The 72089-nt window shown below is 39.8% G+C and overlaps 1 protein-coding gene and 1 long non-coding RNA gene across 4 annotated transcripts; both read left to right on the top strand.

Moving 5' to 3' along the window:
- The first annotated feature begins 33385 nt into the window (after window positions 1-33385).
- LOC109202573 (uncharacterized) lies at window positions 33386-37751 on the top strand. Its single transcript, XR_003220240.1, has 3 exons — window positions 33386-33413; window positions 34911-35036; window positions 35609-37751. It is a non-coding gene; the product is annotated as an uncharacterized LOC109202573 (long non-coding RNA).
- A 4830-nt stretch (window positions 37752-42581) lies between these two features.
- irx6a (iroquois homeobox 6a) lies at window positions 42582-51045 on the top strand. 3 transcript variants are annotated; one of them, XM_005447641.4, is made up of 7 exons: window positions 42584-46237; window positions 47382-47607; window positions 48345-48454; window positions 48688-48983; window positions 49118-49759; window positions 49992-50103; window positions 50471-51045. In XM_005447641.4, the coding sequence occupies exons 1-6, from the start codon at window positions 46224-46226 to the stop codon at window positions 50096-50098; spliced, it is 1395 nt and encodes a 464-aa protein (XP_005447698.2). In that variant the 5' UTR covers window positions 42584-46223; the 3' UTR covers window positions 50099-50103; window positions 50471-51045. The 3 variants fall into 3 exon arrangements, with proteins under 3 accessions (XP_013124061.2, XP_005447698.2, XP_005447697.2); XM_005447640.4 differs by having other exon boundaries at window positions 42585-46237; window positions 47332-47607; XM_013268607.3 differs by lacking the exon at window positions 47382-47607 and having other exon boundaries at window positions 42582-46237.
- Window positions 51046-72089: the final 21044 nt, after the last annotated feature.

Raw genomic sequence — 72089 nt, 5'->3', positions numbered from 1 at the left:
CTCACCAGGGAGTGAGAAAGAGGGGAGAGAAAGATGAGCAGAGCTGGGGAAAAAAATGAGCTAAAAATGAGAATATTTGAAAAAATTAAAGAGGGGAACGTGCCAAAAAAGCAAGGTGGAAATATGGAATGAAGAGACAGACACAGAGAGTGAAGGAGCAAAAGGAGACAGGAGGTATAGAGATAATATCACTCCTTCTAATCAGGCTGATTTTAAAGTCACTCATTGCCAGTCCACTGCAAGCCTCATTAACTCACCCCTGGCTGGCATCATTGTTCAGGCAGTGTTTGAAATCCACCAAAGGAATGGAGATTTGCTTTAATCCAGGCCCATCAAAGGTAACACTGATGGTGCAGTGACGCTGTGCCACTGGATTAGGCCAAGCTCGAGGGGAGACCGGGAAGAGAGCGGGTGGAACAAGAGAGAGAAAGACCCATCCTCAAAATGTAACCATTTTGAATTCAGTAGGTGACAGGTCTCAAGAGCCTCACCGGTACTCAAGATGACACTTTCAGACTGCATTTGAATAATCTGGATGGTCTAGGTTACATAATTATGCCATGACAATTTGTGCACATATGTCACAGTACATCCTAGCAGCCAGCATGTCAATGCGGGGAAGCTTACGGGGGTAGGGATAAGCACCATACTGTCCCCGCATTTACTCTCCACCACTGTGCTCTGATAGGTGCTGATTCTGGGAAAATTTGCAATTCAAAACAACTTTTTGAAAAGAATTTTTTTTCCCCTCTCATGAATACAGAATTTGAGTAGGTTTAAATTGCACAGAGCAACAACGGGAGACCACTTGGTGTTTAGCTTACCCCTGACTGTGGCAAAGTATGAGGAGTAAAGACTGGCTACATATTTGGACAATGATTATAAACATGGTGTCATACATTTTGTCATGTTCACCATTTGATTTGTCAGCCAGGAATCTCGGTTCAAGCCAACAGGAAGTCCTACATGTTCCTAACGGACAGTCCATTTGGATTACTACAAACTGAGATAATACGGTTGTGGGATAAAATACCAGTGCTAGAGGGGAAAACACAGATGAGCTTTAGCCTCATGCAGAGAGAATGATGATGCCTGACAGATGTGATAAAAGGTATGCTGAAATACATACTTTTATCATTTTTTTTAAATGTATCTTCAAAACATATTTTCTAAAAGAGTTGCCTTCACTTACAGGGAGAGCTATCTCCTGTCTAGGAGACCTTGGAGTCCTGGATTTAAAACAACTCATCTTTATTCATGAGAAAAGACACTACAGTGGATATTAAACTTCAGTTTCAGGAATATCAAAGAAAAAGTGTCTGTCCTGCGAGGCTGCATTCCTGCATTTTTTACATTTGAAACATGTTAAAAGTCTACCTGTTCATTCTCAGAATGGCAGTGCTTCAAACAATGTTTAGACACTGAATGTGTTTCATGCTGATATTTTATGCTGACTTCTAGTATGCTTATGATATGTTAAACCAGAGTTCCAGGTGTCATCAACTATGCCCCAGCATACTTTGACACGGTCAAACTTCAGTGACAGAAAGGATTCTTAAAGGGCTTGATAGTGAACCACATGGTAGGGTGTTGGGTGGGGGAATGGGGTAAGGAGGAATGGCAAAGAGGTGAGAGATTGTGGGCATGAGGGCTCTAGGATCATGAGGGAGCCAGGTTAAGCCAGTTAAGGGCATTAGACCTCCAAGCTGATGAAAGGGGGTCCTCGTAGATCAAATTGAAGTAAATCTAGCCTAAATCCACCTTACAAAAGGAGTTTAGACTTTGCCATTGTGTAGGCCAGAGTAAACAGGGGGTGCTTGGGTAAGCCTCCCTTCACAGGGGACAAAGGCAGAGAGCTGAGGAACTGATCTTACCCCAGTAGGCCAATGTTAGCACACAGATCACAGGGTTAGACACACTCAACCCTATCAGCTGCTACAGGCCTCTACGGTCACAACACTCCTCTAAGCCTTAAACAAGCTATAAGTTCTCCACTGGCTCTGACACTCTTGCATGTCTGCCGTGAATGCTCACATTTTGCCCTAAAGACAAGAGAGAAGATAACTTTGTGTCCAGTCACTGGCTCTTGAACAGACATCTCAGAGGGCATTTTCCTTGTCATCCTGGCTGTTTCACACATTCTTTTAATGGCTAAAAGGATTGTTTTTGCATTTTGTCTCCATGACAACGGACGAATCAAACCTCCATCATCGTTTTCGTCAAAGTATGAGGCAAATTTCCCAGATGGCTGCAGGGCACTTGTGCTTTCAAAAGAGGATCACAGTGGCAGAAAGAAAAAAAAAAGCTCCTCATTCACTAAAAAACTTTCCAGAAAGGCAAGCACAATCATCCTGTTAATGGTTCTAATTGTGGCATCATCATACCCGTCACACTCCAGCTGAACCTAGCACAATAAATATGTGTTCAATTAAGATCCATCAAATGCTCCTAGCCACTCCTGCTGGAAAAACAAAGAGGGCCTCTGGCCCATGGGCCTCGTTCAATTCACCTGTAAATTATATTATGACGCTCTCATTTTTGACCTGCTTTAAATCATCTCCAGGAAAACAAAACCCCTCTCCATTTCTGCCAAGGCAATTGTTCTTCCTCTCACAAGTCGAAAACTTTGGCATATTGTTGGAGCTTTGGGTTTGAAAGGTACTAAAGTAGGTGTCAGCTACTATTACAGTCAAGATCTGCACAAACATGCATTCATACACATATGCTCTGTCTCTCTCTCTCACACACACACACACACGCACACACACACACACACACACACGTTACAGGCCTAGGAGGCATTTGTATGAGCCTCCAAAATAAATTACACATTGCTTCACTAATTATCAGCCAAGGAAACCATAACAGTGTTCCAACAACAGAAGAATGCAAAAACAAAGGAGCTATTCAGCAGCAGTAACACCCAAGGTGTTTTCATACTGACGGCCATCTTGTCAACTGACAGAAGCTGCTGAATGAAATGAAAGATAACTACCACAGGCAACCAGGTGCTTCTTCCATTTCACTGAAGTCATTCATGTTGTGAATAGCTATGGGTGGCTTTTTGAGAATGCGTGCACTTAGTTTAAAACATCTCCAACTATTAAACTGTCTGTAAACACATATTGCAAATCTATAAATAGATGTCATGTCCAACACACGCATGCCCATTACTAAGCACATGTGTGCAGTATTAAAGGAAGCAAAATTTTGGTTGCTGGTGTAAATCTGCACTGACGCGTTTGATTTTTACTCAATCAAGGCAGTGGAATAATAAGAGCTGGGTTGCTTTGAGTTGAATAAAATACACCTCACTGGACTATCACACTTTACTACACTATTTACATATACGGTACTTGGTGTACTGTTAAACTGCCCTGTGAATGGAGGCAACATCAATTTCTGCCATTTTCTCATTAGACATATGGTACAAAGTCTAATTCCTTCTAGCTGTCTATTATTATAAAGACAACTACTACTAGATGTCAAAAACTATATATTTTCATATAAAGCATAGAGCCAAAGTTTAGTCAAACAACCATGCTGTAAAAAGCTGCATGTTTTCACTGGTTACAAGTGAGAGTTGAACCACATGGCTGTAAGTCAGCATAAAGGCTTGTGCAAGTGTGCAGGTTCCAAATGAGCAGGAGGAGGGTAGAAGGCCAGTCACAAGCCAGGCTATAGGAGATGATAAATAATCTAGCTGAAGCCAGCCATAAGCAGAGTCTGCCTGTCAGTCCCCTCACCCTAGAACAGCCCGGGGTTATCATGACGTGCCAGCACATTTGGTGTGAGCGTTTGACTGCTTCACCTCCTAATCGTGCCTCCTCCGGGCAGCACTCTCCTGGGAGGCCTCCCAACCTCTTCTCCTCCTCCTACTCTACCTTTTTTAGCAGACTCTGCTGTTACACTGAATAGTCACATCACTGTTGATGGAGGAAGCTTGCAAAGTGTGAGGCTTGTTTCCAACCGTAGGTCCACTTATACTTTTCTACAGACAACTGTCTAGAAATGACTGTTCTTCCATATATTTTAAATCCTGCACTTTCATTTCATTTTGTGTTTTGTCGCATATTTTCATAATTTCAGTTACAACATAAAGGAACCATTACAAAAATCTAAGCACACAGTAAAAGACATACAGTTAAGTGTCCTACAAATGTGTGATATTTCAACAATCCCACAAGATTTATTGATACATTTTGAGAAAACATGAGATTTTTCACTATAATACAATACCTAATAAACAATTTCTTATCCATTTTAGTACTTCAGAGGAGCTTAAGCCTATCTTAGTTGTCAAGCCAAGAAATGAGGTACACTTTTGTAAATCTGACCTGTAATTTTTGACCTGTAAATTCCAGATTTGTTGTAAATCATTAAAGATGATAAGTTAGGAAAGTTAATGGTATGGATAGTTCTGTGAGTTGAGTTTTAATTTCCTACACTAAAACCATTTACATGTTACATATTTTCAGAGTTTTTATATCCAAAAAATAACAGATATGGCTGCACACATTTAAGCTGTGCAGTATGACTGATAAAAATTCCATTGTGACCGAATGGAACATATGTATTTGTACTGCACGCTCCACTGTTGCATTGCATTTAGCATGTTTTTTGGATTTAAACTTTTTCTCCCAAAAGAACTCACCATCCAACTGTTTAAAAGTATTCATTGCAATATAAATAAATCCTGTAACTGTAATATAATACGTTATGTATAACATAGGGGCATAACCCTCATGACATCACCTATTGGTTTAGGACTTTTGAGGCTTCAACATTAGCATTGTGCACCACCATATTGTTTTCTGAGGGGGGGGGGGCAACTTATCGTCTAACACTAGAAACAAAACTAAGACCCTTAGAGCTTGTAATTTGCTACGAAAAATAAAACACCGAAAAACATTTTTCTAAAACTCTTGCAAACCCTTTAGATTAACTGTACCAAATAGCAAGGCATGATATTAAAACAGACGATTTCACTAAAAAGCTCCAACAGACACGCAGGGCACAAATGTGGTGGAGCCTAAATAACATGTACAGAAGAAGTAAATAGTAGAGATTAGGCCTAGTAGATACCTGTCAAACATTGCAACCTCAGCCCTAATGTTAGTATTAAATTAGATGAGTCCGAAAAAAAAACAAAAAAAATATCACCTGTACTAAAGTTATAATGATGGGAAATCTATAAAGAATACCAGGCTGTAAATGTGATGTATAATGCTCCAAAGCTTTTAAATATGGGAGGCTAAGGAACTGTCTTGCTTTTGGAGCCAGCCTGAAGTGGCACCTAGAGGAACTGTACGTTTTGGCATTCCTGAATTTGCTCTTCCTCTCACCTTGACTTTTCCCCTTAATTGGAAGACAGTACCAGTTAAGACTACAAACAATAGTTTTGTCTTTAGCAGATGGGTGAACCCTGCTGTGTTGTTGTGGCGATATCATTACCATTTTTCTTTCCAGATGAGGCATCCATTTCCAAGGCAAATGTAGCTCACTTGTATGTGGCCCATGCAGGCTGCATCTTCCTCTGTAGTTTGTTGTTCTGGAACCCATCCATTTATTGTGGTTCATCTTGAACTATTTTTATCTCTTCTCTTTTTCTCTCAGGCATGCAGGACTATATAAAGAAGAGTGTAAAGAGCAAAGTGTGAACAGCACAGAGCTTTTTTGTAAAGGTTGAAAAATATTAATCAACAGTGTACTTATGCCATTCTGGAAGCAATCATTTTGATTAGGTTAGGTTAGGTTGACTGGGTTAGAATCCACCAACTGGCTGAGGCCTTTTTGTGTTTGTGTGTGTTCTCTCCAGCTACTCTGGCTCCCTCCAATTTTCCAAAGCCATGAAGTTAGTGGGGTTATGTTAACTGGAGATTCAAGTGCCCATAGGTTTAAATGTGAGTGCGAATGATTGTCTGGCTCTATTTGTTACCCCTGCGATAGACTGGTGACCTGTCCCTTGTGTAACTTGCCTCTCGCCCTATGGTAGCGGGAATAGGCCCCAGCGACCCGACTTTGAATTGGATAAGTGAAAGACAATGGATGGATGTATTTTTGCAAAAAATACAAAAAATATTATGAAGCCAAGATCATATAAAGTACATAAACAAATACATGAATGATATGAGTCTTCTATGCTCACATGTAACCAAAATTTATCACAATGCTTGGATCGGGACATAGCATATAACAAAGAAGCAGCCAGGTGTCACATGCCTTCTTTACATCACTCCAAATGTACCTTTTTTTGTTGTACTCAATTTTATAATAGTTCCAGTCATTCTTAAGCTTACTGGCTGTCTGCACCTCAACATTAGTGCTGCAATGGGACTGCAGTTTATTTATGCTATTTATTCAATCAGATTTGAAATGGCACGTTATTCTGCTGGTCTAGAGACAGAGTCTTCAAACAGAAGGTGATCTCAGCCTGGGTTTTCTTGGACCTTTGTTGCTCTTTAAAGAAGCATGCTGACTAAAAGAAAACAGACACCTGTGTCCACCCACACAAACTTCTCTCTTACGCTAAAAATTTTGACAGCTCTACTCCAAAGAGCATTGCACCGACTGAGCGAATAAGCCATAGCTAGAACTTGAAGGCTTAAATGATGCAAGAGGGTGGGCAGCTACTCAAGAGGATGAATCAGAATTTCTCAGTGCATGGGTATACACTCTAAATATGAATTATTAAGTGGCTATCATACCCCCATAGTATGAAAATAAATCCAGGGGTGGTTGGAATGAGAACAATCTGAGGTAGTGGACCTGAATACTGATGTGGAAAGATATCCCAAAGGAGGTACAGGTACTAAAAAGGCTGCAAAGAAGTTTCCTTGGATCTCTTGCTGTAAGTGCCTGATCTTGCTGTTTAACCTCTGACATCACAAACTGCAACACACACTGTGGCAATTCAGTGCTCTAACATCTCACTGGACACTTTACACTGTCCTGTAAGCAAGTTACTAATAGGAATTCAAATCACAGTGGAACAACCAGAAAGAAAAGTATGACGCACTGCTTCAACTAACTAACAGAACTAACTTGATGAAAAGGATTACAAATCTACAAATCCGGATGGTAAAGTGAAAAAGCAAAAGTCATGAAAATAAATAGTAAATAAATAATAAATAATAGAAGTACTAAAATAAATTTTTGGTACAGCAGGCCTTAAGAAAAAACATTCTCTGGGGAGCCTAAAAATTTGGAAACAAATTTTTAACATCTGTCCGTGGTATATGTATGAAGAGTTTGACTGAGCCACTGAATAACATCACCTTCCTCCTGTCACCAACAGCAGCAAAAATAACTACCTGTTATTACAACCACAAATTACCACCAAGTATGAGCATGCGTGTGTCATAGGCGACAGCAGGTATATTTCTTGCACTGCAGGGCTTAACCTTGAATCCAAACAGGGAGTCCATTTATTTACTTCAGACTTTCAGAGTACAATGTGATTATACATCATTATTACTGTATTACTGTATTAAGAATCAGGTCATTCTTGAAGTAAAAATCTGGCAATAATGGGGATTTAAATATTATGGATTAAATGATTTTTTTAAATAAAAAGAGTGTCTATATGGTGAATAATCATATGTGCAAATATATGTCTCAGAAAGGAGAACCAAAGCAAGCAGGGCTACTGTTTATTAGTGAATACTACTCTTTTTTGCTGAGTACCATTTATAACTACTTAGACCATGTATTGCAAAAAGTCAGCAAGTAGATCCTGCGGTAAGTCTGCTTAATTATGGCAAAAATCATAGTCATTATCAATACTGAGATCTATGTTATTTAATCAGATTACTCAATGACCCTGCAAACATAATCCATAGACTACTTTTAAAGAAATGTTTTTAAACTGTTTAATTCCATGAAATAACTGTTTAACTAAAAAAAATGAATAATAAATGGAAATAAATGAAAATTGAGCAAATGAGCAAGGCAAAGGCCAGCTAAAACAAGACTAAAATGAGCACATAAACCAGAATGTGACACACTAATCAGTTTTACTGTTTTCATAATTATCTATGGCAAAGTAACTGAAAGCAAAATTAGACTTACAGCAACAGGCTGTAGCTGCAGTTTGTGAGAAATTGAAGATTTGAGAATATCAAGGTAAATGTAATTGAGTCTTTCACCACAAGATGGGGTCTGTCTAAGAGGTCTTATCTCTCTCTATATGCTCTTGTGGCTCTATAATACCCTTGCCTGGGACTGTCACAAATCAGAATTACACATCACGACAATTTGTACCTATGATGTTCTCATCACCTTCCTGAAGTACAGTAAACCTGCCTCTACACAGAACTAAATTGCCCCTGTTACAGATCCACCACATTTTAGGAGAATAGTTTCAAGTACACAAGTTAAAAGTCAGTCTTGTAAGTAGATCTGTCTTATACATATACAATTTATTTGACTCAAAAGCACTGTATTCTGACTTCTTTAAGATAAGATTTCTTATAATTTCTTTAACAATGTTCCATTCTTTGTTAAAATAATCCCTTGCTGCTTAGATAATGTTGGGGTCGAGGCTATGGGGAGGCCCGTCTATAACTGATAGTGTTCCATTGTGCATTTTTCTATGCTTTTACTTCACTGGCAATGTATTTGGGAATATTATCCTGTTGAAAACTTAAGCTGTTGCCAATCAGTCAGTAGTACAGTCAGATTTTGGATCAAAATCTGACTGTACTACTGACTGATCCCCGACATCAGTCACTAAAATATAGACCCACACTATGACTAGAGCTGGGCGATATAAGATTTTTTCATATCACGATATGTTTTTTTCATTTCAGGCGATTACGATATATATCACGATATAAGCCAAATAACTATATTTGTAAGATTTAAATGTGCCGTTGCTCACAAGTAAAATGTGAAATAATCAGCAGCTTGTTTTGATTTAAATATTTATTTCCCATAATAAGTTCAACAGGGTAGATGTACTTAAGGAACATGAGACTTCAGTTTCAGATAAATAAAGGCAAATATTGCAAACTACACAAAAGGCAGCCGCTAAAGCGTTTAAGTTTCAAAACAGAACAAACAAAACAGACTAAATTGTCAATTCCACTTAGAAACAAAATTTTAATTCTAAAAATAAATCTTAGTTTGTTTTACAGAAGAACAGACAAAATTGACTAACTTTTGTCAATATCAAATAAACTGAGAACTAAAAGGAAATTCTTAATCTCTCCTTGTTGTATAGCTTAGCTTTTCAAACAGTTTTAACAGTTACTTTAGTCTGACAAAAGCCGAATGACGAATTAGCGCTTTCAGTCAGAGATTGAGCATGCACCGGTTTATTGTATTTCCAGACTTGCTTTCGGCACAATTTACAGTGCGCGCTACTCTGTTTTTGTCAGACTTGAAATAGCCGAAATACCGTCACACTACGGAACTTCTATGGCCCTTCCGTTCGACAAGCTCTCCGGCATTGGAACCATCATCTGTTTTTTCTTCGGTAACCTTCGCTCACGCTCTCGGTTGATTTTTCTCTAGTCGGCGCACTCATTTCCTCAATTACCTGGGCAGCCCGGCTGGCTGCTTCCCAAACAAATACACATGTGCGCCTTGGCGCTTGTGCTGTACGTAAAAAGTCACGTGACGTGACGCTGCGGCTGTGATTGGTTCGGCTCTGCGCTACTTAATTTTTATTGGCTGTTCTTTTTTTTCTTTTTTTTAAGAGGACAAGAGAGATGAGGTCTATCGCAATAGTTTAATTTTTCTATCGAGAAAAAGTTATTTCACAATACATATCGTTATCGTTCTATTGCCCAGCTCCTGAACCTACATTATCTTTTACAGATGGCTGCAGACACTAATTGTTGTATCTTTCTCCTGACCTCCTCTATACATATTGAACCAAATGTTTCAAATTTGGATTTATCACTGCATAAGACCTTTTGCTGTTGATTTTCAGTTCAGTTCTTATGTAATTTAGCATAACTCAGTCCCTTCTCCCTTCCAGAAGAATGGCTTCTTCACAGACACTCTTCAGCTGATATCAGTTATGATGAGACTTCAGAGAGCAGCAGATAGATCAACTAAAGGGCCAGATGGCTCTCTCAGGTCCTGCGTCAGTTCTTTGCTGGATTGTTCTCCCATTTCTTAGGGACATTACTGTCAGCACTATTTCAGTACTGTTCATCTGCAGTAAATAGATTTTTGGGGCTTCCTCTTCTCTTCTTCTTACAATTCTTCTTCTCTTTTGTTTGTTCGTTTTACTATTGTGATATATTGTTGAAAAAAAAGTGTCAGCACTGACAGTGAGACCATAAACAGAGGGTGTACCCACTTTAAGCGATCAATAACGTGCCCTAGCATCCTTGATCCCCAAAGTGCACTATGTTTGACGACTGACGATCATTGTGTGTTGCACACGAGTGCAGTAAAGTGAATTATGCCTTGCCCTGCTTAAAGTAAATCAGGGCATGGTTCAGACTGTGATCGTTGATTGTGCCTAAGCACATAACTGAAACATATCTTTAAAAACTGTTGTGTTAGGAAAATAAAAAAATCAATAAAGCATGTAAGAGGACAACGTGCCATGCTTCCAAGAGCTCTGCCCATGTGAACAAGGGGGAGCACAAGCACAAGATAGTTTCTGAGACAAACAGATGTCCAACTTGTTCTTGGGCCCAGGATTATTCGGTTATATTACACACACAATAAGCTAACAATATATGTAATAATTCAACTGTAGAAAACAGTGAGAATAACAAAGAACAATTGTTGCTTGCCTGACCGTTCATTGGCCCTATAATTCACTCTTTATGTCATGATGCCTTAAAATGGGATTTACAGTTACTCCTTTTATTTCCACATAAAACACACTCTTACATAAGCCTGTTAAGAAAGTATCCATCAGTATCTTCCATGCTTGGTCCCAGAGAACCTAAAGTACACCACAAAGTAGAAAGCCTGTACTAGTGCCAGAGCCTGACCGTCTGCTTTCACTATCACAGCCAGCTGTTTGTTCTTAGCTGTTGCTCTTCTCTCTTTCCCTCTTCTTCCCTATTTTTTCTGTACTTTAAGACACCAAGAAGAGAATAAAGACAGGAGTAGTGGAAGTTGGTGGGGAAAGAGTGTTTTCTACAATTCACCTTTTATCTCACATACAGTATGTGGCAAGCAGAGTGTACAAGGGGAAAGAAGAAATAAAGTGGAAGGCAAAATCAGAGATGAGAGCTAAGGGAGAGGTGCAGAGAAAAAAGGGAGCAGCTTGAGGAGAAGAAAAAGAGCAGAGCCATATTTCTTTTCTTCAGCATATATTTCATGTTCTCTGATCTAAGGAGGAAATGTTGAAAAAGGCATCCCACAGAGACACAGGGAGCATGGATATAGTTTTTAATTTACACTTTTTTAGCTTTAGAAGTATTGGAATATTATTTCACTAAAAAGCAATCAGCTATAACATGGTCAACTGCCCAATACTGTTGCAGTTGTGCCACTACAACAGCTGTGACCTATGAAATCATGAACTCCACAACACATCTGAAGGTGTTCTGTGGTACCTGTCATCAAGATGCTTCCCACTGAACTTTTAGGTCCTTTAAGGAAATGCATAGTGTTGTACCACTGTTTCTATTCTATGTTTATCACATCAGCTTCAAGAACATAACGATTAACTTGCTGCTTAATAAAGTAAACCCTTTAGCACGTGCAACTGTAATGACATACTCAATTTCTGGTGGCTTTAACATTGTAGCTTATCAGTATATAACCTATATTTTTAATCTATTTGTGCAGAAGAAGATAATAAAGCTGTTTGGGACAAAACATTTCATTTCTCCTTGCCCATGTAATACAGCAGCCCTCATGGTAATTCACAAGACTAACTCAAGCAAGCTGTGTTTGGTGTGGAATATTTTTAGCTGTTGTTAGTTGCGAACTACCTTTATTCTCCTGACAAACCATAGCTGTGTAACTACAGCAGAACCCGATGTAGCAACAGAAAGATCATCATAAACTGTTCAGAAGTGTCCCACAATCGCATCGAAGTGACTGATAAAGCACTTTTCAGTATAAAGGTTTTGAAGCCTGTCAATGTGAATGCTGATGGCTGGACTGTTGAGAGCTATGAGAAAAATCTGATTCCCTGCTGTCTCTGTATCACTTGACAGGTGAAGACATGGGAGAAGAAGAACGTGGTCTGAGTCTCTCCAATGGCATATCACTCTGGCAACCAATGAGAGTGACTGATGTGGGACTTATTGACTTGCCTGGTTTGATGGGCACTAAGTGGCTGACACTGTTACATGCAGCATCCTTCACTGCTAAACTAAACAGCCCGGCATGATCAAATCAGTTGCCAGCTAACCTCTTTACACCAAAACACTCCTGAGATTACCCTTCAACCTACCATGTATATAGATAGTATAGAGAGTACAGAGATCAATGCTATTAAGACCATTTAAGTCTGTTTATTTAGTGTGGGACGGGGGGATTAGAAAACTAGTAATTCAGAGTTAAAAGAAACAATGACTTATTAAGAGGTATATTAATCACAACACATTGGTTAATTCAAATGCATACTGCTGTGTGAAATCAGGGCATTTTAATTTTGGACAAACCCTACAGTTTGGCTGTTCTGTAGCAACCCTGTATTCTGCATCTTTGATATTTTTGTCAAAGAATACTGACACTATAGACTAAATTAATGCAGTGAATGTACCTAACTTTAACAATGAATTCACATTGTCTCCAAGCAAACATTTAATGTTCAATGCTGTTATAAAAACCTTAAATCAAGTTTAAAAAACAGATAAAAAATATTTAAAAAGAACTTTTGGATAAAAGTGTTTTCTAAAAGTCTTTTAGAAAGTCTTTTCTAATCTAAAAACTAGCCTTTAAGCTTGGTAGCATAAAGTGTTGCACATTCGGGTCAAAAATTTATGCATTCTCAAAGTGAAAAAATAATGTTATTACAGTTTTAAATTAAAACAGGAAACTCGGACAGAGTTTTATTTTTCACAGAAAATGTTAACGGAACAGTATATAATGAAGCTGATTTAGAACCATCTTAATCAAATATATTTCAGGAAGTATTTTCCAGGACAGCTGTGTGATTTCATTTTGATACTCTTTGTGATTCTTTGTGAAAAGGTTTTAAGAAATCCATGCTGTTATCTTATTACTGGTGTCTCTGTTTTAAGGTAAAGTAATCAAGTTAAAGATCAAGCTATCAAATAGTTACTCTCTTTAGAGAAACTGTAAGTACAATGAACTTGTTTGAGATGAACTTCTAATCAGCTGCCAGAAACAGACAATCTCACTGATGACTGGTGAATGGTATTCATTGGAGAGGAGTTTAACATCATTGCGTCTGATTGACTCAGCTCTCAACCACCATGGGTTAAGGGGGCTCCTGGGGTTAGCCTGACCAGACAGAACAAGAGGGGGCAAGAGAAAGAAAGAGACAGAAAGGCAGAAAAAAGAGAGAGGGCACTTCAGTAAATAGGCAGTCCACAGAGAGCTGTGCAGCAGCCTAATAGAGCCTCTCACGAACAGTCTGTCAGTCAGTCAGGTGAAGCAAGGTCTAACAGGGTCCTAATGAAGACAGCTTCACACCAAGTTGTCTTGAAACTCACAAGCTATAGAGCAGACACACCTATCATCCATCTTCCATAGTGGGGAATATTGCCCACTCAAAGTCACTAACAAGAACAAAGTTGCACCATACCACTGTTGTCTGCCAGACAGATGCTGAAGATAATTACAGGTGTTGCTGAGTAATAAGCATACAGTGCCTATTAAGCATTGTCCCAGTCTCATGCTATTCATTAGAACTCACAGAAAGTCTCTACACTAAATCAAAACTATATAAACTTACCAGTCACACAGACGCCTACCCCTAAACTAAGTGCAGAAATTGTTTTACTTCTTTGGATTCTTCGTTTGTACTATATGGTTGGCTCCATCATGTTGTAAGAAGAGATTAAAGAGACTTTTTTGCATTATGCACATTTTACCCTAGTATTATTAGCAACAACTGCTGTGGCATTGTGTAACTGAGTCATTAAAAATGCATATACAGGTTGGGATACAAAGTTTCCACAAATTTATAAAATGTTTTGTTAGATAATGTATTGTATTGTTTTTCTAGAAAACTTTAACAGACAAATAGGGAATTTGAAGGATAATGAAAACACAAATAAATTGTATTTAAAGACAATCAAATACTTTGTCCAACTACAATAAAATCTTTTCTTACCATACCTGGAAAAAAATTAGAAACATTTAGCGACAAGTTCAGTATTTGTCTTCTCTAACGTGTAACACTGTCAAAGGCTCCTAAAGACAACACAAAAACCACCAACACTCTGTTTGTAGTGTGAAGACAGAAAAACACAGGTCCTGCATTGGGTTCCTTTGATGCTCTCTGAGGCCATACACAGTAAAATTTGAAATGCTTTTTAGGTTGGTATAGGAACAGTAGATAAGCTGGACAGCCAATCATCACCCTACTATCCATCCCAGCCCAGTAGCATTGCCTCAGGACACAGCCTCTGGGTGGCCCCTAACCAGGCCTCGGCCTGCTGTCTCTATGGTAAGTGCTCCGTCACGAGGCTGCCAGGGGCTACAGCATATGCCATCAAACCCCTGGTGTATCCCCCATGGTAAACAGAGGCACTGCTAATGGAAGCATGATTCTCCTTATGTACTGCGCGCATATCTGTCTGTGCCTCAGACTGACCTTCAGCTGGCCCACTCCTACACTTCACCGGCAAATGGCTTTACGGCTCGATGACCCTGCACTGCCTGACTTACCACATGTGGGAAATAAAAAAAACGAAATGAAAAAAAAAAAACAGAAAAAGAAAGTAAATGGGTAACAGTGAGAAAGTGAGAGAAAGACCTCATCTCTCCTTGACCTCGGGGTTCAAAGATAGGCAACATCTGCCCTGCAACAATATAAGTTTGAACTGTTTACAGATGTGCAATTAGTACAGAAATTTACATATAGAAGCACAAACAATGTCCAGTATCTAGTACTCCCTTAGCACGCTAAAGATATCTTTTACAGTCAAGTCATGATAAAACACGATATTGTAACAATGATATTACTTAAACTGGTAATACAGGGGCTGGAAAACTGCAGAAGACGCTGTAAAAAATGCTATATTCACTGTTGCTTTTTTTTCAGTGTTGAACATATAAATGCAGTCTTTACACATAATGATAGGTTTCTTAGCAATCCACCTATGTGTGAACAGTCTGGAAGGACTGTTCCCTGCAAAAGTGCTGTACTGAGGATCCTATGAGCCTTGGCAAACAAACCTTTATATCCATTTATGTGTGTTGATTGTGTTACGACTGCATGCCTACTGCCAGTCAAGCATGTCATTGCCCAAGCAGTAACTATGTACCCAACACAATCACAGAGTAAAATTGTTTTAATAGACACTCTGTATTTCATTCCCTTACAATGGCTTGTGCCCCAGTGTGCGCCAGCCATTCTGCGGGTATTTAACATAATTATAGGGCTTTGTAGGTTTGTAGAGGGGTATTTGGGGGTAGATAAAGCCATCATTACTGTACACATACACTGTCGACACACAATCCCAGCTCTGGGTACAAAGCAATCGCTACAAGTGTATTATCTTTCCTGTACAAGTCTATAATTAGTTTTTCCCTCGTTACAAAGTGGGCATATGTTTCATGGAAGAATGAAAAGAAACAGATTACTTCAAACCTTAACCCTGTCCTATTTCTCTAAGATAGTTTTATAGCAGGCAAAGATAAGAGAAGAGCTACAGGGAGGAACTTTGTAATGTGTCTCAGTATCAGGGAGTATGTGGGGAGTTCAGAGGCAGAGTGGAATGAGGAGCCTGGGGCTTATGTCTTCAAATCACAGCTTTCCCAAGCACTGTCTCTGCTTTATAACTATGACGATGCCAGAAGGATGGGAATTAGTTTTGACAATGTACCGTTACAGATGCTCTTCCAATAAGTGTGTATGTGTGCTCTTTATACACATCCAATAATAATATCAATACAAATCTACAGTGTCTCTAGTGGCTTCTGTCCAATATGAAGCAATTAGTTTATAATACACTTCCTTCCTCCATATCTGTGTCGTATTTTAGAAGTGATGGGGTTTATGCTGGCATCCATAAAACATAAAGGGTCACATTAAACTGCAAGGGAGAGAGTAGATGAGACAGGACTAATTATCTTTATAGCCTGACAGCAATATTTTATTTAATTTCAGCTCTAGGACTTGTGGATGTGTTGGTCAGTGGACAGCAAGCATTAGGAGATTTCATTTTTGTGGTGCAACTAGGCAAGGTATTTGTGACAAAAGGTATTTCCCATCAACTGCTAAAATAACAACAATATATATATTTTTTTAATTTATTCATTCTATTATCATGGATGAAGCAAGAGCATACTACAAATTTAAAAAACAAATATTTTTATTTGTCCTATTTGCTCTTCTTTGTCGGCTCTATGTCTACTTTAGTTATATTAAGAAGAAATGGCAAAAGCCTGTGAGAAGAAGTCAGTCGAGAGAAGATGAGGCCATGAGAGAAAGAAGATTGAAGCAGAAAAAAAAACTAAAAAATAAATTGAGTGAAAAAGCCAAGAACAGAGAAGAGGCCAAGAGAGTGGTGTCATGGGAGCTAAGAGAGGCTAGTGCCATGCTATTGAGCGCCTGAAAGAACACAGTCTCTGATTTTTTCCTTTTCTGCTTTTTTCCCTTTCAAAGAGCACTTGAAAGCTCTTCTGTGGTATCGAGCAGGTGGGAGTCTATGCTGAGGCGGACTGGGGCAGAGAATGGGCTGGGCTGTGTAAAGCAGCTCCCTCTTTCTCTAGCCAACGCACCGAAGTGAAGGACTCAGAGGTCCAAAGGCCCAGTGGCCCAGAGCTCCAGCCAAGCATCTCTGAGGAGCCTTCAGCCAGGCAGAGGCAATTGGAGGCATGAGGCTAGGCACCTATAATGAAAGCTAACCACAAAAGCTGCCTAAAAAGTATCCACTAGGAGAAAGAAGAGCAATGTTGATACATATTTCAAGAGACAGTACCTTGACACTTAAAAGTTTTTTTTCAAAAAAAACCAAAAAAAAAACAGCAACTGCAGGAGGACATACAAAGAACCTGTTTCCGATTGCTATATTTGAATGGACTCTAATAATGTAATAACTAAACCTTTAAATAATGTCAAGCACCATTTAACTTTCACTAAAGACAAGAGTATATGTTATTTAATAAATATCAATACCAATTACAGTGCCAGTGTGTTTATAATGTAATACTAATCAACACAATCTGTTGTGCTATGGCTGGAAAACTGACTGATATATCAAATTGCGCTGCACACATTTCAATGGAAAAAAATGGTATTCACTAGTCATTTGACTGACAATGGCCAGATAGTATTTTACAAAAAATAAAATAAATAAATAAAAATTCAGTGGGCAAATGAAAACCTGTGCACCCAAACTTTAGCATGCTCATGACATGAATATGGACATATCTTTTATCCTTTAAAAAAAAAATAGTGATACATATATAGTCCTAGTCTCAGTCCAAAACTTAATCCATGCTCCGTTAATCATTTCCTTAATCACAGTCATTATTACACTTAGGTTCTCCTGGAGACCTGCATAACACCGCTTTTTTTCCAAGCAGGTTACAGCTGAACGCAGTATTGATGCAATCCAGTTTTTGGGTTTTTTTTTCTTTTTTCACTTTAATATAATTGATCAAAACAGCAACCAGCCTTTGAACGCTTGGTCCACCGGGAGTAACTTCAAACAGTATCAATTATAAAAAAATCGGCTTGGAGGAGTGGAGTCAATTCCCTATCAATAAAGTATTCAACGGCAATCGCCAGGAGATTAGGGGAGAGATGAGCCAAGTGCAAACCCACAGGGCTGCCTAAATCTACTGCATAGTGAATGCTCCGGTAAACTAAGTAGCTTCAGATGATCAAACAGGCAGTATTCCAATCAAACACTGCATAGAGTTACAGTAGCAGATGCTGCTAATACAGTGTTAACCTTTGAAGAACTGCATTCAAGCCATTGCTGAAACATGTGAACTGACATCTGAGGTGTGGAACTATACAGTTACTGTACAAGTAGTTTTTAATGGTCTGCAAACTGTCTAAATAACATAAGAAATTAGCAAATTTAAGTTCGATAAAACCATACATTAAAATATTCAAACTATCCCAGCAAAGTTAATGATTCCTAATAAAGGAGAGACAGTGTCACCTGCTGCCATTCTGTCAATTACAAAAAAATATATATCAGGGTATTATTTTGTGCAGTTTTTAAAAGCCGGGACCCTCTATCAGATCGAATGTTGTTAAGAGATGTACAGACGAAGCAAACACAAAAAATAAACAACCAGCTACAATTTTTATACAGTGCTTCAGTCCTATTTTCAGTTGCAATGTTTTCTAGATCCAGAAATACAAGTTTATCTCAATATATTAATTCTCAACACTCATAACTTTTCCCTTCACAGACATCGTTTTCATTCAGAGAAAATATGAAAAAAAAGACATAATCCTTGGGTATAGCTATTTATAAAAAAAATGTTTGTGTCACTAACTGAGCTCCAATCGACTTTCTGATCTCTCATCTATTCACAATGGCCTTCTGTTTATTCAAAAAGTTTAATCTTCTAAACCAAAAACTATGTTAAGTAAATAAAAAGTTATTTTTGTGGCCAAATCTACAGGTTACTTTAAAACAAAAGGGAAATGATCTTCAGCGCACGCTTATCAAACACTTTTGGTTAGCTGTTACTGGATCTATAAGGTCGGCCTTCATATGCATACAAATGTGCAAACAACATAAAAAACTAAAATACAAGCATGCAGACATCCATTTACATGCACACGTATAATTATGCATTCATTCCTCCATGGTATCAGCGCTACAGTGTATAGATCTATTGACAGAGGCATGCCATATCAATGACACCTTCAATCTTTTCAGGCCCCTCTCCCTGAAAGCCTCTGTTGCGACACAATCATTACAAATTGATTGCAAAATAGCTAACAATCATGATTAAATCATTAAATTCTTGTCTACGCTTCAGAGAATGGGAAGAAAATTAACTTCCCACCAACCTCATTTTTTTTCTGAACACGAAATAATGATTTTCTGCCAGTCTAATTACAAAGCCAACATCTGATCAAGCCCGCATCCAGAGGGGATTATCACATGCACTAGTATTAGACCTCATTACCAGCCTGAGTGCAGAATTATTACATCTTGTAATTGGATGGTGAGATTTATATACAGATCAGGCCGGTTTCTGTAAGATTGTAATTACAGGCTTCGTTGGTTAGCTACTTATCACTCAGCAGTGGAGTGCAGGAAATCAGCACGTGGAAGAGCATTTCATTAACCCCTCACCCTGTTGGGGGGGGGGGGGGGACCCTGTACCTTCCACGCCTGTTTTAGGAACAACAGCATCATTCACACACAAAATAATTTATCACCTCCTCTTTTGGGCCATACCTTACTTTCATTAGACAATTAGAATAAACTATCCATTTTATTGTTGACTGGGTCCTATTTTCTAATTACCCAAGATAAGCATGTAGACTATGCCCTAAACAGAGGCTTCATAAAAAACCTTGCTGGCTGGGTAGGTGGCTAGGGTTAACAGGCTAAAGGCTCATTACACTGCAGTTATGGAGTAGTGTGTGTGTGCATATAAGATCTGATGTATCCATCCGGTTGGCCTCCCCCATGTATACCGCTAAGAGAAGCACACTATCTTTCCTTCTCTATGCTGACAAATTATGTTCTAGCTGACTTTAACTCATGTGAATTATTAAACACACTTTCTCCCAGTTTTTCTTAAGAAGGACCTTAATTAATGGACCAGGATGCTTGTTAAACACCTTACTTTCCATGGCACAAATCTGCCAAGTGTGATTAGGCAGGGCTAGCATGCTCCACTTCATCAGCAGACCAAAAAAAAGAAAGAAAGCAAGATTAAAAAAAAAAAAGAATATAGAGGCCATCATCATCATTCCTCATCACAATTCAAGCATTGGCTGCTCTACATACAAAGAGGTCACTCACGAAAACGCAAAGTAAATCTGCTCCGACAATGTCAAGCTCTGACACCTTTTACACATTTTAATAAATTGAAAAACAGACTCGGGCAAATCTTGGGGTAAATGAAATGAAAAATGACAGAGGGAGGAAAAGAGAAATGTGTGTTGTAATGTGAAGCCGATGAAACACAACTCATTTGCTGTTTGCCATCTTGCAACTCAGCAAGAAATCCCTCGATCCACGTGTCATGGTGACACTGGCGGAAAGAAAAGAAAAGAAAGCATCAGCACCTCTTCACAGTTAACACCCATACAACTTACTTTCTCTCTACATATCACAGAGCCCTCCCCTGTAACAATCAATACAGGCCTATATTTTATGAGACAAGGAGTTAACTTGTTCAATTATGCCACAGACAGCTCTATTCTTTTGTAACAAGTAATCTGGGTAGTGAAATCAATACTGACAGGCTCACGGCACGCTAGCTAATTTCATATTACCTCCAGCCAATGGCAGAGCAGCTCATAATGGAGCTGTAGTTCCACTTCATTATAAGAAAGGAGGGGGGGGATCAATACTAGCACAGACACACACATGCCTACGTTAACACGCGCATATACACACACACAAGCAAAAGGTCTGATTTTCCACACAAAGACTAACACATATGGGTAATAGAAGGCAACTCTGCTACATCGGAGCCCCCCAAGAGACTACACAAAGCTGTCTCATGCAGGACAGATGAGGCAGGTGTAGGATAGAGGTCCAGGGTTGTAACCCTCAAAAATAAATTACAGTTCCAATCCTCAACAAACATAAGCACACAATCTCAAGTACTCGCTAACACACATCTGGGTTTTGGTTTTTTTTTTTTAAAGACAGACAATCAAAAGGAATCATCCTAGCTTTGAATCACTGATCTTCTACAAGGCACACATGGACAGTTAACAACTTCTTGGCACCAAGGTCATAATCTGATTAAAAGTAGGGCTGCTCAATTAATCGAATTTTAATCGTGATTACGATCTGGGCTTTCAACGATCATTAAAAATGACTGAGCCGATTATTAGCTCCTCCTCTCGCGCTGCTCCGTGTGGTAAATCGAGCGCACCTCTCTGCGTTTCGAACACGCGTCACAACAATTAAGAGGACCCGAGGGAAGCTCGGAAAGCTCGGAAAGCTAAGCAGAAGTTATTTGGAGAGGAGAGGATAATGGCTGCTGAAGAAAGAATGCCGTTGGTTGAAAAGACAGGTAAAACGACTTAAGTGGTGTGGAAACATTACGGGTTCGCGGAGTCAGACGTGGATCAAGTAGACATAGTGTGGAAACTTTGCTACGGTGTCGTAGCTGCACCACAGAGCAACACTACAAATTTATTCAATCATTTGAAGACCGCTCACAAAGTGACATACGATCAAACAATGAAGGAACATACAGAAAAAACTCTTGACAACACCTGCTTCATCCTCACAGACCTCCATTCACGATACCCTGTACAACGCGACTAAATATCCCAGTATTATGCAGTATTTTGAAGTTCACTAAACATAGATGTTTACATTTTTCATATATTTTTTATATTGCAAACATTTGCACTGTTATCAGTATTTGCACACTATTTTATATTATTTTTTGACATCTTTAAAGCCATTATTCAATACATTGTTATTGTTAAATAAATATCGTCAAATAATCGAGATCTCAATTTCAGTGAAAATAATCGTGATTATCATTTTTGCCATAATCGAGCAGCCCTAATTAAAAGGTTGTCTACTTAAAGAGAAAAGGTAAAAGACATGGAGAATAACCTTCAGATGGCTACTGAAGTCTTTGACCTTTTCAGCTAATTACAAATTAAAGCCAATATTTATTTACTACATATATACACACACACACACACACACACACACACAAGATGGTGTCAACTGTACAATTACTTGACTCATCCATCTCTTTCCAAGAAAAATAAGACAGTGTAGATTAAGATAACCTTTTCGGAGAAAGAAGGGAGATGTAAAGCCTTTGACAATTACTAAGCACACATGGCACAGGGTGACAATTGTTCCTGGTAAACAAACTAAATACTCATTAGACTTAAGTCTGACATTCCCTTTTTCATAACTTCCTATTATACTATTTGGATTTATTGTACTCATTAATAATCTTTAACAGGTTATGCTACAAACACCATGACAGCAATATCGTTTAGCTTTAGTACAGGGCACATGCAGAAAGAACAGCTCTAGGAGTATGCATCTCAACTGTGTTATGCGAGAATCCAATTAAATGCATTTTAATCTAAATATCCCTGAATGTGCTTTATTGTTCTTCTTTAATCTCTTTGCCACTATTCCATATGGAGCACCGGTTATCAAATAGACAGGGTTTATGAGCCCAGCAGAGTTGTGCAACACTGGGGCTCATCAGTCCTCACCCATTAACAGGCTGGCAATGTCTCAGCAATAGGGGGCACAGGCCTGTCTTTTGGTGAGAATGCATTAAAGGCTGAGCTACTCACTGGAGATATCCAACATTTATTAACAATTAGGTGTACACAGCATTCATCACATGCTACAATGAGAGTGTGGTTATATAAAGTTTTAATATATGCCTCATTTTTAAGTTTCCATTATTAGGACAAGAGCAAATCTTCCAGTTGTTGTCATTTACTTTATCAGTAACTTGCACTGCTGCATAGCCTCCGTCTTCACAGAACTGCAATCATCTTCCACGTATCCTTATGAGGGCCACAAGGAGGGCTATCCCAACTACCTTAGGTTAGCAGGTAGGGTACACCCCGGACAGGCTGATCTGCCACAGAGCTATCAGGGTCGACGGAGAGACAGACAACCATCTGCTCTCACAGTCATACCTATGGGCAATTTAGAATCACCAATTAACCTAACCTTACTAACTGCATGTCTTTGGACTGTGGGAGGAAGCCAGAGTATCCAGAGAGAACCTACATAAACACGGGGAGAACATGCAAACTCCAATTTAAATCCTAATCTCATTCCTTTTGTGTTAATTTTGTGTTAATTTTGTTAAAACATGAACATAAAATGTATTAAATTCATCTACAAGAAACATGTACAAAAGAAAATAGGAACATGGCTCCTGCAGGTGCAGAATAGGATTTGGTAATTTATCACTCAAAGAGAATGGAAGGGAAGGAAAACAAGGTCTCTGACTTTACAGCTCTTAGCCTTGGTCTACATAGAAGTTGCCTTTCTGAATGGTACAGGTGAAAAGACAGATGTCACCCTTCAAATGAGGTTCATGGGTTTTTTTCTTTTCTTACTAGAAATGCTAAATCTTGTGACAGTCACTATCTTGGGAACAATGAGGTGAACTGAAGCGTGATTCTCACTGCTGTGAGAGAAAGGGATGTAAGGCACATAAACTGTTATGTGCTAATATTTCCACATTTGGAACCAGAACATAAATGATATAGTAGCACGTCCGACTCATGACAATTCATAAAAATGTGTAAAGTACAAAAGAAAGTTGGGTGACGACCACATAATGATCAATGGTTGCAAGTTTTACTAAAATCTGATTAATAATGTAGGTGGAAAAAACCAAATACCTCATTCTATTGTATTAATGTCCAACACCAGTAAACTTTTGGGTCATAGATGCAGCCCCCTGCCACTAGCACTAAAAAAATGTAAAGGATGGACATTTAGTAACAGTGACATCACCTGTTTGCTTCAGAATTCCTGCTTGAAACCTCAACATAAGGATTTCACACTCGCCATCTTGCTTGCATAAAAATCAGATGTAAGGTGTGGGTCCGACTGTGAAAATGCACTTGTGACTGATAAGTTGTTAGCTAATGAGCAGTTTGATACAACAGATTAACCAGTACAATTTCTTACCACAGATACCACATGTTCCCTCCAAGCCTGAAGGGAAAAAGAAGGAACACACACATGTAAAGGAAGCACTGAAAACATGCGGTTATCCTAACTGGGCGTTCATAAAGTCAGCAAAGAGGCACAGAAAAGAAGATCAGACACCAGCGAGGGAGGATAAGAAAGACAGACGCAACAACATTGTCATCCCCTATGTAGCCGGTGTATCAGAGAAACTCAGGAGAGTTTTCTCCAAGCACGACATCCCAGTGTACTTCAGACCCAGCAACTCACTCAGACACAAACTGGTTCACCCGAAAGACAAAACTCCAAAACACAGACTGAACAACGTGGTGTATGCTGTACAGTGCAGCGAGGAATGCCCAGACCTCTACATTGGAGAGACCAAACAGCCACTTCACAAGCGCATGGCACAACATAGAAGAGCTACCTCCACAGGACAAGACTCAGCAGTCCATCTGCATCTTAAGGATAAAGGTCACTCTTTTGAGGATGCCAATGTTCACATATTGGATAGAGAGGACAGATGGTTTGAAAGAGGAGTGAAAGAGGCCATCTATGTCCACTGTGAGCGACCATCTTTGAACAGAGGCGGTGGTTTACGACACCAACTGTCTGCCATCTATAATCCAGTTTTGAGTTCCCTCCCCAGACGCCTTAACGCCCACTCACATCCTGGGCCATCTGACCTCAGGAATTCACATGACAAGGTGGGGCCAGGTTTCACAATGGGCTCACCCGAAACCCTGGCTGATTAGGTCCCACACCCGCTTTCACACCTTGGCGCATGTGATTAGAGGATCACCAGGGGGTCCTTTGTCCCTCCTTGGGGGGATACTCCCACTGGGTTTAAATCTGGGACTCTCGGCCATTTGACCTTAGAACTGAAGAAGCTTCTCGGATGAGAGGTGAAACGTCTTCAAGCAACTTAAAGAAGTCCAGACGCTTTTCTTTGCAAACTCCTTTGACTACGATGACCTGGATGACTGAGAACCTTCACAGACATACCACAGATAATCCTCCATTTTAAAACATGGTACGGCACATTTACAAAATAGATTTTGTAAATCTTGATTTTAAGTTTTTTTCAGGATGACCCAAAATAGGTGACTGAGCTCATGAATTCATCAGTAAAATGTTTACAGAGTTCAAGGATGAAAGCAATTTTCCCATAGACTTCTATAACACTGGAAGTTTTCTGCAACCATAACTATCGCCATCTGGTGGCCTTCAAAAAGAATGCAGGATTAAAGTCCTACATTTGCTTCATTTATCATAACAGAAGCTAATGTAGAAGGACTTCTGCCCCGTGATTTATACTGTCATATCAGTTGGAAAGGAATTATGAAGCTTCTGCAGTACTAAGGTCTAAATAACTGGATCAAGCAAGGGTGTCCACATGAAGATAGCCTAAAAAAATAAATAAATAAATTTTAAAAAAAACATGCTTTTCATTTCTAATTCCAGTTTAAAGAATTCAAACTGAAAGGTCAAGAAACCTATGGGAATTGTTGCCAACTGTTTTGTACATATTCCCAATATTCCCAAACTAATACCAATTTTTAATCACCAAGACCATCATTCCAATCAGGTGCAGAGACTGATGGAGTGATATAGACATTATCAAGCGCCAACTTCCAACCCGCAAAACCATGAACAGCAACAGCATCACTGCCAGCAACTGACCCCGTCTCGCTGTTATAAACTTTTTATCCACATTTCTTCTTGCACAAATGACCAGCTTCTCATTATATTCTGACAAAATGAAACCCAGTCTAAAGAAATACAGATTACATAATAATAATAATTATTATTATTATTTTTAAATCCATGCACTATCAATGTAGGTTACTGAATACCAAAGGAATAATTCTATAATGACCTATAATGTTTAAATCACTTCACAGGATACAGACAATCCTCAGCTTACATGCACTACCAGTAAAATATGATGTCAACTAGTATCTTTAGAGCAGAGGTTCCCAAAGTGTGGGGCCCGCCCCCTAGGGGGGGCGCAGAGCCACTGCAGGGGGGGCGCGGTATGAAAAGAAAAAAAAAAAAAAAGAGCGCTTGGACACTGTGGACAGGTTTTTGACGGGGCTCCCACACAAACGCAAAGCAGGAGATGAAGCATCGCCAAATATGTTTCCAAACCAACTTCCTTCCAAGCCAAAGACAGGAAAATATGGTGAAGCATATCTTCCCTTTGGCTTCACCTGCACAAGTGCCAAGGTAGGTCTCCCCTGCAAAATTAGTTTCCCTGCGTCGGGAGCACGCGCTGTGCTCTCCAAATCACGGACAAACAGTATCCCACATTCTTGATTTTTAGTTCACAAACACTTCTTGTAATAACTAACTACTCCTGACAGCTAACATGATGTTAGCTCTTTATGCAGTAAAGTTACAGTGGGATACAAAAAATATCAGGCTGATCCTGCCGTAATTTGTTCCCCCGGTTCAAATCACGGACAAACAGTATCTCACAGCTGTTTATGTGTTTAAACCCATTTTGCACAGAGAGGCATTTTTTGAAAAATGTATTGATAGCAATGTTGAATATTATTACACAGGAAAAAAAACAACTACACGTAAAAGAATTACACCGTGACGCCTCTGCCTTTCTAAATGGAGGGACAGTAACTGCGTGTGTATATGTAAGTGTGTAAAACCTGAAGATAGTCAGATTAACAGTATTTTGTCTCTATCTGCCATTCTGCAATTCATCTCATGTAAACAATAACGTGGCGCACAGCGTGACGTGAAAAAAGGCACATACCTTTGACGTTGCGTGACGAACTCTGTAATCCTCGTCCACACGTAAACGCAAAAAAGGAGTTTTAAATAATCTCCGTTTTCGGTGAATCGCAACGCCGTTTACTGTTGACGAAAAGCCCAAACGCATAGAAACAGCTGAGTTTTCAAAAATACCCGTGTAGTTGTGGACGTAGCGTAAAAGAGTTAGTAGTATATTTTATTACTACCTGTAATTTATTGCCGTTTACTTGTATTTGCTTAATTGTTTACTAAATGTTTGAGGTGTGAAATAAACCGCAATGGAGTTTGTAAACAAAATATGGGTGTGTGTGTTTGGAGGATGTGTTTGTGCGGGGGGGGGTTAGGTGGTGGGGGGGCGCGAACATTTTTCTTGTAAAAGAGGGGGGCCTGGCAAAAAAAGTTTGGGAACCACTGCTTTAGAGATATCAAAAACAGAAAGGATCAACTTTTACAAAATGTGTGTCCAGGTGAAAGAGAATGAAAAGCTGAGACGGGCAGAGCTTGAGAAATTGAAGATTCCAACTCACTCTCGCCCATTTTCACCTCCCATTATCTGATTAGCCTCCCATTTCTTCCCCATCAGTGCAGTGACCTGGATTTCGGTAGGATAGTGATGGTCAGCCAGGGCGGGGTCTGGTGAGAGGGGGCAAACCATTTGGGGGTGGTGGAACCATAAATCAGCACCAGCGGGAGAGAAGAGTGAGGGGGATTTATAAAGATGTTGTGCTTGGCCAGCCCACTTGTGGACACCGTGATGAATTCACAAGCACATTGCCAAGGCAAACTACTTCATTATACTATGGCCCAGTGGTCATTAATCTCCCTAGGAGGCCAGCATCCTGGGGGATCGCCAGACCAGAGAATTTATTCAGGCCTGGAGGTACCCATTTCATTAGCCATTCAATCTGTTCAACCACCAACCCCTCCCCTTCATCCCCGTATCTGTCTCTACTTTCCATCACTGTAGTTAATAATATTTAATAATATTTAAGTGGTTGTTCTTACAGAGTGTTATCTTTATTATTATGGAAAATGCTCATTTTCCCAACATTTACCAAATTTTTCACTGTATTAGCAGCTTTCAATTGTCTGGAGGGGGTTGGGGGGGGTCAATAAGTATTGGCATCGGTTAACTGTATGGCATGTTTATCAATGTATGGTGACCACAAAACTGTGTTTCTTCCATTTGTTCTGCGATTATTGCAGCGAGCACAGAAAAAAAGGAAAAAGTTGCATTTCTGTTGGTGCTGTTGCACCAGTGCTGCAAATAGAGGTGTAAACCCTCCAGTAAATGTCACGATTAGGTACGGCAGGATAGAAACAGAGAATAGATTCCCAGAGGTAAACTCTCAACTGCTTACTTCAGTCCTGTAACCTAATGGTGTCATTACTGGAGGGCAAGTGCTACTGGCCCAACATGCTATGGGAGGGCCACCATGCAATGATTACTTATTTATGTTGGGACTCCTTATTCCACAAATACATAGAGAAAACAAATATGATGTCCCCTCTGTCAATTACAGTGATCAAGCATATGCACCTGGATGAAGACACACAGCACATACACAACACACATGCTTTAAGATCAATCAGAGCTCACTGTGACATAGCAAATATTAGAAGCTATTGATATTTATCTTTGGAGGAGACTTCCCCAAAGAATGAAATCAGTTGTAAAGCCTAAATGTGTAACTGCCAATTGGTTACAGTCTATCAAATTATTATTATTATTGTTATTATTTATGTTTGATAGACATATACAGTCTCAGGAAACCTACACTGTTCATACATCACAGGGAATTCCTTCCATGTTGTGAGTTCTGTAATATCACCATGTCAGCCCTGAACACTCCTATGATCTGACCTTGCGTCTGAAATGGAGGGAAGTCTTCATTTTCCATCTCCCGATGTTTCTATGTTTCTCTCTCCCTGAAGGGTTTAACCATATATATATGTGGAATAATTTCATCAACCATGCTACGTCCCGACGGACCCTTTCCACTTTAAACACTTAACGGGCTAAATAAATAATGATGGCTTACACACTGTGTGTGTGTGTTAACGTTAACGGCACCAGCCACTAGCCCCGGGTCCCACAGCAGCAGGAGTCCTTAAAGCGAATAATTTGCTTCCGTTCAGGCCGCCACACTGTAGCCATTCGCCAAGCAGATTATGGGCCTTTAAGTAGCAGCCAGGCCTGAAATGTGACTCTAGGGCCCACAAGCTGTCAGAGAGGAGGCAAGACTCCTTGGAGAGAAACTGTGGGATAGGGACAGAGAGCGATGGAGACTGACAGTTAGGGGAAAAGACAAATCTATAAATATGAATGCAAGAGAAAGACTGAAGGGGAGCTGATGTGGTGTGAAACAAAACAAAAGAGCAATCTCATTATCTAGTGTGTTTGATGAAGCAGGTACAGAAGGGTAAGAAAAAATAATTAATACTGGTTACTCACAAAGTAAATAACTTGGATAACAGATTTAATGGAAGCAAGACATCTGTGTTTCAACACTGGGTTTAGCAGTAATGCATTAAACTCTTCAAAATAATAAAAGGCTGAATCTGCTGATAATGAAGCAAAAATAGCCTCACTGTCACTTGTGAAGTGACAGTGTGATTGTTTCAAACAAATGTTTTATGTCATACTTTTTTTGGCAACTCTGATCAGAATCTGCTGTGGAGGAATGACAGAGAATGAGGTTTTGATAACCTAGATTAAAAGTTAAGAGTTTTTGAATTTGACCAAACTACTGTCAGCATCTGTTTCCAACACAATGGTCCATGGGATCTCCTTCCTCATTCCTTTCGTTATGTGGCAATGATAACATACAGACTGTTACGAACTTAAGGTTTAGACAATGTATCTCTATACACACACTTGAGACAAAGTGTGTACTGATTACCACAGAATATTTGTGGCAATAAATTTTAAGTATGTCACTGGAAACATTTGGTATACATGGGAAGTATCAATAAGAAATGGGTGCCTGAAAGTCCAAATTAAGAACTACACATCACCCGACTTATAAAATGTCAAGCATTCTCCAAACATCTCCATAATTTCAAAATATTTTAAAGAAACACTATAGAAAGAAAACATAATTGCGCAGAACCAGTCTATTAAGACAGCAGTTTCTATCCTGCTAAGGCGAGGAGCTTACAGTTACACTAACCCAATTAAGATATCAGACTTTAATTCAAACCATTCAAAAAAATCAATTGAATCTTTCCATAAACCTTTTCCTCTGGTTTTCTTTGTAATCTCAGCACGTTTTGATTTAACTGCACATTTCACTCCAAACTCCAAGCTCCAGTAAAACCCTGGAGAAAGCTAGACACCATCAGTTGATCTATCGTGCCATCTCCACGCTGAGGAGAGGACTGAAACATCAAATCCACCACCCTCGAAATGACATCTGAACATCAATACATGGTCCCCGCCCCTCCGATGTGACAGTAAAAGCCGTATTGATTTCCGCCCAGATTAAGGATTCTGCTGGGAGCAATTTAAACATACAAGCTGAAGTGTCCGGGCCAGTGGTGAGTGATGTCTTTCAGCATGTATAATCACATTGAAGGCCTGCATTTTGAAGGACCGATTGTCCAGATCAGTAAAATTTAAAGAGATGGAATAAGATACCTAAACCAAAAAGAGAACCGATAAGAGTGGATAAATAAATTACGAAGACTAAAAACAAACAAAGCAAACACCAGTGGCTCCCTTTTTCTCCCTGTTCAGTGTCTGAGGTCTACCTAATGCTAAAGCCAGCAAGCTTGGTTCAAACAGCTGGCACTGTAGCCAGCAATTAGCTGAGTTTTATTGGTGAGGCACCATTGTAAATAGCTCCATTAATAGCAGTGGATGTAAGTTTTAAAACAGGGGGTTGTTTTATGACGAATACATTTGCGACCTACTGTTGCTGTCACCGCCACTTTTCAGTCCTCCCACGCAAATGCCAAATGTCGCACATGCGCTGAAGTGTATGCAGGCATCTAAAAATGAAGGGATTTCACTGGAAAACTTATAATATTTCAAGATGTGTTTTTATAATCATGTCCATATGTCTTTTATGTTTTAAGAATATTTGAAGCAATTCCAAAAGGTTGTAAATCACATAGTGACAGCTCATATCAGTGAAAAGTTTTTTTTTACATACTCATACATTATACTCCAATCAGCATGTCTCTTTCTGCCTTTGAGGTTATTACAAGCAACTTTACCATCATTCATGACCCTGTTATTTACACAAGCGAGACAGATGCACAGAGGCACCTACAGATGTGAAGCAAATACTTGTGCACATACACATCCATTCACTTCATCCAGATTTTCCTTCCCCCAGCTGCGCAGCAGTGCTGAGGCCATGTATCCTGATGGCACTGATGGTGCTTCATGCTGCCCTCAGGTCTCTGAAGGTTAACTCCCTGACCTCTGCGGTCTCCTGGTTGAGGGTTGCTGTGATAGATAGGCCAGCTCATAGATAGAAATAATGTCCTATGTAGCGCAACAGAAAACACTATAATTTAACCAGTGTTTTATAGCTAGTAATAGATAGAAGTCAGTATATTTTAACAAAGCAGTTTAAGGCATCATCCTGCGAGGGGGTTTTTGTATGCTTGGCCTCCAGTGAACTCTATTTAATTCTTTACGGCCTGTATTGTCGTACCTTGTGCCTTCTAGACAATTTTAAACAATACCCCACCAGGTGAAACTACCTGGTTGAATTAGTAAAGGTTGGGGAGAAGAAAAGCCAAGCAAACTGTTGTTTTCCTCTGCAGTAAAAGGCACAAAGCAAAGAAAGGGGAAACATAGAATTTAAAAAGGGAGAAAAAAAACAGGTGAAAGAGTGCAAGGAAGTCAATGAATAACAATGTTTGGGGCCAAAAATAAATTACATGACGCTCAGTGTTGCAGAACAATCAAAGCTTAGGCGAGTTCTGAACATGCATGCACTTGAACTTGGCTAAATGTTGCTCTTGAACTAGTGATAGGCACTGGGAAAAACAAGCCATTAAAGCCAGTTCAGGTAAACAAAATAGGACTCCAGCGGGAACAAGCAACATTGAAAGAGCTGGGGGGTGGGGGAGAGTCTTTGAAGTGGCTCAGAGTATTCCCCTGACACTTCTGAGATATTTATTTGAATAATGTGCAGATTCACACCCGAATGAGCAGAGATCTGTACAGTGGGTGGGAAGATGACAAGGTTTAATTTTCAACTCTACTGAGGAGTAGTGAGAGCGAAGTAGGAAGAGAGAGGAAAGAGCAGCAGGGGAATTAAAAAGAGAGACGGAGGGGGAGCGAAATACAGAGCTAGATATGAGATGAGGAAGGTTGATGGAGGTATATCAGATTCCCTAAAAACATTTTGACATTTTAAACCTAAGGCAGTTTGCAGGCAGTAAATAAAGGGAAGGGAATCAATAGCAGTCAGTGATAAGGGGATAAAGCAGCTAAATATGAAATACTGCCTAACAAAATGGTATGGATTTCCAATGGGGCCATGTGACACAAGCTGCTTTGAAATGCAAATAGTAACTTATGCACATTGTCCTTCTCAGGCCTTGCAACCTATTGATCGGCTAAAACAAATTCTATTGATCATTGAATATTTAATGGGGATAATTAAATCTCTCATGGAGGTACTTACACCCCATTTCCAGTTTTCATCTTCTTACTCGGGAGACCTGCCTTTGACTCACTAACGCTCTCAGGCTCTGTAAAGAACCACATGCAGCTAATTGCAATAAAACTGGATATTGAGTTCATGTTGAGAATGTTGTGTAGGTTGTTTCCTGTCAATCTGCATGTCCCAACAGGAGGAGAGCATGTCTGCTAAAAGTTTAAGGTGAAAATGACCTTGTAAAATTCTAAAGGATCTGGATAAGCAAATGTAGAACAATGTTCTTGTTGGTTGCAACATTTCAGTCAGTTAATGTACTAAGAATTATACACAACATGTAGTAAATTTTGGCAAGTAGGAAAATTAATGAAATAACTAAAGGTAGTGTTTGGCTTTTTGTTGGCTCACTGTCATGCTGGACTTCTGCACTATAAATACGTCTCCACAAAGATACAGAATAAAGGGTTTAGAAAGTGTCTGCAGAATGGAGTGCTTCTTCTTTTGGGGTCAGGTGGAGTAGATTTGGTGCAGATGTCATTCTAGTGTCACTGTGAGTTTGCTACACTGTGAATTTGCTTTTTTCATCTGTCTGTGAACAAAGTTTGATGTATATTGTTATGGTGTGGTGTTTCTTTCTTTTCAATTACTTGAGTCAGTGTCTGTTTAGTAGATAAAAATGATATCTGAATGCTGCTTCAAAGTATTCAACTACTCTTTTGGAGAAAAAAGTTTACATAATGTCACAGCTTTTTTTATTTGCCTGCATGGCTATAGAGTATTATCAGAAATATTTCTTCTTAATCTTGCGTGTTGTAAGTTTTATTGATCTTTGTCCAAATATTTTCCAAAATAGGACAGATTTTGAATGTGGCCTCAAACTTTAGACACCTCTGCATTTTTATATGTTACTATTTCTTGTGTGTTCACACCGAACGCGATAGACGCGAGCGCTCGCGTCCAAGAAAAATCCATCGCGCCTCAAAATTGCATCTTTCCACGCGCCTGGACCGGAAATGTGGGAGGAAGTTGTGCCAGATGTGTTGTGCTGCAGATGTCCTCTGAATAAACACATCATCTCGTTAGCGGAAAGGTATTTGTACATCAGTGGGAAAATAGCGGGACAGTAGGCGGGTTTGCTAGCTTTTGCACGGTTTCATCGGGTCAGTCTGAACTTTAAAAAGCAGAATGAATGACCTTACCAGGTTGCCCAGTCTCCTCACTAATGTGCCTCCAAGCTAGGTCCTTTTTATTCCTGTCTCGGTAGAAGTAGCAACCAGCATCATTTAGCTCTGGATGATTAGCCACGGCACTGATGAGCTTTTCCTCCATACTGAATGACGAATGAAGGGCTTTGGCTGGATCTGCCCCTTTGACCTAGTTACGGCCACGTCACCAGGCTCCTGATTGGTTGTCGCGGCGCGATTTGACGCTGGAGTTCAGATTTTCCAACTCGAGCGGTTGGCGCGATACGCGCGTGTGCACAAAATGCAACACACAATCTGACACGAGTGGTTTTCTTCGCGAGTCAAACGCGCCCCACGCGCTACACTGACGCGCGTTTCAGGCGTTTTGGCGTTTTCGCGACGCAAATCTGCTTCCGAATTTTCGCCGGACGCGCAATCGTGTGTCATCGCGCTCTTTCCATTGACTTTACATGTGAACCTGACACTCTGGCCGCCTCTATCGCGTTCGGTGTGAACGCACAGTTACAGTTCTGTTTTATCTTGTTTATTTAACTCCTTCAGTAAATACTAGTTCTACTGTATAAAAAGAGCGAATTTGTAATTTGGCCAAAATGCTCTGATTTCCTTGTGGTATACCTAACTTCCACCATTTATTCAGTGCAAGTATGTCTTCTGTACAAAAATGTACTGCGCATAGAAAACAGACGTTCTTCTGGTATGCATTGTGTTTTTCCAATAATAACAGAAAATGATACCAAACTCCAAATCTCTAAGACCACAATACATAGTTTTGTTTTAATGTCTATCTGCTGTTGAATAAACAAAGTTCAATGTGAAAAAAAAAATCCAGCTTTACAACAATTCACTCTATTATGTACTGGTTATACAAGAATGAAACTCAGGTATCAGCGGTATAGGAGTATGTTAACCATCTGTGGTTTTTATATTACAAAGCACAAAGTTTAATAAACATGATGGCAAGTTGTTGCTCAAGCTCTCAGGTGCTTTGTCTCTCTGCTTTTCAGGAGCCACAAGCTGTCCTCATACTGTTAGGCCACAAAAGAAATGTGTGAGAAAAAAAGTCTCCTTAATTGAGTGACATAATTTATTACATTAAAAGACTGGCAAACAGGAAAGGGTTGCTGTCAGGATAGCATTAGAGGGCAGCTCTCATTGCATGGGCCAGTGTTAAACAAAGTGCCAATCAATAGCCCTTTTATTAGTGACCACAATCAATGTACCACTGACTCAGTGAGCCAATTAACGTTATCGATCACAGACGAAAGAGAAGAAGTGAAGGGGACGAGGGCAAAGTATTGAGATAGCAAAGAAAATACAGGGGACGATTGGAGAGGATGAGCTGCAGTGCTTTCCTCAGGTCTTGTTTTCCTTCTCATCTGTAGGGAGGAGGAGGGGGAGGTTGGCTGTGGAGTGAGAAGACCAGATTCCCACCAAGTGAGAGGCCCCAGGGATCTGCAGCTGAAGACACCCTGACAGAAAGCAGAGGCCCCCATATCTCCCAGGAGGAAGTGAGTATGTGTGTGTCTGTGTAGTAGTGGCAAGGAGTGGAGTTCAGGGGAAGCTGCTGCCCACCCTATACACCCACACTTTCGTGCACATCATTTACTAGCACGGGGGGTGAGCTGTACTGGGAAAGCAGCACTACTTGTCTTCTCACCGTTGGTTCTGAATAGTAATGAGGTCACAGCACTCTAAGGTCTCTCTGCATGCTCAGCTCCAACTTACTCTCCAAGTGGGTGACCAGTGTGCATGTGTGGGCCTGTATGTGTGTGACCGGCTTGGGGATGTACATTACATAATTTCCCAAGGTCTCTGTATGACACAAAAACTGCACGTGACATTAACGGTCAGGGATGCTGAATTTGTCTGAACTGCCCACTCTTTATAAGGAACACTTAGGAATATGTTTACTCATGTAACAATATTTTTTTGTTTTTCTAATTACTCATGGATTCAGTCATCTTTACTCTATGTTATTCTCATAATTTGTGCACCAATAAGTTCACACCCTCACAATAGCACTGCTGATGTTCAAGTACCCCCTGTATTTTCATTTGGTCTCCTGTTCCCAACGAGAAAGGGGTCAGGAGGACATCTGCTTCATGTCAGCTGGCAGTATAGTACTTGTCTCAGGGGTTATCGGGCTCCCTCTATCAGGCTGTGGTTGGAACATGGACCTCTCCTTCCTGAAGGAAACCCTCCGAACCAGCGTGTCGACAGCTTGAGAAGGTGCGACGGAGAAAGAAAAGAGGAAAGTCTGGAAGGAAGACGACAGAGGCAAGGATGAGTAGGAGAGAAATACAGCAAATTACTGTGTTTTTTAGATATGGTAGGACCAACACCCTGTATTGTATTGTAGTTTACCCTACTAAATTTTTCCATGTTACTTTGCTGATATTATTAAATGGAAAGACCAACAGAATATTTATATTTAGACTTTAGATGCTGAAGAAAACTCTCAATTTTAATTGTTGGTTTCAATATATAAATAGAAAATGTGCACAATTATTGATATTATTTATCAACATATCTATTTATTTTTATATAATTATCTGATAAGTATTTGCGGAAGTCCCTCCATAATGATAAAAGTTCCACATGTTGTCTATTTATCTATAAGTCTGATCTAGTCAGCTCACAGGACAAAATCCATGAAAGTTTAATATCAAGCTTCCAACAATACTGGAAAATAATAAGGGAAAAATAAGCATAATCTCATATATCTTACAGCATAAGTAGACATTACTCTTGCATTAACAAATGGTGAGTTAAGGAGCTGTTAATAATGAAATGGCATATTATTTATTGTCCTTGCCATCACCTTTAAAAACCCATTAAATTTCAAAACATAACAAACTTAATATTTGTATTGTATTCGTCTAGTGATGAGTACAAAAACTGAAAGGCAGTACTTTAGCCTTTTAAGGATTTATTGATAGTCTATATGTCTACCATCAACTGGATTACATTATTGCTGACAAAGACGAGGATAAAGGTAAGCAGAGAGAGAGAGAAGTATACTGTACTCTGTATATCCCCTCTTTGTAAGTCAAAGTTTGCACTTCATCTGGACTGCTGTAGTGCCCCTGTGTGTATGCAGTGGTTGAAAATAAGTACAGAGACACAATAGTGGAAGAGAGAGTGAGAATGTTATATACAGTATAACAGTTGATGCCACACTGCCTACCAAGATTGCACTTAGACAAGATAGTTGAAGTAAAGTCAAGTACTTAAAGACCTTATAAGAGAAAAGAAGACAAAAGTAAGAGTGATTGAGAGAAAGAAGGAGAATGAGAAAAAGGCAATGCAGACAAGCTGCAGTACGTGAAAATACCGTTAGTGATGTGAAAGCTTCAGATGAAGTGGAGCGAAGTGAGCCCCAAAGCCAGGGCTAAGTGAGCAGATTAGAGGGACCGCACAGTGGTATCACTCTTCCACTGCATTTGCTGTCCTACTGGCAAAGGTCAAGCACGTACTACAGCCACACAGTCTGCAGTATGTACACACAGTCACTACAGATAAAAAAGTGTTAATGAAATAACATCATCAATTTGAGCCAATAAAAAGGCTCTTGCTTGAAACACACATGGCAATGTGGCATATTGTAAAGTTTGTAGTTTTATGCCACAATATGACAATGACCCCTTTAAACATTCTCAGCTCACATAGCTGCTTCTGCAAAACCAGGTATAAAATCTATGCTGTTATCAGCTCCAGTGCGTTTGCATTTTACAAACCAGAGTAAAAGTGTAGTCATAATGCCATTCTTATTATCTCAATTTCTGATACATGACATTATGAGGAAACAGATTATTATGAGAAACCAATTAAAATGGCATAAGAATCGAAAGGTTTCAATGCAAAATGTGTGTTGGCCCGTTTCTGACAAAATACTTGTAACTTGCCCAAGTTAAGACCTGATGAAAGACATTGCCATTTCTTTTAAATGTGTATAGTACTGTGTAGTTGAAAATTATTTTTGCTACATAACATAATGTCATATATTATTTTCTTCATTCAGTACATCCACGGTGTTAACAGAACAATTTTTGTTTCATCACTACATGATTGAAAAGTGCTAAAGAACCCAGCTGACCCCCAGCTACACAACCCTGGCTCAAGTTCCTTTTTCTTCAGTTTTATAGCTTCTATGCCTTGTTCTGGAGACAGTATGATCGGGTGCAAGAGGTTCCGTTACTTTTGTAATGTGTGAACTTTATAATAAAAAGCACAATGACAAAATGATATTGCAAATTATTTATTCTCATTTTTTGCTGCTGCTAGGTAAAGCTGTTGCTCTACTTTGTCACTGATGTACACTTCAATCTCTCTGTGTTCTTTCCCCTATTTAGCCTAGAGGTAGCACTGTATATTTACTCTCAACACCTTGGGGTGACATTACTGTGCTTGCTGCTGCTGCTGCTTGGAATTTAAGCTGCGCTCCCTACCAAAGAGCTGTGTTACAGCCCCCTTAGACACAGCCGGAGCCAATTTGTTTTCCCACAAGCAATGTAAACACAACACTTGTTGAAGGACCCTCATTCACCATATATTTAAAAGGAATGCCTTGTCGCCCCACCTTTGCCTCCTGCACCACTTTCTTTTCCATATTTTACTCCTTATCGTCCTCAGAATAAATAGCCTTGAAATAAGTAGAAGGCATGTCTACAATGTGGACATCCCAACTTCAAAATGTAAAACATCTTGAACTGAGCAGAGTAAGAGGATATAAAAGGAGTATAAAAAGGAGCCAAGTTATATTTCAAGGATACTGGCTCCTACTAAGACATGTCCAAGTTCATCCAGGAAAGGGGGGGGTCTGTGGAGATCTGATCCAATCTTCTTGCCTTCTCCAAAGTAAGCTTGACAATCAGCAAATCAGAAATTAGCCTTAACATCTTAAAATAGAAACATGAGTAGCTGTTTTTTTTCCCCCTTGTTTGCTGTAATATGATGACGCATTTGCGATGAGGCCAAGGTCAGGGTAGATTCAGCAACCATGTACAAACTATTTTACTTGACCAAGCGAAAAGGCTAATCAAAGGTATATGATTTCATCTTCTCCACAGTTAAAAGACTCGTTTGATGTTGGCAAGCATGTAACATCTGCTTTAAGTTGAGTGGAGTCAAGCTGGGGGTACCCCATTCTTTTTCCTTTCTTCTGCTCACAGAGCTTGAATTGGGACAGAAAACGAATCGGAATAACCACATGAGAATGCAAATCCAACTGATGAGGCTGAAACTGTAGGAAGCAAAAAGCATAACATCATACTGGATGATACTGGATTTTGGCTGTGTGAACTTATGTTTTCCACTAAATATAAACAGGATTTGATTTTCTCTGCTTTCTTATAACCTTAAGATTGAAACATGGAATATTTTGTGTAACTTTCAGATGCAATAAATTCACCAAGGAAAAAAAAGTCCTCAGTTATGGGTAGAACTACTTAAATTGTTCTTGTAGAAGTTCTTGTATTTATACTGCATCACACTGGGGGTTTCTGAAACACTGTTTGTCAAGACCACATTCAAAAGATTTCAGATTTTTGTCCACAAATGCAATAATACACATCATTAGCTCTGCGGCCTGACACACTGTGGTTGAAGACAAAGACAAATGCTACAGGAAAAAAAATATTTTAGCTGCATCTGGATTTAGTTGGGAGTCAACCACTGACTAAGCAGCAATTTAAGAAGAGAGGGCTCAAACAATTGAACTTTCATTGGTAAAACTGTGATTTCCACCTTCGCTCTTGCTGTGACTTGGGCATCCATGCAACCCACACAAAAATCGATCTGGTACCAGTTAGTGCTGAGTTGGCACACTTACCTGGGCATGAAATCAATCAGGCAGATTTTCATATACCTCTAGCAAAAGCAAAGGCTACTTGATTATGGTAACCAGCTGATTACTATGTCTCTTTGGCAAGCGGGGTAATCAAAACAAACACACACACACACGCACACACACATATCAATCAGTGTTTATCTGTACACTGTAATACAAGACTAATTCACCTCACTACACAGCTTTGCTCTTTGGCTTTAACCCTTCTATTGGTGTTTCATTGACCTATGGGAGTAAAATCAAAGAGGATATGTAAGGTTTACAGGAAGAGAGACATTTCCCTGCATTCCACTGGGCTTCTGAACTTCCAGCTGAACTACGAGCATGTGTTAAATGCAACACTGATGTTATCAAAATTGACACTGCTATGTTACAAGAGAAAAGAGAGCAGCTCAGCATTCTCCATCACCATACACCCACGTTTTATGCACGCACAGCCACTGAAAAGTTCACAGCCCTAACTCACTGCCAGGAACAGAAAAGAAAAATCCAAAACAATCTTTATTTTATTTTTTTTTATTCATAAAGAAGAGCAAATCTAACTGTCAGCTCAGTGAGGATTATTTCACCATGGCTGGCTCCCCAACTTCCCCTCCCGTAATCCACCCAAAAAACTCTTGGTGAAGCCTTTCAAAACAATTTATGCAAACAAACATCAAGCTCAGCTATTTGTATTGGCACCATTTTGCAGTAAACCAGACTGAACCAGGACCAGATGGGGCTGGGCCTTTTTAGTCTCCATGTGGTGCAACACTAGCTCAGCAGACACACTCAGCGAAGAGCTCTGTCTTCTGTACTGAGGAGTGTTTCAATATTTATACCACGTTTCATCACTTCCCCCACTTCTAGGTCTGTATATGTATATATGTGATGGATTACGGCACGGACAGATAAAACCATAATGAATATATTGCAGCCATTTTGCTATTGTATGGTAATATATTTTTTCACAAATTTTAATTGTTTCCATTGAATGCATCCTAACGCAGACCATGATTTATATGTGCTGGGCTTCTTCAACAACAAGATAATACAATAATGTTGAAATCAATTTAGACAAGATTCCCTGCTGAGGATGTATGGCCATACATGAGAGAAAAGATGCCAGTACATACCATGACTGGTCCAGCGCTGACAGCAGTGGCTGTACTGCGGCCGGTAATTGGACTGACAGTAATAGGAACTGTCTTTCAGTCTCCGTGGGCCCTAGCAATAGGCCACAATGCTGCTGTGGATTTAGCAGCTGCAGTCAGATGGAAACCATGTAACAGCAGTTTACCCTGTCTTCCCTTTTCTTCCTACATTTGAACGCTGACATGATCATTTATGAGTTGAGTGAATTTCATGGCCCTCGGGCCCTTGATTCCTGGTCATACGCCAACATGTGATTTTAGAAATACACGATTGTCAATGAGAAAATGAGCCCTCCATTCATCATTCCTGAAGAGCTTCTTTTTCTTTCCTTTTCTTCTTTTTTTGAAGATACATGTATTTACCCGACAGCAGCACTTTGCTGCTGCTGGCCCTCTGCCTTGAGGGAAGGTTCGGTTAGAAGTCAGCACCCATCTCAACGAAGACCACACATACACGAACATGGGCATGATAACAAGGTGTTAGCATAAACGTACTCCATATTATCAGTGGCTGAAGTGACGTTTTTGATCATGTCTATTTTCAAATTTCAAAGTTAATACACAAGAAAGCACAGATGTCGTATTGTTGCCATAGCATGCAGCAACATGGATACACAACACTTGCGAACAAGAGTTCACATGGACAAAGAGCCTAAGGCCTCCACATAAAAGCTGACACGAGGAAACATACACCATATGACTGACCTGCAGCCTGCTTGTATACTCAAACATGGACCTCCTGATACCATGTGGAGAAAATAGATACAAATTTTTCCCACTTATTCTCTGTCCTTCTCTCTCCCTCGCTCTCTGCCTATCTATCTCTCTCTCTCTTGCACACATCTACGCTCACACAAACTGTGTAACAAGGCTCTCTCTCCATAAGCAGTTATTTCCCAGAGTTACTGCCAGGACTCCCTCTCTCACTCAGTGACAAGCAACAAATCCCTGACACCACCACTGATGATAGCTTTACAGTAGAGCCTCAAGGGGACTCTGCCAGCCAGCACACACAAACAGCACACATGCCTGCATATCCACACACTCCTTCTCTCTCACTCACTCACATATTGCATCCCATGAGCCTCAGGGGCCTCTGAGACACAGGGCTCCCAACAAAAAATTTCAGAGGTTTTGTTTGACTTAAACATCTGAATACAAGCGATCAGCGTGGCAGTGGTACAAATGCAACACAAATTATGCTTGTCCATTCATGTACAGATTTAAATTTTTTTTTAAAAACCCAAACAACTGTATGTGTAATTATAGCCTCTCAAAATATATATTGTTTTTTAAACCCAAGGTACCAATCAAACTGTACCATACCACAGTGAGTGGCACTACTTATAGAGTAATCAACGTTGTACTGTCATCACATGCAATTATCCTTTTCTTCTCTAGACCAGATTGATTTATTGAGACAATTGTCATGATGTTACACTCACCCTATGCCGTTCTTTCTCTGTTTGATGAAGCTTTAATGACTCCCTGTGCACACTGTAATTACTCGTCAACCCTGGAGATGTTTGTTTTAGTGTTAACCGACCACTGCTGTGACCATATCCTCCATGGGTCTATTATTTCTCATTACAATATTTATTACTTTTCCATCCATTTGGGTAATTTAGCAATATTAATAATGGTTTTCATGGGGTACATTTGTGTGTATGCACTATATGTGTGTGTACGCAATAATTCCAGATCACAAGTGCCTTGGATTTATTGGCATATACCAATTTGGCTTTAATGAGATCACACACCTCCAGGTAGGTGCTGCTTCATCCTCTGCTTAACTCACGGTTCTTCCTCCATCTCTCTGTCTGTCTGCCCTTATTACCATTTCATACACCCCTCTACCTCCACCACTACAGCCCCCAACCCCTCCTCCATCCTTCTCCTCCTCATCTGATGAAAAACCAGAAAGGCTTTGTGTGGTTCATTAAGTCAGCATAGGAAATGTATTAAGTAGGAGAAGAGGGCTGGGAGCTATTGAGTGTTGACTTAACCTTTAGAGTTTTTTTTTTTTTTTTTTTTCCCAGTCGGTGATGCTTCTAATGGAGAATGCGTGCATTACTCAGTCTCATTAGTAACCACTTGGATCTGTCAGAACAAGATATAATGGAGCTTTGGGCTTGCTTATTGTTAAATAACGTGAGTGAATGAGCGTGAATGCCTTTGTCTGCTAGTAGTCAAATGTTCTATTATATGACCAGTCAGGTCAAATTGTATGTCTACAAATTGCAACTGCCAGACTGTTTCAAGAAGTGACTTTGTTTTTGTTGTTGTTTTGTTTTATTGATAAAAACATCTATATCTGGATGATGCATAAACCCGGTAAGCATTTTATTTATTCTGTACTATATTGGGAGTATTGGTTCTGTTGTTTCTTGTCCCTCCTGACTGTACTCCAGAATAGATTATGTCAATTTTAACGCCATCATTCTGGGTCTGAACTAAACCCAGTGCTTGTGGACAAGGACAGGGGATTGAACTTATAGACAGCTTACAAAGAAGCTGAAAAAAAAAACAACGGGTTTTTGATGTAAGAAGTTGGTATTATATCCCTAATATAGGGTTAATACTGATGACTACTGATGACTATAACAGCATTTTAACTGCTAAAAAACTCTTGTTACCATGTGACTGCTAGGTAATCCAGACAGAAGAGTATAAAGAAATGGCCCAACATTTGGTTGTCACACAATTTAGAAGGAAGGGCACTGTGGCCAGTCTGCCATTGCAATTAGCATTCATTTTGGCCTTATTCAATGAGATCTACACTGACTACTGGGCATGCATTATGCATGAGTCTGTCCATATGCACTAAGGCCATCATGCATGCCCTTGTAGAAATGCAATGACCACTGGCATGCAATTACATTTAACTTGTGCACATTCTCCTGTGTGCTCATTCTCCTTCAATGGTTGTACAGGCTAAAATTGTGCATTCTCCTTATATACATTGTGATATTCGTCAGTAGTGAGGTAAAAATGATACATTTTACAAATTGATAACATCTGTTAGTCAAATCCTTATAAGTGTCCAGTTAAAACTATCTACAAATAAAACCTGGTATTCAGGAGGGTTTTTTTTTTTTTCAGACAAACAGATGGCTTAAGTATTCTTTTAGAGCTGTAGTTTTCTGATCATTATAAAAATATATATATAAATATGGTTAGAGTAAGGAATATAAACAAGAGTCTGCAGGTAAGATTGCACTGCCTTCTGCTCTACTACAGACTAACTTGTATCCATTTTTAATTGCTTCCGCTATTCCTGATGATGACCGATTACAAATAAATACATTAAAATGATGGTGGTGGAGTAGCAACAACTTTTTTGGCTGCCTGTAGAAGTTGGGAAAACCTAACCTAATCTAACCTTCTAACATTTAATAAAACATTTCAAAACATCTGAAAATTGTACTGTCAAAAAGCTGAAATATGGCTGTTTTACATATCTCTGTAAAAGCAGGTTGTCTGGATCTATAAGCATTGCTCACTCATCTGATTCATACCTCACTGTTTCATCAAAATAATAAAACATTGTCATAATGGCCATTTCCTTTTTCTTCTTCCTCTGCAGTTTATCTTCTTTGTGTTTATGTCAAGAACGTAATGGAAATGGTGTTATGATATTGTGAAGTTCTCTAGGCTTTCTGTACGTATATATTTTTTTTTTTTTTTAAAAATTGTTCGTTTTGTTCCTTTTTCTGTGAATTTTGACTCAAGAGAAGAAAATGAACACAAGTGATCCTGTGAGATGATGCTGAATTTGATATAAATAATTATAAAATAAAATTTTGCAAAATATGATTTTAACAGGGGAAATAATAGCGGACTATGGTTTGTTATCCAATAAGTTTTTGCTGTAGCTTAGTGGCCTTTCAGAAGAAACAGGCACTTGTGTGGACAAAAGGCATCGTGTCTAAGACTTACTGTTGCCCGTGGGTGTTTAAAACGGCATTTCTCAAAGCCTGGACCGTGACAACTCCGACCATTTTATCTCTATGAAGAATCTCTAACGGGAGATCTTAATTTCCAGCACGTGGCTCTTTAGCGCCCCTTGGAGAGAAAGCCCGTAATCGCAGATGCGTCTCCTGGGGAGTCAAAGCCATTCATCAGCCAGGGAAATTAAAGGCACTGGAAAATTTGGCTCAAGGTATCAGTCGTGACAGCGGGAAACTTACACTTCTCTAGACAAGCAGAAATGGGCAGATCATATGACTCAGTTAGACCGATCACCTCTGTCACTGCCAACGCAAAAGTGGTGAGTGTAGAAGAGAAATAAACAGATCTCTTACCTACCGGTAACATCTCAACACACGAAAAGAGGGTAAAGCTTGTTTATGTTTATGGGAGAGAGTGAGACAACTGGTAATGGCTGAGCTCCTAATCTAATAAGGCTTAAAATTATTTCTAGTTTCATTCACTGTGAGGCAGCATCATTCCTTACCCATCTTTCAAGTGAGCATCATTCAATTAAAATGCAATTCTCGTCGCCCCCATGCACGGATATTTAATTAGACTGGGGAGCACGGCTTCCAATGTCTTTTTTTCTAGCATAGCTCTTCGGATTTCACCTCTAAGGCATATTTTCACTCTGTTACTCGTTGGTTAAACAAGGGCATGTATCCATTTGTTAATTGATACAATTACGCATTACGCGTAATGGTCACGTAGGTCTCCAGGCGCGCATCAATCACTGGTCTATTGACCTGCCAAAAACCCCTCTAACCGTTCCTACTGGGACTGCCCCTCTCTCTAATAGAGAAAGATAGAAACATCATCGTCATTAACTCTGGGATGGACCTCTGGCCAAAGAGCCACAAGCGAACAAAGGTCGAGATAAAAAAAAAAAAAGAAAAAGTATTAGAGGTCCAGCCATCTATAGCTGTGATACACTGTAAATAATACAAACCGTTTTAGGTATCAGTTTTATCTAAGCAGACAATAGTGCAGACTTTTCTAGTTTAGGCAACATGTGTTATTTCTATTTGTCTAGATAAAGTGAAAAAGTAATGAAATATCTCACAAGACACCCTAAACATCCCCAGTGTTTCTCTCTCTCTCTCTCTTTTCTAGTTTATTTAACTTCACAAAGGGTTTCCATATTGCATTGTTACAATTCAATAATAATGAACAGTGGTGCAATTTTCCGAGACTTTACCTCAGAAAATCGGTAAAGAATTCTATTACAAAAGCGGAACAAGGCTGTGTACAGTGCACCTTAAGAAAACCCTGTGTTGGACGTGATTGGCAAAGACATTATTCTATCCTTGGTACCCTGCCGTTCCGGGATTACAGTGACGTCACGCTGATACCCTTGCATGGATGAATGCTAAAGAACTATAGAGCCACAAATAATAGCACAAGCAGAGTCCATATCTTGGAAGACTTACGTTATCCTTTAAGCCTCCTTCAGCTAACACAACAACAATTTTTTTTTGCACTTAATGACGCTTAATTTCATTTCTTATTGGGTCCTTGGGGGGATTATTCATTCATATAAAACAATCTGCAGCTGGTGTCAGCCTAAAGTCTCCCTCCTATGAGTGAAGTCATCTATTATTGAGCGAAAGGCCGTGCGTGGAAATGTGTGTAAGACGGTGGATTTGAAGTAGAATTGGTTGCAATCGATCAAGGGTGAAGAATATTCCTGATGGTAACAAAAGAAGCAGCTATGTCTTTCTCGCAATTTGGATATCCCTACAATGCAACTTCACAGGTAAGACACTTTTCTTTCCATTTACCCTAAATATAGTGTATACAGAAACAAGACTAAATTCATATTTTTCCTTTATTTCACCAATAAGAAGGCTTTTACTTTTGTGAGAAACATAAACGAAAGAGTGACTGCTTTGACAGTATTGACAGCTATTTTCGCGTGGAGCTTTTGTTGTTGAACCGAATATCGATATACACACACCCGTGTCCAATTACACTGAATTATGAATGAACTCACGTGTTTTTCTGATGACAATAGAGATGAATGTCACCTATCGCACACTACGAGGTGTAATTGGGCTGTTAAGCATGCTGTACACATAAGCAAACTTTCTGATGGAGTTGTTTTGACATGTAAGATTGCTGAGTATTTTCAAAGGCTTAAATCTTTATTAAAGCGCTTTATTTGCCTTTTTAATAAATTCTTATTGCTCCAAATGACAAGTTCGAAGAAGTTCAGGTCGATGAGGGGACAGAAGTTACTCTCCTGAAAAAGTTATCAGACAACTTCTCCGAGGACAACATTTTGACTTTTGGTAGAATGTAAACGTCAGATCGTTGCATTTAACATTGAAATGGGGACTTTGCAATTGCATTTTGTTTTTTCTATACGGAAACATTTTTTTTTTTAATTCGGTCATAAAATGAAGCAGGTCACTTTTTCTTGTTCATCTTCTTATCCGAAAACAAGCATGCATGTCTTTTACATTCGCATGCAGTTTAAAGTAGTGAATTAAAACTGTTATTAAATTGTGGGGAGAAAAAAAGAAGACAATGACATTTTATATCTTATCGTTTTATTTTTCCCTGCGACCTACTTTCTATCATTTCACGGATTCTCTGAAAAGTGACTTACCTTGAATTAAGGCAGGTCACAAGTTAAGGCAATGACACCTGAATCGTGATCATTCAAAAACAGCAAACGAAATCAGCTCACATTTACCGGTTGCTTTAAGATTTTAAGACACTAAAGCAACTAGACTAAGGCTAAGATTTTTGCAGAGCATAGCCCAGCCACTTCAGAGTTGTCACAGACATCCACATGAGAGATGAAACAGCCAGTGACCATGTCTATCCACAATTCTCTTCATGCAGTTTTTCGTGTCGGCAAACCCCAGTACGACTTGCTGCGATTCGATTTCCAGGTCGGTCTCTGACGGGACAGGCAGCTCCCAGACTGCCGCTGCCGCCGCCGCTGCCTCCTTTTGCTGCCCGTCCTACGAGAACCGGCTTTTGGCAAGCAGCCGGACGGAGCTCAACGCAGCGCTGGGGATGTACAGCTCTCCCTACGCCGCAGCGGCCGCAGCCAGCCAGAACTATGCCAACTACTTCCCCTACAGCACCGACCCATCCGCTATCTACTCCACTCTGGTGGGCTCATTTGATGCGCAAAAGGGGGAGGGGGGGTCTCAGGCTGATCGATCAGCTAGGTTTATCAATTTATCTCACACTGCAAACATATCTGTCTCGATAAGTCTTTTAATCCAACGGCAGCTCTTATCGCACTTCCCCTTCAAAGCAACAAAAGAACGTGGAAAAAGAGACAGGTGAACGAGTAAAAGAGTCAAAAATGACTGATTTGAACCAAATTTGCGGTTAATTTAAAGTTAAACCCCTTTTTTGTGTTTTGTTTTAAAATACTGCCACTAGTTTCTGTAATTTTGGGGGTGGGGGGCATCAGATTCTTCTATTACTAGAGCAAATTGTTTACTTAAAAAAAAGTAGGAGTTTGAGTTGTTGCAGTGCAGCTGAAACTTTCCTTTCTATTTCCGTCTATATTTTAAAAACCAAAATTAATTAAGGTTGACTGTCTAAAACAATATTGAACTAATATTATTAAAACATATTAACAACACATGTTTTTGGACATCACATCATACTTCAAACACAATGAAAATACATATGTGACAAATACATATGTGTCATGTCTGGGAAATCTTTTCTGCCTCTAATAACTCATAGTTTGAATCATTTGCTTGTTATTTATTAGCATGGAACTAAGATACTTTATACATGAAATAACTTTCAAATATCTTCAGAATGCTAACATATTTAAACTAAACTTTCAGAATGTTTATAATGTATAACAACTGCCTTCTCTTTTACAGAATCCACAGTATGACATTAAGGACAGCACAGGCACTTTACACTCTGGCATTACTCAGACTGCTGCGTACTATCCTTATGATCACTCACTGGGACAGTATCAATACGACAGGTAAGTTTTACATCATTAAAAACAACCATTCACTGGTGACACATTTGGATCTGAGGTCTGACTCTAACTCTATAGTGGAACCTGGATCTGGTGAAACTGTATACATTTCAAACAACAGAGAGTAACAATATAGGATACCTGAATTAGTAGTCTACTATATAATTTACCAACTGCACTAATGATGACTCTTTCCCTGGCTGAATGCGTGTGTGTGTATGTGTGTGTGTTTCCAGGTACGGGACAGTAGATTTTAATGGCACAGCCAGAAGAAAGAACGCTACACGTGAAACCACCAGCACTCTGAAAACATGGTTGTATGAGCACCGCAAAAACCCCTACCCCACCAAGGGGGAGAAGATCATGTTGGCCATCATCACCAAAATGACACTCACTCAAGTATCCACCTGGTTCGCCAATGCCAGGAGAAGGCTTAAAAAGGAAAACAAGATGACCTGGTCACCAAAGAATAAGGCGAATGATGACAGAAAGGATGACCTTAACAAGAGTGAGCAAGACGGTGTTACCAAAGGTAATGATTTGCATTTTTTTTTTCTTGTTGGTAAAAATGGTTTTCAAAGTTTAAAAATTATTTAATTGAATGTATTTATTATTTTTCCATGACAAACAGCATATTAAGAAAATAAAATCTGTTCTTTCATGTAGATTCTAATGATTGCAAGGATGAAAAGGATTTACATCTGAGTGATCTGGAGGATATGGATGACGATGACTGTGACAAGCTGGACAGTGACTGTGAAAAGGTGGCATCGGATGAGCATGACCTCCAGAGGACCATGGCAGGATCTGGAGCGCCTCAAAAAAGAGACTGCAGCTCCGAACTACACCTGAGTTTAACTAACAGCTTTCACTCTTTCCCTTGTGCCATCAAGAATGTCACCACCCTTCCTCCTCTCCCGGCTGACTTCCTGGATCCTGTAGTGTCCAAAGCACCCTCCTCAACGAGCCCAGCCACAGGAACTGTGTCCCTGTCGCACTATGAAGCTTCAGATAAGCCACGGATTTGGTCTCTGGCTCGGACGGCAGCTTCGGGGGTCATTCTGAGCCCTCAGCAGCATCTCTGGACTACAGATGCTGACCAGGCCACTACAGGCACCATCCTCATGGCAGGCATTAGAGGCCTTCATGAATCTAGCAGTGTCACCAATGTTGAGAGCCCCTTTTCAGAGGGCTCGTCCTTGCACTCAAAGGTCTATGGCACTAGCAGCTATGGTCCCAAGAGCCTCCAACTTCACTGTTCATCCTATGCTGCACTCCCAGACACATGTCAGTACTCCACCATTGAAGGTATGTCTGTCTTTTACCTGCTGAGTTTCACATAACAGATAACATCGATGTTTGTCTTTTCATAATGAGCCACAAGCATACTGTTTTAAACACATCAATGGACACAAATAAAGCAAAACTTTCCATTTTTGTGTTCACAAACGCAATTTATGAGTTACAAAGTGGTGAGGGACTTTCTGCCAACTTGTGCTTGAAGTAGGCTTCTTAGATTTGTTTTCACTTGGGTGTGCAGGATTCTCCAGTGGCAAAGCAGAGACACAGTCATCTGACCTCAGTGAAACCTGTGGGACCGTGCAGGATGACAAGGTCACTGCATTCAGACCAGTGATGAAGAGGTGAAGCAGGTGAGAGTCTGCACTGAAGTGGAAAAAAATCAGAGAAGTCATGACACACACATACAGCTTTTCACACACAAAGACAAGAGGCAAGGAAAAACATCAAACACTCACAGATAAACAAACAGAAAGCACTTACTCTTTCTCTTTTTGTTTATATGTTGCTTATTTTTTTAATTTTATATTTTCTATCAGATTTGCAGATGGGCATTAGAGGATAATAATGTGCATAGTGTCAAATATCATTTATAAACTCAGTCAAAAGTATTTCAGTTCTTCTTATGCTCAACTTCTCTTTGGAAATATTTCATACTATAAAGTTTTTTTTCTTTCTATTTTGAGCGTTTATTTCAATCCCTGCTGTTCTTCCTCCTAGATCGCTGGAAATATACCACAGTAACTATTGGGACATTTATTATGCACTAAATGACACACCGGCCAACTAGCGGCCTCAGTATGACACATGGGAACTACCTGGCGCTGCTGCAGTGTGAGCTGTCAAACTGTGGACGTGGCTATCATTTTGCACAACATTGTTTTTATGGTGTTAAAGACTTTATGCAAAAAATCTAGATGCAAATGTGTGAGACTGGCCGAATAAAAAAAACGGCCGAATTTGTGTATGGCAATCGTGTAGTGTAGCAAACTTATTTATTTCTTTACGTATTTATTATTTTGTTATGTCGTCTGTTGGCTAATTATTTAACGTGTTTATTGGTTGACTTTGTATCTCTTTTGAATATTTTGTTACACGTTTTTCAGTTTTCTGTGGCTTCGTGTCATTTTGCCAGATGTAAAAAGAGAAAAGCTTGTCGGACTCAAAGCTGGCTATGAACGACTGGATCCGCTGTGGACTTGGAAATATGTTTTGTCCCTGTGTTAAAATGTGAGCTTCTCCTGTGTTTGCCATTCATGACATCTTTTCTAACAATACATTTTTTTCCCAAGAGCTTTCGTTTTCTGTGCCGTGATTATTTATACAGCTTAACATCCAATCAGGCAATTAAAAAACATTTGCGTATGCGGGTTTGATCAAAGTTTATCATCTTGACTCGATGTATAAAGCCGCTGCGCTGATGGAAGGTCATAATTCAGAGGAGGACGTGAGTGAAATCCACAAGTTGTGGAAGAAAGGGGACATCATCTCTCTATTGTCAGCATCTAATCAGAAGTGGCATCAAACACTTTGTTACTGTTCAGGCTAAGCAACGAGGGAGGAACATAGAATGAATGCTGCTTTGTCCCTTGTATAGCGAGCCTCTGCACTAACTTACCATTGTGTTAATTAAAAGGTCATTTGTAGGATCAAACCCGGCAGAGAAATTCACATGGTCCCTCAAAGTCCCTTTGATTTGGATGTTTTGCCTATAGACCGTCTCGTTATGGCTTAACTCTTCTGCCTCTTGTACAGACAGCGGTATTAAGATGATCACTGTAGTGTATGATCCGTGTTGACGGTCGAAAAAAGTTTTTTGTTTTTTTTAATCTTCCTATTTCAAACTTTTAAAATCAAATACTTCTGTAGCAAAAGACGTAAGGTGCTGTGCGTATTTATTTTGCGCAGTACTCTTCTGAACAATGTTAAGAAATACTCAGCGTAACAATTCGAAAACGTGTTTTTTCTATGGAGACCACTCTAGAATAGTCTGAAATTGAGGAGAAAACGCCTTTTAAATGATTCATTCAGTTGTTTCAAATTTGCGAAACGCGTTTATCTGTAATATTACGTTGCAATTTCCTTCAGCGAAGTGAAAGAAGTTTTATTTTGTTTTGTTTCTGACTTAATCTCCTGTCTTAATTCCTGAAAATCGTTATTACATGAGCAGGAAGAGATTTAGATATGACTGAACTTAATTCTATACCACCAGCGAAATAATACCTGTAGACCAAATAGCCTACAGTCCCGTCATTTGAGGTAGTACTTGTCGGATTATGCTTGTAATAAAAGTCTTTTCCGTATTAAGGCAATTCGGGCTCAGTTCATAGGCGCTGTGGTCACCCCATTTGTCCTTGGCCAATGGCGTAGCTGTCTGTAAATCCAGGAAAGTCTACATGATGAGGATGAGGAAGGTCAGGAATAATAACTTAGGCCTATTTAAAGTTTTTTTTTCCAGTTCAATTTCCCTGCTCTGTGTTAATCTGACAGCCAATAAATGATTTGGCTGAAGTGAAAGCCAAAAACAAATATATTTCTATAGGCTTTAATATTTCTAGAAGATTTTAAATACAGACAAAGCTCCTTAAAGATCTGAGACTACTACAGCTGACCCACCAAAAAAGAGAAATAAAGGGAAAGTATGAAACTAACCACTGACATCCTTAAAAACTGAACATCACATACTTTCTATTGATGGTCACATATAATAGATTACAAATGCATCCCATAGGAGCTATGTGAATTTCAGTGTAAACTTTATGTAAAGTTTTTGAGCCAAGTTGCATGTATAGATCACTTCTTTAGGCTGACAACTGTAATACAAAACATGTCAAGCTGCTAACAACTTCTCAACTGTAACAGTAACAGGACTACTGTGTAAATGGATTGCATTTACATTCAGAATATAAGGTATGACATCAAATGTTTACAATCACTTTTAATTAAACCATAGGCTGTAAAGGAAAGTGGCCTTATTCTATTGAAGGCAATGATACATATGTGGTTGGATTAGCAGCATGGCAATCTACCTGGTGGGGAGTTAGATAATGGCCATTATGGGTTTATATAGCAGCATATGTCTGAAGCAGTTAACAGGTCAATTAGTCTGTCCTATACACAGAGTTTTACATATGGTGAAAGCAGCTGCACAGAGGAGAGGCGATCAAGGCATACATCAGGCAGCTGTAAATGGAAGCTGATCTGGATGACAGAAACTTCATTACTGCTATTGACATCTATTACATGGTAATGGTTGGGGTAGGTCTACTTGTATCTGTGTGTGTGTGAAGAGGGAGCTAATTATTATGATTATTAATACTAATAATAATAATAACAACGAGCCACACTGGCAGTAAGGATGAATAAATAGGCATTTATCATATTTTTTGTTTTTGTTGCAAGGGGGAGGGGACCGACAAGATTTTCTTTTTGTTTGTCTGACATCTATTAATCTGAGGCGAGACATGAAATCTGTGGCAAACTACAGTGATACAGAATAATAAGTTCTTTAGGTGGGATATATGCACATCTAAATCTCCCTAATACACGCGCTCCTCCTGGTAAATTACATTTTTCATCTGGGAGGGGCGAAATGGTATGTGGCTATGAGAGCATGTTTGCATAATCCAAAACAGATTTTAGATAATCTGTGAAAGAAGCACAAATATGCAAAATAGAAAAACAAGCTAAGCTAAACATGAACCCTTAAATAGGTTTGAAAATATCAATCTGTGTCCATACTTGTCAGAGTGCTTCATTATAATCATTTGGCTTTTGCTATCAAACACTTCCACAAGTTGTTACACCGACCTTAATAACCACACCGCACCCCACCCCACATTGGTCTTTTTTGTGCCAAGTTTCTGCTTGCGTCCTATGCTCTTTTCAAGTCAGCAGGCTAGATGACTCACATAAATGGGCAAGTATTGTGTGAAGTTGGTAAGTTAGTATTTGGAGAAAAAGGAGAAGAACAAGCATTTTAAAGGTAAAGTCTGCTCCAGCCTAGCGATAATCCATTTCACTCCAGTATTGACAGTGACATGTGAAATTCCCATTTTAGGCAAACCAGACAAACATAACTAATTTTAATAACTATTTAATTTACTTTTAATTTTATTTTATTTTATTTTTTTACCCAGCAAAGCCCATAAAAACCTGAGAGTATTTTAACAATGACTGTTGTATGTTCTACAAAATTAAGCTATAGGTCAATGTGGGTTAATTTCTGACAAAGCACCGTCAGGAACATCCATCACATGTGCACTTTACATTCAGGGCACTACTAATGAACATGGGTCTGCATGCGATGTAAGAGAGCATGAATTATTTTGACACTATATCAATGGCCTCTTTGTATAAATAGGAGCCATAACAACAACAACAACAACATTACAAACAATAATTTGCCCTCTAGTCTGACAAAAGAGCCAGCATGGAGGTGCCATTTGATGTGTCCCACGCTGGGCAGCTAGGGCTCATAAAACAAAGTCTTTGTAGCAATGGCTCAGAGTTCAGATGAGGGGGACAATATACACACTTCATTACATTTCGTCAAAAGGCGCAATGAAATGTGTGTGGGACATTGTTTCTGTGCATGTCTCCCTCCATGGAATTTCAGATTGCCGATGTCGCTACAAGGTCTCTGCTAATGAGCTTTGTCAAAGACAATTAAAGACTTGGTGGAATGGCCAGTGAGGGGATGAAAAGCTGGCTTTGTGCAGTTTGGGTAGATGTTGCATTGCGACCCCTGATTCTTTCGGTACCCTGTGGTTGACCTGTGCTTCACGTCCAAAAACAGAGAAAAAAAGAAAAAAGGAAAGAAATCCAGGCCTCTGTTGCATCATCAGTGCCATACTTGAGGCAATGTGATCTGCTTCAGCTCTCTTTTCCCTTTTCAAAAGTGTTCCCAACAGGATCCCAATGTACCAGACTAGATATGGAGCATGGCACAAAGTGATATTAGTGCTGCCATTTCCCAGGGCCGTGACTCTTTGTAGACCTCATTTCACTTTTCCAAAGAGGGGTCTTCAAGTCTACTCTGGGTTGTTGAGTGTGGGAAAGCCGATGAGAGGCGAAAGTTTCTGTTTCATCTCTTATCTCAGTTCACTGACAATCTGTTACTGCTTAATTGAATAGTGTGGAATAGTGAGGTTGCCCCCCCAGCTCAAGTGATACTACACTATGAAGGTAAGAGTCTCACTGTAACAAAGCTTTACATCTTTGCTTTCATGGCTTCTCCTGCTTGTCTAGTGATTCTCCCTTGGTGTCGGTTACACTGCTAAACCAATGGGCAAGGTCAGTCTAATACCCATGATCCACTAGTAATACAGGAAGGAGTGCAAGTGGTACTCAGGGAATAATATGAGCTAAGAAGCCAAGTCAGATACCATGAGGTGAAAAAAAATGAAATAAACTTTATTAAATTGTGGTAGAAGAAGTGCTTTAGTGTGTATGCATGTGCATTCCACCTATAGAATGCAAAACCTGTGTGTCCTTGTTCCTGTTATCTTCATTGTTGTTTTATGTTTGTCTGCTGGCCTGGCAGTTTTCTTTTTCTGACCTTAGGTCAGCATCACCAACATTAGAATAATCTTCTGTGCCATTTTAATGCCCTTTAATAATCCTCCACATCTCATTTTTTTTAATCTCATGCTCTCCTTCTGCTTTTCTTCCTCTTTATGTTTGGCATCTGTTGGCCTTTAGTGCCTGCTGTTGACTTTTAAACAGGGTCCCTAATTCAAAGTCTATAAAAACCATGTAATAGCAGTAAATTCAACACTAATTTTAGATATGAATCACAATATAACGTGTACATTTCTTTGAAGTACATGAAAGAATATTTAGGCATCCTGTGCCTGACAAAGACAGTGTATGAAAATTGAAATGACATGGCAGAGGTGGGCTTTGGTTTTAGTTTTGCTAGGCTGACAGATGCTGATCAAGTCTTCATCCCTCTAGGTTTATATTATACCCATAACATCTTTCTGCAATAGCCTATCTGAGCTTTGATCTCCTATAAAAAAGGTAAAGAAAAATCATAACAGTCACACTTTTAAGGTACATATTTATGTTTGATTTTGAGTGAATCTAATTAGCTCCTTCATGCATCATTTTCCAGCAGACATGATGTGACAAACTGCTCAGTCAGTATCACTTGCAGAAGGGCTTAAAGTTTATGACCAAATGGATAAAAAAAAGATTTCCGCACATGTTGGATGACCTAAAAAGCTAAATATTAAACTTAATTTTACTAGCTAGACAGAAACATGACAGCAAACAATGAATGAATAAAAATTTGGCATTAAGTTATTCAACATTAAATTAGGTGAGGGATCTCTGACAACTAACACACAGAGACAATAAGAATTTATTAGCTTGTGTATATGATATTGTCTTTGTATTTGACTGTAATGTCTTTTCTACCTTAAGATAGTGTTTAGATAGTGAAAGTGTTTTGTTAGTTTTTGCTACCTGTGCAAAAAGTAAAGTAACTGTAACCTTTAACCTATTGTGAAGCTAGGGTCAAATATACATAAAGTTATAGTAACACAGTGAGAAAAAAAGTTTTAAATTACACTCCTGGTGCCAGAAGTAATAAGTCTTTTAGATGAGATTTTACTATAATAAAAATCTATTTTGTTGGTTTTAAAACAACAACAACTCTAGAACAACCTATACAGAGACATGTTTTCAAGTTTTCATTATTTGAACACAAACTACACACCTTGTCAAACTGTTTTTTTAGGATAAAGCAGGATACACTGTAGAAAGTCACAATATGTTTTTTTTGCTGCGCTATGTAGGTGACAGACTGCAGAGGTGTTCATTTGGACTGCAGACCAAAACAGTGTTCAGCAACAGTATTCTGCAAAGCAGCAGCACTATCAATTTTCTTCAATTTATGTCTCCAATTTCCTGAGTTCAGCCTGTGCCAACACCACTGTAGAACTGACAGACAGTCCAGCATGTAAAGCCAGCAGCTTGTCTCTCTTACAGCAATTGACACTTTTTTTTCTTTTTCTTTTTCAGAGATATTCAGTACAATGAGTAGCAGTAGCACCTATAATGAACAGCTTCCTCCACCTGAACACAGAGTATTTCCACTACATTAGTTTCATTGGCATCATGCGGGCAGGAGGAAAACTCACAGCGGGGCTGTGTAACAGTATGGTGTCGACAGCACACTTCTCCACTGGGCTCTGCTTGGGGGCCTGCCTCTCTGTGTGAAGCTCCTGTGTAGGATTAGACACTGGTGTGCAAGTCAAATGGTTCCTAGCTAATGGAGTCTCCACACCTGCTTGATGTCTACATCGGCTCTGCTTACTGTTACTCATAGCGCTCATATATCAAGCAGACACACGAAGGAATGCAGAGGCATTTCCAAGAAAACTATCTCCATGATTACAGAATGTATCATTACTGTGACAACGCTGACCTCAAAAAGCTATGCATGCAAAGTGGATAAAAATGACAGAAAGCCATGCTGAATACCTACAAGAAGGGTTCTGATAAAAAAAAAAAAGCAATTTATGACACTAGACAGAGCCATATAGGCAATAAATCAAATTATGTCCTATAAATATGTGCTATATGAAATGTGAAAAAAATGTTTTTATTTATCATAAAACAAAGTAAATGGACTCTCATCAAGAGTCATCAATGAGTAGACTGTAAAACGTCACACAACAAGTGAGCGCAGTGGTTCAAAACAAGGCATTGTTGCTGCTGTGGCATGCCGGTCGCGACGTGGTTTGATACACTGGAGCAATAAGAGGCATCAAAGGGGCTATTGGAAAATGCTCAGCATGCAGAAAGATAAACAGCTGAAGGCAGAGTGAAAAGAAAAAGAGAAAAAGAAAAGGGGAGGGGAAGAAGGTGACACTCAGACCACACATTTTCAAAGTTCACTCTTAAACACAGTATGATCATAAAAGCACGAGTTCCATTATTCACAGCAGGAATTCTCTCTCTTATAGCAAGCAGGTAAACAAGCCAAACCCTCGAGCTGTGTCAAATGATGGAGCATCATAATTATGCCCTTTTTATTGGCCATCTTATTCCAGCTATGACTGATGTAGCTCAGAACCCTAAAGTGTTTCCATTTGCACTTTCATGTGGCAAACGAGCAGAGAAGCCACAGCTCGCCTGCGTTTCAAAGGTAGACTTGACAAATATTTATGGCCTTATGTGAAGTCACTTTTAATCAGAGTTGGTGACCCGTTCCTTAGGAATGTGGCTGCTGCAACATGCTTATCTACTCCAGAATAAATGATCCTTCAGAGGACCCACTGTGCTTGCATTATGTGGTTGTCTAAAAATAATAACTGACACATTTCTTTAGAATCACTCATAATCAAGAACCCAGAGGAGGCAAATGCTAATTCCTGCTGTAACATGGCAGAAATAAATCAATGACCTCCCTCTACTGGTCAGAGGCCAAACTACAGTAGAGTGAATTACCAGCCCTCTGACTGTCTGTTTTCAAGAAGAGATGAGGAAAACACAGGAAAGGTGAGCCAGAGGTTGTCACTGATATATCATGCTAACATAAATCAGACATTATCATTTTTGCTAATATCTGATTTGGACAACTATTTAAAATATTGCATTTGTTGTATGAGTTTTTAAATTTTTGTTTTGTTAAAAAAAACAATGCACACACTGAATTAGGAAAATTTATTTAAAAAAAATAGAAATTACAGACAAATGTTCCCAAATCCTTTAAAACGCTAAGATAATTTTACTTAGACATCAAGACACGTCCTATTCAGTTTTCAAAATATGTTTCTGCATATAACTTGGAAGCAGCTTGGGATATGATGTATGGCAAAAGAATCCAAGAACAGATATTCTGATGAAGTACTATTAATAGAGATTACCTCAAACTCCCCGAGTTCATATCCAAGCCAGTCGAGGCTGTAATCCTATGGTTTAACTTTTTTCACTATTGTCCTCACATGACATCATACAATGTTCTGTGCTGTCTAGTTTGAAACCTAGATTTATGACACCAATATGTTCTTTTCCATGCTTTAACAGCCTATAAGGCAATATGGGAGGGCTCCCATAGTGAAAACAGATATTTTCCTCCATATTAGGAGTTATGGGGAGAGGGATCCTTAAAAATGAAAGCCATAAATCACTTCCCCCTGTGATTATACCATTAACAGGAGCATGGTTTTGTCGTTTAGTTCATGCTAATAGTTTGGGCTTGAGGTTGTGGCCGTGAAGCAACATATGTTCCCATTTGCCAACAAGAGGGAGGCATTGCTAAAGCTGAGTTTGTCTTGGTGGTCCTGCGTTAGTGCTTTAGCTTTCTTAGGCTGATCACTGTAGATGTTGTCAGCATCTGCTCTGGATTTTGCCGTTATTTTTTACCACTGTCTTCCAGTTAGGTTTCTATATTGGGCCTGGCTGTGGTCTTTCAAAGAGACCCTGTGACAAACTATCAGAGCACTCTGAAAAAACACTGGATGCCAGTAGAGTACATGTTAAATATGTTGCTAATTTTAAACTTGGCATAGTGGACTACGAAGCTGCCACTAGCTCACTGGAAGCAGGCGGGGTCAGCCCCACTGCGACCACAACCACAATACAAACAAAGCATATGGAACAGCAGCTTCCAGTGTATTACTGACAGTAAATGTTTAGAAAAAGAACTTTTAAAAATAACCCAGTGTAATAGAATTAGTGCAAGAGGGGCGCCTGGCACCATACCCATTTCAACTGTTACCAAGAAAGCGCTGCTGAAAACAGAAAATCCAACTCTGATAACCCATTTCACTGTGTGCATGCTACAGCTGCCCAAGGCTGCGAGTAAAGCAATAGATAGTGCCTGTGAACATTTGGCAAAAGTGAGATGATTTGTATACATTTCTTACCTTGTCCAGCACAACATATAAGCTGCAAACACGTCGCGTGTGTCAGTGAAAAATCAATACTATTACATAGATGTGCAAACTTTGCTTTGATTTGGATTTGCAGCTTCAGATTTTTGTGACAAGTAAGCAACCTTTATTTCATAGGTTTATGTCAGTCTGTGTGAGCTACTTGACAGTGTGAAACTCCTGGTGATATTCTCTAGTTTCTTTCAGCTGTTTCTTCTCCCTTTTAGTTCACGGGTGGTGACTAAAGTCGCTCTGTTAAACAGGATGTTGTTGCTGGGCCCTGCTGCATCTGTCACCCATGGAACTGCAGTGACCTCTAGAGACAGTTCCCACCACATACAGTGTGAAGACAACCTGAGGTGTTTTGGCAAAAATTAAGTGAGGTAGGAATGTGTTTCTGTGTACGTAGATGTGTGCAGGGGTATGTGACAGAGGGAGAGGGAGAGAGCGAGAGCGAGATCACAGACCAGATGCAGACTGCTCGAGGGCCAAGTCTAGATGCGCTGTTAAATACACGTGCACAGGTTAAGACAAACATGCGTACACATTAAAAGTTCATTCGAGCACTCACACAGTTAAACAAACAGAAAATGACAAGAGCCCGGGCCACCCTGCAGATCATCCTGATCAGTGTGGGAGCCACGTCTTCTCTGATCTAATATGTTTAGCAAACATCCATTTATTCTCCCCAATCAATAACACAGAGCACCATGTGTTTATGACTCTGCTTTAACTCACTCAGTTCATCTGCAGTTCATCCAAGCTTAAACACTGCTCTGCTCTCTTGCCTGCTTCAGTCAATGATCAGTTTATCACTTTTGTTTCTCTCGCAAATTTTGGGGTATGCTGCTATGTTTTCAGAAGAAATGTGTCTGTATATATCTGTGAGTTAAAATCTTTGACTGCGGTAGGAGAAAAGCAAAATTGCATTTTACGCTTCCTTTTGGCAAATAGAAAATGTTTTGATAAGGAAGCAGATGAAGACATACACATTTCCAAGCTCATTTTGATGTGCAAAAGCGCCACGCCAAGAGACAGAGTGTAACCTTCAGTTGCACTATGAAAGTAGAAGGACTCTAGCTTTAAAAAACAATTTTACGGCGTCTTCAGACACGCTGAATGATTCGCTACGGAGACTTTACACCCCCCAAATTCCCAAGGTATAAAATTATCCTGAATAAAATGTTCCAAAACATGGATGTGAATCAATATCAGATGCAGGCTGACTTTCATTTGAGGAAAACCAGCGCTTACTTTAGCTCTAGGCTGGTCAACACAGAGTATCTAGTACAGAATAGAACACATTCACACCACCAAGTGCAGTAAACATATTTTATATGGGTAGTTATTATTGTTATTATAATTATCATTCTGTGTGTACCATAAAACTGGATGATGGAGAATATATGGATGGTTGAGGCTGCAAATAACAGTTGTGGTGGAGGGCTGTAAAGCTGTCCCTTCTCTTCTGTGTTAGAATAAATAACATGCATGTGCTGCATGTGCATTTGCATTTATCGAAAATCTTCTTTCTTCTGTGAGGTCAGTAGATACGATGACACTAAGATGTTTATTTGTCTTTACTGCAGCTTAAGAGTAATCAATTTTTTTAAAGTCTCAATTTTTATATCAAACAAAATCCTTATGTGAGAGATGGACTATAAATTAACATAGCAGAAAGCTAGACAATATATATCCCAGGTGTGACTGTGTTCAGTACTGTGTATTAACAGTGCAGTATGTGTTTCCCATTAGCAATGTACAGTATAGCAAGGGGCCGATGCACAGATGCCCTGAGTGGTGCCATACGGCCGATGGCTCATTAGAGCTCAGATGGAAGACATGAATCAAAGGAGGAGAGGAGAGGAAACAATCAATCTGCCTAATGGGAATCCCCTGTGAGGAGGCTGGACCAGCGGTCCCACTGCAGCTGTAGCCGATTTTATATGTGACCTCCCAACTTAAACGAGCCACCAAAATGTCCCCACTGCTGTCGTTGCCACCACCACTGAAGAGCATGGGACACACACCAAAAGGCACAAGGCCCCACAACGAGCTATTAGCAAAAGGGCCTCCCACAGAGTATGTGTGCGGTGATGTGGTTTTCCTAGACTTGATGTTTTCATTCATCTCCGATAGTCTCCTGCATGTGTCGTCCATATTCTTTCTAGCAGCGTATGACACCCAGCTTGATGTGGGGGAGGGAGCTATCAAAGACGCAACAGGGACTGGATTTATAGCATGGAGGTTGCTCGTGTCCTAGGAGATACACAAATAGAATGTTTACTGTCAACGTGTGAGGTTGTGGCCAAGATTAAGACATCATTGTTGTGGTACAATATAACTAGCACTTCATGGGGTCAAGGTTAGGTTTGGTGCCGTAGTTTACCTGAACTTTCCCCCTTTGCTCTTAAGTCTTCAGACAGCTTTCAGAAGCTTTGATCTGCTACACCACATCCTCCTGCCTGCAGAAGACTACTTATCTATTCAGTGTAGAGTTGCCAGAAGCCCTTTAAGAATCGAGTTATGCTAAACAGAGGTTGATTTAAACCAGAGGTTGACCTCTGACCTTAGCTTAGAGGATAATGTCCCAGGCAAGGAGAGCAAAGTCCTGTTACCGTCCATGAATCAGGCCCCCACCGACATTATTTCAAAATTGCTTAGTTGCATGGAACTCCCTTTAGTGCTGAACGGACTTTCATAAAATTGATTTTCTGAGTACACCCTTTTAGCAGCTATAAGCTTGAAATATGAACCCTTCATTGCTGAAAGCATTTCATTTTTTTGCCCCTGTGACTAATGATCCAGGGAAGAAGTGTGTTTGAAATTCTCCTCAGCAGCCATTTCCATAATTAAACACTGCTAATTATAGAGTTTTGGCAGACTTTAAACAAACAGGCACAGTTGCCGAGCATGCTTTCACATCTTCCATTTGGAAATTTATGCAAATTGTAGCCATATCATGTGTTTTCTTAGAAGAAACTGACAACATAAAGACACATTGCTCATGCTCGCAAAGATCAGACAGAGAGTAATGGTGAGAAGAAACTGACAAGCAAGCCAGCAGCGGTTTGAAGGAAATACCCTGCACAGGTATGATGTTCTGTACAATGAGGATCAAAGCTTCCAAAGTATCAGATAACTGAATATATTCACACACATGTGTGCATACATGAATATGCACTCATTCATTACTATGGCCACCCTATGGTAGTAAAACGCCCCTGTCTTGGGCAACAAACATTTCTGCATTGTTGATTCTAGTGCTATGATACTGCTTGTCAATTTATCAGCCTTTGACAGCAAGCCACTAGAAGCCATTATATCAAACAAATGAAAATTATATATGAAGATTAACATCAAGTCATTTGTTACGGAGAAAATAATACCGCTGGAAATAAACAGGGCACAGAATTGAGAGCTATGCTGCCAGTAATTCACACATCAACAGCATTTAAATTATTAAAAAGATTGGAAATCATAATTGGCCATATATTTTTCGCATTCTTCTCCACACAAATGACTCGCCTGGGGTACTTGACATTCAACAGTGGTTTGTAATGTAAATGACAGAACGTATTTTCTCCATATCTTAACAGCGGATGGAGTGATTGACTACTGAATATAAGCAAGCTACAGGTGTGGGTCAATTATCATTTGAATAATCGAGCACCAGTGGCTGCCTGGCTTGACTGTGAAGTGTGACACATTTTTATCTCTATGCATTTCAATGAAGTCAGACTGGTACATAAAAGGTTATCACCTAGGAAACATATTTGCCTAGGCGCAAGTTAAACAGGCAAGTGAGATCAGCATAGATATTCAATTTAACCAGTCAACCCTGACCTATAAATATTTCAACAAAACCCAATGAGGACCCCTCCCTCCTCCCAACCCCCTTCTTTCCTTCTTTGATCCAATTCCATTTCAGCAGCGGGAGATACGAGGGGAGAGAAAGAGGAAGGACGTGGGGGAAAGAGGAGAGAAATGAGAAAAGAAAGTCAAACATATTGTAGCTTATCTATTAAGTGAATTGTTTAATGCATCTGCCATCTTCTCACCCTAGGGAAGAGTGCAGAGTGAGAGGGGAGAGAGGGGAGAGAGGGGACAGATTTACACTACAGGGCACTAGTGGCTCTAAAGCCGAGGAGGAGGCATAGACAAATCTATAGTTGTGAGCTGACAAATCTGGCCTGACACAGTGCTCTGTAGCGGGTAGACTCAGGAGATGGGCATTAATCACAGCGTGTGCTCTGCTGAGAGCACAGGCACACTGGGGACACCTCAAAGTGAGCTGGAGGTTATACAGGCGAGGGGATTAATCAATACAGCCCGAGCACTTAAAGCCCCAATGGTACCAAGGTACAACACAGTCACCCTGGCCGGCTTGTTCATACACTCGCTCACAGATACATGGGAGCAGAAGCACTCACGCACACCTGTACATTTCCCATCCAATAATGTGTAAAATACATTCAAAGTTAGAGCTCTAAGGATCTTCATGTGCATTCAAGAACATTTAGACAACTCAACACCCTTTCTGACCACTTGTCAGGAAGTGTGCGAAATATGTCCACAGAGAGAGCAAAAGTTAACGTAACTGACTTAATTAGTACATACACCACCTTAACGTCTTTTCTGTAACTAAACTGAAACTGTTTGATCGATAAGAAAATGGCTAATAGACTGGTTCTTATATAGTGATTTTCCACTCTCCCTGAGCACTCTATACAACTTGCCTCATTCACACAAGCACTTTTATTTATGCTTTTTCTGCGTAAGTGTTTTCTATCTCACATTCTCACACATTCATTCTCCGATGGATGCATTGGAGAGCAACTTGGGGTTAGTATCTTGCCCAAGGATATTTGGCATGCAAAGTAGAGCAGCTAGAGAGCAAACCACCAATCTTCCAATTAGTCGATGACCTGCTCTACCTCCTGAGCTACAGCCACCCTTAAATGAAAACCTAACCGAAAATTCTTCATTGGAGCAGAAGCTACTTCACATACAGAATTTCATTTCATAACCTTACCTCATCTTAGGGGTGGGCACAAGACCTAGAATGCCACACTGTGCTATAATTACACCATTTCCTTGCCACACCAAGCTGGAATAGTGGGGCATGTTGCTAGATAACTGCAGTTACCAATGTGCAACGAATCCTAACCCCCCTAACCCATCTCAAAGGTTATGTCGATGGCTAGTGCCACCCCAACCCTCTCTCTTTGTAGGAGTCTGCCACCCAAAGAGAACTTGATCAGCAGCTTTGGCCTGACAGCAGATCTGTTAGACCCCCCTCCCTGCTTCATACAGCTAGTAAGCAGACAGTGTAGCAGGAGGTGAAAACTCTAGCTATTTGTCAACGTGGCGCCTGTGTCAAAATGTCAAGCCCGGGGACATTCCCTGTGCAGCTGGGCTGTTAGCTAAGGAGACAGGCCGTATGGTCGGAGCAGGAGCATGCTGTCAGCGACCAGTCAAACTGCCTGAGACCAGCAATCAAGAAGCTTTTTCCCTTTCTCACTCCCCCTCTTTATCTATCTATCACAACTCTCCTCCATGTGCTCAGTGTGACTCTTATCTATCTGCAGTTTTTTTTCCTGGCTCTCTCTGTGTCTTTTGTTGACTCTAAGCCATCATCCTCAGCCTCTCCATTTTTCAAATTTGAATATTTTGGTCCTCCATATTTTCATAACAACCCATTTCTCTATAAAAAGATACATAAAACGATAAAGCCAGCCTTTTCTAGCCACTGGTAGAATGCCTCGATGTCAGTCATTTCATCTATCTGTCAGTGGTACACCCTTTGCAGGGACTTGGTCTTTTGTGATAGTTCCTTAAACTGTTCCTCATCACCAACTATCTTCGTCTGCTTCAGGGACTCTTGAAGCAACTCATCTCAAGTGGAATCTTACTGATGTATTCATGGATGCTCTGTATTTCTTCCTGACTCACTAATTCTTGCCCTGCGTCTTTCAGTTGCTTCAGGGTGTTGGACTTTGGGTGGAGACCTCCATGAACTGTGAGGAGTTTTCATGTCTTGACAGCAATAGGATCTATCACCTCCTGTGGCCAGCTGGGTATCCGATGACCGGTAGAATGTATGTATTGATAGCTCAGATTTTATTCCTAATGCTGAACTATCTTCTCATCAGCTGGCTTACCTTCTCGAGGTATTTTCCTTGGCTGTCCAAGGGCCTTCCATCGTCATCATGGTTTACATTATCCTCTTGGATACTCAGATACTAGGACACCAGACACTACTAGCTATCCTGTATGCCAGCTATCTTGCTTCTGACCTTCCTTCCTTTGTAACCATTTGTCTACACTTATTTGTCTACATCATAAATTCTGTTGATGTGGATCAGTAACTCATTATCTTGCTCACTTCTGGCATACTGCTTGATGTTATCCATGTACAGGAGGAGAATGATGTTCAATACACTCCTGAAAAGATATATGCATCAGTTCTTAGTGATAGCTGGCTTGTGGCTTGAGGTCTATGCAGAACAGCACAGATTGTAATTGACTGTGACATGGAGTTGGCCCCTAGTGTTGTCCATCATAGTCCCACTGAGTTCCTGATGAATGTTATTCGTATGCTGTTAGCTTTGTATAGTGCCAAATACTCGAGTATCCATTTATGGGGGACTGAGTGGCAGGCTTACTTATAGTCAATTCAGGTGGTGCTCAGGTTTATCTGACTGGTCTCAGAGTCCCAGTATACTGCTCTGTCAACCAAAAACTAGTGCTTCAACCGTCTGCCATTATTTTCAGTTGCAACTTGAACTGCTGTCATATGTTTACACATGTGCTTAATCAGGCTGGTTGGTAGGTTATTATGTTTGCTAAGACGAGTTTCTGTATTTCTGAGAGGAAGATAATTGGCCAGTAGTAAGATGATGTCATACCCTTGTGGAGATCCCTCATGATCAGGAATATTTTGTCCTATGTTAGCCAGTCCACATAAGTCCCTGCTGTTAGCTTCTTTAGCCAGTAAGCATAGATTATATCAGGTGCTAGTGCTGTCCAGCTCTTCATTCTTGAGACTTATATTATTATGATGTCTGCTTTTGTGATGTTAACGGGTTCTTGTTCTGGGATGTTGCTGTAATCTGCTTTTGGGTCCACCAGGCACTTGGTGTTGGTGTTGTGCGACACCTCTTTCTCCCAGATGTTTTGCCCAGTCTCACTTTTATGTGGGTCTGCTCTCGTACTACTGTTCCCTAGCATCTGAGAGTACACTATGTATGGGCCATCGGAGAACAGGCCATTAGTTCTCTTCACCTCCACTTCTCTGGTATATCACTTAAGCCTAATACTGTGAGCCTTTGTTTTGTAGTTTCTAGAGCCTCAATTATGGACATTATGTTGTACTTCTTATCCATCCAGGACTTGTCTCTCATGACATCGTTTTGCACCTGTTAGCCAACAACATCCTTCCATGATCCCCTGATTTTGGCTTCCAGCCTTCTTCTCCATGATGGCCACAAATTCATTTTGATAGTTGTTTGTTTTTATATGTGTATCTAAGATTACAGTGGCAGTGTCATTTATGGGCTCGTTGGTTTCAGTGATACTGAGGATTTTAGTGGTAGTGGTCTGATTATCAGCGAACTCCAGTTGTGTGACTATCTTGAGTCTGGCTGCAATCTTTATCCTCAGCTGAGTAGAGGGACCTGTTGTTGAAGGTGGTTGGGCATCATGTAGTTATGTCAGTATTGCTCACTATTGTCTTGATGCATGCTCAGTCATCCAGGTAAGGAAATCCCCAAAAGCGAATTCTTTTCATCTGGACGTAGTGTGCAGATGAACAGCATCATCTCCCTGGATCTCCAGCTATTGAGCTCATCTACGTAATGTGTGTGGGGTTTTTTTTTTTTTTTTTAATGAAACGGAGGTTTAGTAAATTGTTGAGTAGCTTTTCATTCAAGTTTCAAAATATTATTCTTAGATAGTGAAATCTGTTTTGTCTTTTGGACATTCATATGTTTTCAAAAACAACTAGAAGGGTTAAAATCTCACATAGCAAAATAGTAAACATATTTGTATTTGCTCAAAGAGACAAGTCTGGGGGTGATTTCATTGTCTATCAGCCTGGATGAGATACACTCTCCCTGGAGAGTACCAATCTCAAAAGATTAAGTGCTGAAATAACAACAACAGAAAATCAAATCAAGTAACATATGAAACGTGAAAAAACAACATTAACTGTATTCATGAGCGACAAATTCATTACTCTATCTTTTCTTAAGCTTCTTTGACTTGGCTTTTACAAGGAGAGGGTGGAGGATTTACTGTGGCAAAATGCAAACAGGGTATTTATGGGTCAAACACAGCCTAGCTGGCTTTATGGCAGATTATACCCTTTTTTTCTAAAAGAGAGCACAAATTCGGTTCGATAGTTGTTTGATAACACTTTACCGCATTTAATTCGTAATTATTTTAGGTCATATGGTCCAAATGCTTCAGGAGTCAGAATGGTGCAAGGCTGGGGGAGGTTGGGGATGACAATAATGACATGGTAGTAATTGTTTGTGTGTGGGTGTGAATGTGTGTTGTTTCTCTTACTCAGGCTTGCCTACCTCTCCCCTTTTCTGTCCATTTTGTTTTTCTTATCTTAACACCCCTCCCACAGTCCATCTGGTACCTTTTGCTCCCCCTAAGAACATGGGCCGGTGGAATTCCCTGGCCTAATTAATGAGCAGACACTCACAGACGGCCAAAGGCTCACATGTCTGTCTCTGTGCACCACCTTGCCTCAGGAGGCCCTTTATTGAAAAGGGAAATAAATTAGATCAACTGGACAGAATGTACCAGCCAGCAGCATGAAATGTCACACACAGTTTTTGAAAGGCAATTATGCCCTTTTACACTGAAGTTGCTGACTGTCAGTGGTTTGTGATTGTCTTTAAAACCTGAACAGATGAAGTGTTTCTTTGTTTACTCTAGAATTGCTTTCAATATTTACAACATTTTTAAGATTTTTTTTTTCTATATGCTTTGAAAGGCTAGAGTCTAGATCCTGGACAGAACATGTTTCTACCAAAGACTGATGGATAATTATATAAATTCTAATTTCAAAATGCTACAGTAGCTATAAGGCCACCCACACAGCCACACTGGGATCTAAAATTATGTCAATAATTTCATCACCCTCTCCCTTCCCCAGTGCCAAACAAGTAATCGAGAGCTCACAAGAAAAGAAAGAGTTGCAGAAGAGTGACGGGCAGAGGGCTCTCTTGCAGTTTGTCTGGCAGAGTGAAAATGTACAAGAAACTGTGTTTGAAAATATTTGCCTTTTTCTTGTCTCCTTTTGAGCTGTGACATTATTAGTCATGTGGTACATCAATCATGCAGTGAGTTAATGACACATCCAGCCCATGAATCTTTCAGCTCCTTTCCCCAACTTCAACAAGGCATGCTGGGGCTGTTCCTGCTCAGCAGCTGCTGGAGTGAGGCTGTGCCGGAGCCCGGGTGTATTTGCCAGCAACAACACTTTGATGTCAGGTTGTGGAACAGATAGCTGTGAGGCTGGGCCTGAATCTGGCTAGGCTGGAGTCTGGATGGTTTGCTGCACAGTGCATACACAGGAGGCCCTTTCCCATGGGCCCTCTTCCTCCCTTACTTACTACAACATCCACTCCATTTGACCAAAAACTGACCAAAAAAGTACATATTAAAATACACAATATTTTCCTCAGTGTGGCACTTGTGATATCACATTTTCATATCTGTGCAAAAAGCTTGTGCTGGTGAATTTTATAACCTACACCTGAAAGTTGCTGCAATAATTAACCAATTGTAGAATCTGATATGTCCATGTTTTTTGGAATGAACCGTTAGGCCCTACTTCCTATCAGTTTTCTGAAGAAGCCAGAATCTGGGAACAGCCGGCTCCATTCACACTCTCTGGGCAGTTCCACTGACATACTTTCCCTGCTAATGGGGCCACCTGCAGGTCTGCACAGGGCCCAGTCCGGACAGTGTCAGAGGGGAATGCAGACAGAGCAGGCGGTGACGTGGGCGGGTGGTGGTGCAGGGCATCTGTGACTGGCACCAGCATAAGAGCTCTTTCATTTCCCCCTGTTCTGATGAGTGCCATGGGCACACACACAAAGCCAGGCGCTGCTACAGGCCAGGGCACCAACACATGTCAGGAAATACTTTCTCTGTGATCTGAGTGAGCAGGGCCCAAGTTAATGCTCCCCTGACGTTTGGACAGCAGAGTAAAAGCTGCAGAAAATGTGAAAAAAAGCAAAGGACCATGCAGAAAACACAATGGGAGGCCAATAATTTTACTCTTTCAAAACACTAACATCCATTGTAAATAAGTTGATGTTGTATGCTAGATTCGCTCAAGCATCAGTTATTTGAATTGGTCTATTTGCACTTTATCTAAATCCAAGTTCCCTTTTGTAACATGCTGTGGATTTTGAGCTGCGTTTTAAGAAGCAAAATTAGTTTTTTCCACTGTTTTTTCCATATGTTGATATATATAATATGATTTGATGTGATACAAAACAATGCACTACCATGTTCTATACCCACACATGCATTATATCTATCATCATACAACACAATACAAAATAATCAGTCATTCTTAGGTGGAAAACATGGTTAGGTTGACAACTACTTTCGACAGATGCAAAATCAGTTTTGCTGTTTACACACAATTTTTAAGTTGTTTTTTAAAAACATATTGATTCACCACAACCCTTTGTTCCACTCCATCCCACCATCCTAACATCACCACCCGTCTACACTTCCTCCTTTTATCCCTCACAATCACTGATGCTTTGTTACTGCATCATAAACATATCTTGCTGTTATACGTCTTGGGAGATTTTGATGCTGTATCATTCATTATGATACAAAGAGAAGATATTGTGGTGTGCAGTAAATTAGTAAAATTATCATTAGACATACTCTGATGATGCAATACATAATACAAAAGGAAATAATATAACAAAAGATCAATATCCAGTCAAATCTTGTCATCTAAATGTCTCCACATATTCTTTGCACTATAGTGACAGATCAGTGGATATCTGAGTAGTAGCAACATGAACATTATACTCAGGTTCTGTGGCACCAAGGTGTGAATGTTTGAACCTAATCTAAGTTAAACTCTACTGAATCTAAGAGCTATAATTTAAAACACTGGGTTGATACTATTTATTTCAGTCTGCTTGATTACAGACTGGTGTTACAATAATTTAGTGTTAAGTTGAATATTTAAAGCAATAATTACTAAAATAAAGTTCACAGTAGAAACCTTGCACACGGCAGCAATGAGGGGCTCTCAATTAACAAAGCCTGGGAACGCCTGCTGCCTGGGGTGTAATTTCCCTAAACACCATCTTTAGGAGTTAAAGAGGGATTGTAGGGAGAAGACCCTGCCCTGAAGCAGCCGGGAAAATTTATAGGTTTACTTTCCCCATTACATCAGAAAATAATTAGGTTTTGAAAGTAACCTTGTAATTTTATTGGCTGATGAAGTCCATATATCTGTTTTCACCCTTTTTTCATTTTTAACATTGCAAATTTTAGACAAGTAAACCTCTCTAATTGTAAATGTCCAATTAGATATTTACCTATAACATGGCATGCATTCTTCTATGCAATAATATGGTAGATGGTGGTTAAATATTCATGTTACAGCATATAAAAGTTATAATAGAATAAGCATTTTATCTGTGTATTAGGAATATGAACATGGATGCAGTCTTTTAATTTAACCAAAAATAGAAGGCAGATTTTTTGCATGTGATGCATGCCTATGTTTTATCTTGCTGTCTCTCACAAACAAATATACATTTAGTCCCCCATCAAGTTCATAACGAAATTGAAAGAATATCATCTTTACAGCAACAATTTAAAATGATTCAATCTCTGAACTATAATTCTTGTTGACAGAGTACTAAGCACATATATGGCGATACACAGTTCACAAAACAGTGCATCAGAGTGGAAACCTGACCCTCCATTCAGAACAAAGTGGAAAAACACGGGCAGAGTTAAAAGGGATTCGAAAGGAGAACGATTTAGAAATTCAAGGGGATCAAATGTTAGCTTTATTAGGAGCTCGAGCAGCAGGGCTGGGCGTCATGAAAGCCTGGTCTGTGTTGGGCCCAACTGGCCAGGTCAGGCAAGACACGCACTGAGAGAGAGCACTCAGGCCTGGAGGAGCCTTCACACCATCGACCGAATCCTCAGGGATCATCCCACCCTCCTCAGCCTCAGTATACAGCTGAAGTAATGTCTTTTTCAACAGGTACAGTGAGTGGGAGGCAGCCAGGTAACTCAATGCTGATGGGATCGCTCAGCCTCTCTGCAGGCAGGGCGGTCCTTTTTTGTGATCATCGTGTTAGCACGGTCACTTATGAGATGGCAGGCTTTTAAGTAAATGGGCTAAATGAACGGGAAAAGCATTGCTCTGAGCAGCAAAT

The sequence above is a fragment of the Oreochromis niloticus genome, linkage group LG1 (genome assembly GCF_001858045.2).
Source record: "Oreochromis niloticus isolate F11D_XX linkage group LG1, O_niloticus_UMD_NMBU, whole genome shotgun sequence".
Taxonomy (NCBI): domain Eukaryota; kingdom Metazoa; phylum Chordata; class Actinopteri; order Cichliformes; family Cichlidae; genus Oreochromis; species Oreochromis niloticus.
Note: the sequence above shows the minus strand (reverse complement) of the source record. Positions and strands in the feature narration are given on the sequence as shown.

Coding starts and splice junctions, on each gene's coding strand:
- irx6a (XM_005447640.4), top strand. CDS start 46,172: ATGGTAACAAAAGAAGCAGCTATGTCTTTCTCGCAATTTGGATATCCC. Junction 47,608..48,344: donor CCGCTATCTACTCCACTCTG/GTGGGCTCATTT, acceptor TCTCTTTTACAG/AATCCACAGTATGACATTAA. Junction 48,455..48,687: donor GGACAGTATCAATACGACAG/GTAAGTTTTACA, acceptor GTGTGTTTCCAG/GTACGGGACAGTAGATTTTA.